We start from the raw sequence: 72,089 nt of genomic DNA, 5'->3' as shown, positions 1-72,089 counted from the left end.
GCATTCAGCTAACAGAGTTAAACCATACTTTTGATTGAGCAGTTTTGAAACACTCTGTCTGTAGAAAATGCAACTGGACATTCGTAGCGCTAAGTGGGTAATAGTGGAAAAAAGAATATGTTCAAATATATACTACACAGAAGCATTGTATGAAACTTCTTTCTGTTCTGTGCATTCAACTAACAGAGTTGAACCTTACTTTTGATTGAGCCGTTCTGAAACACTCTTTCTGTAGAAACTGCAATTGGACATTCTGAGCGCTAAGAGGCCTATATTGGGAAAAAGAATGTCTACAAATAAAAACTACACAGAAGAATTGTGTGAAACTTCTTTCTGTTCTGTTTGTTCAACTAAAAGAGTTGAACCTTAGTTTTGATTGAGCCGTTCTGAAACACTCTTTCTGTAGAAAATGCAAGTGGAGATTCGGAGCGCTAAGAGGGTAATAGTGGAAAAAGGAATGTCTCCAGATATAAACTACACAGAATCATTCTGTGAAACTTCTTTCTGATCTGTGCATTCAGCTAACAGAGTTAAACCATACTTTTGATTGAGCAGATCTGAACACTCTTTCTGTAGAAAATGCAACTGGACATTTGGAGCGCTAAGAGAGTAGTAGTGGAAAAAGGAATATATTCAAATATAAACTACACAGAAGCATTCTGTGAAACTTCTTTCTGATCTGAGCATTCAGCTAACTGAGTTAAACCATATTTTGATTGAGCAGTTTTGAAACACTCTGTCTGTAGAAAATGCAACTGGACATTCGTAGCGCTAAGTGGGTAATAGTGGAAAAAAATATGTTCAAATATAAACTACACAGAAGCATTGTATGAAACTTCTTTCTGTTCTGTGCATTCAACTAACAGAGTTGAACCTTACTTTTGATTGAGCCGTTCTGAAACACTCTTTCTGTAGAAACTGCAATTGGACATTCTGAGCGCTAAGAGGCCTATATTGGGAAAAAGAATGTCTACAAATAAAAACTACACAGAAGAATTGTGTGAAACTTCTTTCTGTTCTGTTTGTTCAACTAAAAGAGTTGAACCTTAGTTTTGATTGAGCTGTTCTGAAACACTCTTTCTGTAGAAAATGCAAGTGGAGATTCGGAGCGCTAAGAGGGTAATAGTGGAAAAAGGAATGTCTCCAAATATAAACTACACAGAATCATTCTGTGAAACTTCTTTCTGATCTGTGCATTCAGCTAACAGAGTTAAACCATACTTTTGATTGAGCAGATCTGAACACACTTTCTGTAGAAAATGCAACTGGACATTTGGAGCGCTAAGAGAGTAGTAGTGGAATAAGGAATATATTCAAATATAAACTACACAGAAGCATTCTGTGAAACTTTTTTCTGATCTGAGCATTCAGCTAACTGAGTTAAACCATACTTTTGATTGAGCAGTTTTGAAACACTCTGTCTGTAGAAAATGCAACTGGACATTCGTAGCGCTAAGTGGGTAATAGTGGAAAAAAGAATATGTTCAAATATAAACTACACAGAAGCATTGTATGAAACTTCTTTCTGTTCTGTGCATTCAACTAACAGAGTTGAACCTTACTTTTGATTGAGCCGTTCTGAAACACTCTTTCTGTAGAAACTGCAATTGGATATTCTGAGCGCTAAGAGGCCTATATTTGGAAAAAGAATGTCTACAAATAAAAACTACACAGAAGAATTGTGTGAAACTACTTTCTGTTCTGTTTGTTCAACTAAAAGAGTTGAACCTTAGTTTTGATTGAGCCGTTCTGAAACACTCTTTCTGTAGAAAATGCAAGTGGAGATTCGGAGCGCTAAGAGGGTAATAGTGGAAAAAGGAATGTCTCCAAATATAAACTACACAGAATCATTCTGTGAAACTTCTTTCTGATCTGTGCATTCAGCTAACAGAGTTAAACCATACTTTTGATTGAGCAGATCTGAACACTCTTTCTGTAGAAAATGCAACTGGACATTTGGAGCGCTAAGACAGTAGTAGTGGAAAAAGGAATATATTCAAATATAAACTACACAGAAGCATTCTGTGAAACTTCTTTCTGATCTGAGCATTCAGCTAACAGAGTTAAACCATACTTTTGATTGAGCAGTTTTGAAACACTCTGTCTGTAGAAAATGCAACTGGACATTCGTAGCGCTAAGTGGGTAATAGTGGAAAAAAGAATATGTTCAAATATAAACTACACAGAAGCATTGTATGAAACTTCTTTCTGTTCTGTGCATTCAACTAACAGAGTTGAACCTTACTTTTGATTGAGCCGTTCTGAAACACTCTTTCTGTAGAAACTGCAATTGGACATTCTGAGCGCTAAGAGGCCTATATTGGGAAAAAGAATGTCTACAAATAAAAACTACACAGAAGAATTGTGTGAAACTTCTTTGTGTTCTGTTTGTTCAACTAAAAGAGTTGAACCTTAGTTTTGATTGAGCCGTTCTGAAACACTCTTTCTGTAGAAAATGCAAGTGGAGATTCGGAGCGCTAAGAGGGTAATAGTGGAAAAAGGAATGTCTCCAAATATAAACTACACAGAATCATTCTGTGAAACTTCTTTCTGATCTGTGCATTCAGCTAACAGAGTTAAACCATACTTTTGATTGAGCAGATCTGAACACACTTTCTGTAGAAAATGCAACTGGACATTTGGAGCGCTAAGAGAGTAGTAGTGGAAAAAGGAATATATTCAAATATAAACTACACAGAAGCATTCTGTGAAACTTCTTTCTGATCTGAGCATTCAGCTAACAGAGTTAAACCATACTTTTGATTGAGCAGTTTTGAAACACTCTGTCTGTAGAAAATGCAACTGGACATTCGTAGCGCTAAGTGGGTAATAGTGGAAAAAAGAATATGTTCAAATATAAACTACACAGAAGCATTGTATGAAACTTCTTTCTGTTCTGTGCATTCAACTAACAGAGTTGAACCTTACTTTTGATTGAGCCGTTCTGAAACACTCTTTCTGTAGAAACTGCAATTGGACATTCTGAGCGCTAAGAGGCCTATATTGGGAAAAAGAATGTCTACAAATAAAAACTACACAGAAGAATTGTGTGAAACTTCTTTCTGTTCTGTTTGTTCAACTAAAAGGGTTGAACCTTAGTTTTGATTGAGCCGTTCTGAAACACTCTTTCTGTAGAAAATGCAAGTGGAGATTCGGAGCGCTAAGAGGGTAATAGTGGAAAAAGGAATGTCTCCAAATATAAACTACACAGAATCATTCTGTGAAACTTCTTTCTGATCTGTGCATTCAGCTAACAGAGTTAAACCATACTTTTGATTGAGCAGATCTGAACACCCTTTCTGTAGAAAATGCAACTGGACATTTGGAGCGCTAAGAGAGTAGTAGTGGAAAAAGGAATATATTCAAATATAAACTACACAGAAGCATTCTGTGAAACTTCTTTCTGATCTGAGCATTCAGCTAACAGAGTTAAACCATACTTTTGATTGAGCAGTTTTGAAACACTCTGTCTGTAGAAAATGCAACTGGACATTCGTAGCGCTAAGTGGGTAATAGTGGAAAAAAGAATATGTTCAAATATAAACTACACAGAAGCATTGTATGAAACTTCTTTCTGTTCTGTGCATTCAACTAACAGAGTTGAACCTTACTTTTGATTGAGCCGTTCTGAAACACTCTTTCTGTAGAAACTGCAATTGGACATTCTGAGCGCTAAGAGGCCTATATTGGGAAAAAGAATGTCTACAAATAAAAACTACACAGAAGAATTGTGTGAAACTTCTTTCTGTTCTGTTTGTTCAACTAAAAGAGTTGAACCTTAGTTTTGATTGAGCCGTTCTGAAACACTCTTTCTGTAGAAAATGCAAGTGGAGATTCGGAGCGCTAAGAGGGTAATAGTGGAAAAAGGAATGTCTCCAAATATAAACTACACAGAATCATTCTGTGAAACTTCTTTCTGATCTGTGCATTCAGCTAACAGAGTTAAACCATACTTTTGATTGAGCAGATCTGAACACTCTTTCTGTAGAAAATGCAACTGGACATTTGGAGCGCTAAGAGAGTAGTAGTGGAAAAAGGAATATATTCAAATATAAACTACACAGAAGCATTCTGTGAAACTTCTTTCTGATCTGAGCATTCAGCTAACAGAGTTAAACCATACTTTTGATTGAGCAGTTTTGAAACACTCTGTCTGTAGAAAATGCAACTGGACATTCGTAGCGCTAAGTGGGTAATAGTGGAAAAAAGAATATGTTCAAATATAAACTACACAGAAGCATTGTATGAAACTTCTTTCTGTTCTGTGCATTCAACTAACAGAGTTGAACCTTACTTTTGATTGAGCCTTTCTGAAACACTCTTTCTGTAGAAACTGCAGTTGGACATTCTGAGCGCTAAGAGGCCTATATTGGGAAAAAGAATGTCTACAAATAAAAACTACACAGAATAATTGTGTGAAACTTCTTTCTGTTCTGTTTGTTCAACTAAAAGAGTTGAACCTTAGTTTTGATTGAGCCGTTCTTAAACACTCTTTCTGTAGAAAATGCAAGTGGAGATTCGGAGCGCTAAGAGGGTAATAGTGGTAAAAGGAATGTCTCCAAATATAAACTACACAGAATCATTCTGTGAAACTTCTTTCTGATCTGTGCATTCAGCTAACAGAGTTAAACCATACTTTTTATTGAGCAGATCTGAACACTCTTTCTGTAGAAAATGCAACTGGACATTTGGAGCGCTAAGAGAGTAGTAGTGGAAAAAGGAATATATTCAAATATAAACTACACAGAAGCATTCTGTGAAACTTCTTTCTGATCTGAGCATTCAGCTAACAGAGTTAAACCATACTTTTGATTGAGCAGTTTTGAAACACTCTGTCTGTAGAAAATGCAACTGGACATTCGTAGCGCTAAGTGGGTAATAGTGGAAAAAAGAATATGTTCAAATATAAACTACACAGAAGCATTGTATGAAACTTCTTTCTGTTCTGTGCATTCAACTAACAGAGTTGAACCTTACTTTTGATTGAGCCGTTCTGAAACACTCTTTCTGTAGAAACTGCAATTGGACATTCTGAGCGCTAAGAGGCCTATATTGGGAAAAAGAATGTCTACAAATAAAAACTACACAGAAGAATTGTGTGAAACTTCTTTGTGTTCTGTTTGTTCAACTAAAAGAGTTGAACCTTAGTTTTGATTGAGCCGTTCTGAAACACTCTTTCTGTAGAAAATGCAAGTGGAGATTCGGAGCGCTAAGAGGGTAATAGTGGAAAAAGGAATGTCTCCAAATATAAACTACACAGAATCATTCTGTGAAACTTCTTTCTGATCTGTGCATTCAGCTAACAGAGTTAAACCATACTTTTGATTGAGCAGATCTGAACACACTTTCTGTAGAAAATGCAACTGGACATTTGGAGCGCTAAGAGAGTAGTAGTGGAAAAAGGAATATATTCAAATATAAACTACACAGAAGCATTCTGTGAAACTTCTTTCTGATCTGAGCATTCAGCTAACAGAGTTAAACCATACTTTTGATTGAGCAGTTTTGAAACACTCTGTCTGTAGAAAATGCAACTGGACATTCGTAGCGCTAAGTGGGTAATAGTGGAAAAAAGAATATGTTCAAATATAAACTACACAGAAGCATTGTATGAAACTTCTTTCTGTTCTGTGCATTCAACTAACAGAGTTGAACCTTACTTTTGATTGAGCCGTTCTGAAACACTCTTTCTGTAGAAACTGCAATTGGACATTCTGAGCGCTAAGAGGCCTATATTGGGATAAAGAATGTCTACAAATAAAAACTACACAGAAGAATTGTGTGAAACTTCTTTCTGTTCTGTTTGTTCAACTAAAAGAGTTGAACCTTAGTTTTGATTGAGCCGTTCTGAAACACTCTTTCTGTAGAAAATGCAAGTGGAGATTCGGAGCGCTAAGAGGGTAATAGTGGAAAAAGGAATGTCTCCAAATATAAATTACACAGAATCATTCTGTGAAACTTCTTTCTGATCTGTGCATTCAGCTAACAGAGTTAAACCATACTTTTGATTGAGCAGATCTGAACACTCTTTCTGTAGAAAATGCAACTGGACATTTGGAGCGCTAAGAGAGTAGTAGTGGAAAAAGGAATATATTCAAATATAAACTACACAGAAGCATTCTGTGAAACTTCTTTCTGATCTGAGCATTCAGCTAACAGAGTTAAACCATACTTTTGATTGAGCAGTTTTGAAACACTCTGTCTGTAGAAAATGCAACTGGACATTCGTAGCGCTAAGTGGGTAATAGTGGAAAAAAGAATATGTTCAAATATAAACTACACAGAAGCATTGTATGAAACTTCTTTCTGTTCTGTGCATTCAACTAACAGAGTTGAACCTTACTTTTGATTGAGCCTTTCTGAAACACTCTTTCTGTAGAAACTGCAGTTGGACATTCTGAGCGCTAAAAGGCCTATATTGGGAAAAAGAATGTCTACAAATAAAAACTACACAGAAGAATTGTGTGAAACTTCTTTCTGTTCTGTTTGTTCAACTAAAAGAGTTGAACCTTAGTTTTGATTGAGCCGTTCTTAAACACTCTTTCTGTAGAAAATGCAAGTGGAGATTCGGAGCGCTAAGAGGGTAATAGTGGTAAAAGGAATGTCTCCAAATATAAACTACACAGAATCATTCTGTGAAACTTCTTTCTGATCTGTGCATTCAGCTAACAGAGTTAAACCATACTTTTGATTGAGCAGATCTGAACACTCTTTCTGTACAAAATGCAACTGGACATTTGGAGCGCTAAGAGAGTAGTAGTGGAAAAAGGAATATATTCAAATATAAACTACACAGAATCATTCTGTGAAACTTCTTTCTGATCTGAGCATTCAGCTAACAGAGTTAAACCATACTTTTGATTGAGCAGTTTTGAAACACTCTGTCTGTAGAAAATGCAACTGGACATTCGTAGCGCTAAGTGGGTAATAGTGGAAAAAAGAATATGTTCAAATATAAACTACACAGAAGCATTGTATGAAACTTCTTTCTGTTCTGTGCATTCAACTAACAGAGTTGAACCTTACTTTTGATTGAGCCGTTCTGAAACACTCTTTCTGTAGAAACTGCAATTGGACATTCTGAGCGCTAAGAGGCCTATATTGGGAAAAAGAATGTCTACAAATAAAAACTACACAGAAGAATTGTGTGAAACTTCTTTCTGTTCTGTTTGTTCAACTAAAAGAGTTGAACCTTAGTTTTGAGTGAGCCGTTCTGAAACACTCTTTCTGTAGAAAATGAAAGTGGAGATTCGGAGCGCTAAGAGGGTAATAGTGGAAAAAGGAATGTCTCCAAATATAAACTACACAGAATCATTCTGTGAAACTTCTTTCTGATCTGTGCATTCAGCGAACAGAGTTAAACCATACTTTTGATTGAGCAGATCTGAACACACTTTCTGTAGAAAATGCAACTGGACATTTGGAGCGCTAAGAGAGTAGTAGTGGAAAAAGGAATATATTCAAATATAAACTACACAGAAGCATTCTGTGAAACTTCTTTCTGATCTGAGCATTCAGCTAACAGAGTTAAACCATACTTTTGATTGAGCAGTTTTGAAACACTCTGTCTGTAGAAAATGCAACTGGACATTCGTAGCGCTAAGTGGGTAATAGTGGAAAAAAGAATATGTTCAAATATAAACTACACAGAAGCATTGTATGAAACTTCTTTCTGTTCTGTGCATTCAACTAACAGAGTTGAACCTTACTTTTGATTGAGCCGTTCTGAAACACTCTTTCTGTAGAAACTGCAGTTGGAGATTCTGAGCGCTAAGAGGCCTATATTGGGAAAAAGAATGTCTACAAATAAAAACTACACAGAAGAATTGTGTGAAACTTCTTTCTGTTCTGTTTGTTCAACTAAAAGAGTTGAACCTTAGCTTTGATTGAGCCGTTCTGAAAGACTCTTTCTGTAGAAAATGCAAGTGGAGATTCGGAGCGCTAAGAGGGTAATAGTGGAAAAAGGAATGTCTCCAAATATAAACTACACAGAATCATTCTGTGAAACTTCTTTCTGATCTGTGCATTCAGCGAACAGAGTTAAACCATACTTTTGATTGAGCAGATCTGAACACTCTTTCTGTAGAAAATGCAACTGGACATTTGGAGCGCTAAGAGAGTAGTAGTGGAAAAAGGAATATATTCAAATATAAACTACACAGAAACATTCTGTGAAACTTCTTTCTGATCTGAGCATTCAGCTAACAGAGTTAAACCATACTTTTGATTGAGCAGTTTTGAAACACTCTGTCTGTAGAAAATGCAACTGGACATTCGTAGCGCTAAGTGGGTAATAGTGGAAAAAAGAATATGTTCAAATATATACTACACAGAAGCATTGTATGAAACTTCTTTCTGTTCTGTGCATTCAACTAACAGAGTTGAACCTTACTTTTGATTGAGCCGTTCTGAAACACTCTTTCTGTAGAAACTGCAATTGGTCATTCTGAGCGCTAAGAGGCCTATATTGGGAAAAAGAATGTCTACAAATAAAAACTACACAGAAGAATTGTGTGAAACTTCTTTCTGTTCTGTTTGTTCAACTAAAAGAGTTGAACCTTAGTTTTGATTGAGCCGTTCTGAAACACTCTTTCTGTAGAAAATGCAAGTGGAGATTCGGAGCGCTAAGAGGGTAATAGTGGAAAAAGGAATGTCTCCAAATATAAACTACACAGAATCATTCTGTGAAACTTCTTTCTGATCTGTGCATTCAGCTAACAGAGTTAAACCATACTTTTGATTGAGCAGATCTGAACACTCTTTCTGTAGAAAATGCAACTGGACATTTGGAGCGCTAAGAGAGTAGTAGTGGAAAAAGGAATATATTCAAATATAAACTACACAGAAGCATTCTGTGAAACTTCTTTCTGATCTGAGCATTCAGCTAACTGAGTTAAACCATACTTTTGATTGAGCAGTTTTGAAACACTCTGTCTGTAGAAAATGCAACTGGACATTCGTAGCGCTAAGTGGGTAATAGTGGAAAAAAGAATATGTTCAAATATAAACTACACAGAAGCATTGTATGAAACTTCTTTCTGTTCTGTGCATTCAACTAACAGAGTTGAACCTTACTTTTGATTGAGCCGTTCTGAAACACTCTTTCTGTAGAAACTGCAATTGCATATTCTGAGCGCTAAGAGGCCTATATTTGGAAAAAGAATGTCTACAAATAAAAACTACACAGAAGAATTGTGTGAAACTTCTTTCTGTTCTGTTTGTTCAACTAAAAGAGTTGAACCTTAGTTTTGATTGAGCCGTTCTGAAACACTCTTTCTGTAGAAAATGCAAGTGGAGATTCGGAGCGCTAAGAGGGTAATAGTGGAAAAAGGAATGTCTCCAAATATAAACTACACAGAATCATTCTGTGAAACTTCTTTCTGATCTGTGCATTCAGCTAACAGAGTTAAACCATACTTTTGATTGAGCAGATCTGAACACTCTTTCTGTAGAAAATGCAACTGGACATTTGGAGCGCTAAGAGAGTAGTAGTGGAAAAAGGAATATATTCAAATATAAACTACACAGAAGCATTCTGTGAAACTTCTTTCTGATCTGAGCATTCAGCTAACAGAGTTAAGCCATACTTTTGATTGAGCAGTTTTGAAACACTCTGTCTGTAGAAAATGCAACTGGACATTCGTAGCGCTAAGTGGGTAATAGTGGAAAAAAGAATATGTTCAAATATAAACTACACAGAAGCATTGTATGAAACTTCTTTCTGTTCTGTGCATTCAACTAACAGAGTTGAACCTTACTTTTGATTGAGCCGTTCTGAAACACTCTTTCTGTAGAAACTGCAATTGGACATTCTGAGCGCTAAGAGGCCTATATTGGGAAAAAGAATGTCTACAATTAAAAACTACACAGAAGAATTGTGTGAAACTTCTTTCTGTTCTGTTTGTTCAACTAAAAGAGTTGAACCTTAGTTTTGATTGAGCCGTTCTGAAACACTCTTTCTGTAGAAAATGCAAGTGGAGATTCGGAGCGCTAAGAGGGTAATAGTGGAAAAAGGAATGTCTCCAAATATAAACTACACAGAATCAGTCTGTGAAACTTCTTTCTGATCTGTGCATTCAGCTAACAGAGTTAAACCATACTTTTGATTGAGCAGATCTGAACACACTTTCTGTAGAAAATGCAACTGGACATTTGGAGCGCTAAGAGAGTAGTAGTGGAAAAAGGAATATATTCAAATATAAACTACACAGAAGCATTCTGTGAAACTTCTTTCTGATCTGAGCATTCAGCTAACAGAGTTAAACCATACTTTTGATTGAGCAGTTTTGAAACACTCTGTCTGTAGAAAATGCAACTGGACATTCGTAGCGCTAAGTGGGTAATAGTGGAAAAAAGATTATGTTCAAATATAAACTACACAGAAGCATTGTATGAAACTTCTTTCTGTTCTGTGCATTCAACTAACAGAGTTGAACCTTACTTTTGATTGAGCCGTTCTGAAACACTCTTTCTGTAGAAACTGCAATTGGACATTCTGAGCGCTAAGAGGCCTATATTTGGAAAAAGAATGTCTACAAATAAAAACTACACAGAAGAATTGTGTGAAACTTCTTTCTGTTCTGTTTGTTCAACTAAAAGAGTTGAACCTTAGTTTTGATTGAGCCGTTCTGAAACACTCTTTCTGTAGAAAATTCAAGTGGAGTTTCGGAGCGCTAAGAGGGTAATAGTGGAAAAAGGAATGTCTCCAAATATAAACTACACAGAAACATTCTGTGAAACTTCTTTCTGATCTGTGCATTCAGCTAACAGAGTTAAACCATACTTTTGATTGAGCAGATCTGAACACTCTTTCTGTAGAAAATGCAACTGGACATTTGGAGCGCTAAGAGAGTAGTAGTGGAAAAAGGAATATATTCAAATATAAACTACACAGAATCATTCTGTGAAACTTCTTTCTGATCTGAGCATTCAGCTAACAGAGTTAAACCATACTTTTGATTGAGCAGTTTTGAAACACTCTGTCTGTAGAAAATGCAACTGGACATTCGTAGCGCTAAGTGGGTAATAGTGGAAAAAAGAGTATGTTCAAATATAAACTACACAGAAGCATTGTATGAAACTTCTTTCTGTTCTGTGCATTCAACTAACAGAGTTGAACCTTACTTTTGATTGAGTCGTTCTGAAACACTCTTTCTGTAGAAACTGCAATTGGACATTCTGAGCGCTAAGAGGCCTATATTGGGAAAAAGAATGTCTACAAATAAAAACTACACAGAAGAATTGTGTGAACCTTCTTTCTGTTCTGTTTGTTCAACTAAAAGAGTTGAACCTTAGTTTTGATTGAGCCGTTCTGAAACACTCTTTCTGTAGAAAATGCAAGTGGAGATTCGGAGCGCTAAGAGGGTAATAGTGGAAAAAGGAATGTCTCCAAATATAAACTACACAGAATCATTCTGTGAAACTTCTTTCTGATCTGTGCATTCAGCTAACAGAGTTAAACCATACTCTTGATTGAGCAGATCTGAACACTCTTTCTGTAGAAAATGCAACTGGACATTTGGAGCGCTAAGAGAGTAGTAGTGGAAAAAGGAATATATTCAAATATAAACTACACAGAAGCATTCTGTGAAACTTCTTTCTGATCTGAGCATTCAGCTAACAGAGTTAAGCCATACTTTTGATTGAGCAGTTTTGAAACACTCTGTCTGTAGAAAATGCAACTGGACATTCGTAGCGCTAAGTGGGTAATAGTGGAAAAAAGAATATGTTCAAATATAAACTACACAGAAGCATTGTATGAAACTTCTTTCTGTTCTGTGCATTCAACTAACAGAGTTGAACCTTACTTTTGATTGAGCCGTTCTGAAACACTCTTTCTGTAGAAACTGCAATTGGACATTCTGAGCGCTAAGAGGCCTATATTGGGAAAAAGAATGTCTACAAATAAAAACTACACAGAAGAATTGTGTGAAACTTCTTTCTGTTCTGTTTGTTCAACTAAAAGAGTTGAACCTTAGTTTTGATTGAGCCGTTCTGAAACACTCTTTCTGTAGAAAATGCAAGTGGAGATTCGGAGCGCTAAGAGGGTAATAGTGGAAAAAGGAATGTCTCCAAATATAAACTACACAGAATCATTCTGTGAAACTTCTTTCTGATATGTGCATTCAGCTAACAGAGTTAAACCATACTTTTGATTGAGCAGATCTGAACACACTTTCTGTAGAAAATGCAACTGGACATTTGGAGCGCTAAGAGAGTAGTAGTGGAAAAAGGAATATATTCAAATATAAACTACACAGAAGCATTCTGTGAAACTTCTTTCTGATCTGAGCATTCAGCTAACAGAGTTAAACCATACTTTTGATTGAGCAGTTTTGAAACACTCTGTCTGTAGAAAATGCAACTGGACATTCGTAGCGCTAAGTGGGTAATAGTGGAAAAAAGATTATGTTCAAATATAAACTACACAGAAGCATTGTATGAAACTTCTTTCTGTTCTGTGCATTCAACTAACAGAGTTGAACCTTACTTTTGATTGAGCCGTTCTGAAACACTCTTTCTGTAGAAACTGCAATTGGACATTCTGAGCGCTAAGAGGCCTATATTGGGAAAAAGAATGTCTACAAATAAAAACTACACAGAAGAATTGTGTGAAACTTCTTTCTGTTCTGTTTGTTCAACTAAAAGAGTTGAACCTTAGTTTTGATTGAGCCGTTCTGAAACACTCTTTCTGTAGAAAATGCAAGTGGAGTTTCGGAGCGTTAAGAGGGTAATAGTGGAAAAAGGAATGTCTCCAAATATAAACTACACAGAATCATTCTGTGAAACTTCTTTCTGATCTGTGCATTCAGCTAACAGAGTTAAACCATACTTTTGATTGAGCAGATCTGAACACTCTTTCTGTAGAAAATGCAACTGGACATTTGGAGCGCTAAGAGAGTAGTAGTGGAAAAAGGAATATATTCAAATATAAACTACACAGAATCATTCTGTGAAACTTCTTTCTGATCTGAGCATTCAGCTAACAGAGTTAAACCATACTTTTGATTGAGCAGTTTTGAAACACTCTGTCTGTAGAAAATGCAACTGGACATTCGTAGCGCTAAGTGGGTAATAGTGGAAAAAAGAGTATGTTCAAATATAAACTACACAGAAGCATTGTATGAAACTTCTTTCAGTTCTGTGCATTCAACTAACAGAGTTGAACCTTACTTTTGATTGAGCCGTTCTGAAACACTCTTTCTGTAGAAACTGCAATTGGACATTCTGAGCGCTAAGAGGCCTATATTGGGAAAAAGAATGTCTACAAATAAAAACTACACAGAAGAATTGTGTGAAACTTCTTTCTGTTCTGTTTGTTCAACTAAAAGAGTTGAACCTTAGTTTTGATTGAGCCGTTCTGAAACACTCTTTCTGTAGAAAATGCAAGTGGAGTTTCGGAGCGCTAAGAGGGTAATAGTGGAAAAAGGAATGTCTCCAAATATAAACTACACAGAATCATTCTGTGAAACTTCTTTCTGATCTGTGCATTCAGCTAACAGAGTTAAACCATACTTTTGATTGAGCAGATCTGAACACTCTTTCTGTAGAAAATGCAACTGGACATTTGGAGCGCTAAGAGAGTAGTAGTGGAAAAAGGAATATATTCAAATATAAACTACACAGAATCATTCTGTGAAACTTCTTTCTGATCTGAGCATTCAGCTAACAGATTTAAACCATACTTTTGATTGAGCAGTTTTGAAACACTCTGTCTGTAGAAAATGCAACTGGACATTCGTAGCGCTAAGTGGGTAATAGTGGAAAAAAGAGTATGTTCAAATATAAACTACACAGAAGCATTGTATGAAACTTCTTTCTGTTCTGTGCATTCAACTAACAGAGTTGAACCTTACTTTTGATTGAGTCGTTCTGAAACACTCTTTCTGTAGAAACTGCAATTGGACATTCTGAGCGCTAAGAGGCCTATATTGGGAAAAAGAATGTCTACAAATAAAAACTACACAGAAGAATTGTGTGAACCTTCTTTCTGTTCTGTTTGTTCAACTAAAAGAGTTGAACCTTAGTTTTGATTGAGCCGTTCTGAAACACTCTTTCTGTAGAAAATGCAAGTGGAGATTCGGAGCGCTAAGAGGGTAATAGTGGAAAAAGGAATGTCTCCAAATATAAACTACACAGAATCATTCTGTGAAACTTCTTTCTGATCTGTGCATTCAGCTAACAGAGTTAAACCATACTCTTGATTGAGCAGATCTGAACACTCTTTCTGTAGAAAATGCAACTGGACATTTGGAGCGCTAAGAGAATAGTAGTGGAAAAAGGAATATATTCAAATATAAACTACACAGAAGCATTCTGTGAAACTTCTTTCTGATCTGAGCATTCAGCTAACAGAGTTAAGCCATACTTTTGATTGAGCAGTTTTGAAACACTCTGTCTGTAGAAAATGCAACTGGACATTCGTAGCGCTAAGTGGGTAATAGTGGAAAAAAGAATATGTTCAAATATAAACTACACAGAAGCATTGTATGAAACTTCTTTCTGTTCTGTGCATTCAACTAACAGAGTTGAACCTTACTTTTGATTGAGCCGTTCTGAAACACTCTTTCTGTAGAAACTGCAATTGGACATTCTGAGCGCTAAGAGGCCTATATTGGGAAAAAGAATGTCTACAAATAAAAACTACACAGAAGAATTGTGTGAAACTTCTTTCTGTTCTGTTTGTTCAACTAAAAGAGTTGAACCTTAGTTTTGATTGAGCCGTTCTGAAACACTCTTTCTGTAGAAAATGCAAGTGGAGATTCGGAGCGCTAAGAGGGTAATAGTGGAAAAAGGAATGTCTCCAAATATAAACTACACAGAATCATTCTGTGAAACTTCTTTCTGATATGTGCATTCAGCTAACAGAGTTAAACCATACTTTTGATTGAGCAGATCTGAACACACTTTCTGTAGAAAATGCAACTGGACATTTGGAGCGCTAAGAGAGTAGTAGTGGAAAAAGGAATATATTCAAATATAAACTACACAGAAGCATTCTGTGAAACTTCTTTCTGATCTGAGCATTCAGCTAACTGAGTTAAACCATACTTTTGATTGAGCAGTTTTGAAACACTCTGTCTGTAGAAAATGCAACTGGACATTCGTAGCGCTAAGTGGGTAATAGTGGAAAAAAGATTATGTTCAAATATAAACTACACAGAAGCATTGTATGAAACTTCTTTCTGTTCTGTGCATTCAACTAACAGAGTTGAACCTTACTTTTGATTGAGCCGTTCTGAAACACTCTTTCTGTAGAAACTGCAATTGGACATTCTGAGCGCTAAGAGGCCTATATTGGGAAAAAGAATGTCTACAAATAAAAACTACACAGAAGAATTGTGTGAAACTTCTTTCTGTTCTGTTTGTTCAACTAAAAGAGTTGAACCTTAGTTTTGATTGAGCCGTTCTGAAACACTCTTTCTGTAGAAAATGCAAGTGGAGTTTCGGAGCGCTAAGAGGGTAATAGTGGAAAAAGGAATGTCTCCAAATATAAACTACACAGAATCATTCTGTGAAACTTCTTTCTGATCTGTGCATTCAGCTAACAGAGTTAAACCATACTTTTGATTGAGCAGATCTGAACACTCTTTCTGTAGAAAATGCAACTGGACATTTGGAGCGCTAAGAGAGTAGTAGTGGAAAAAGGAATATATTCAAATATAAACTACACAGAATCATTCTGTGAAACTTCTTTCTGATCTGAGCATTCAGCTAACAGAGTTAAACCATACTTTTGATTGAGCAGTTTTGAAACACTCTGTCTGTAGAAAATGCAACTGGACATTCGTAGCGCTAAGTGGGTAATAGTGGAAAAAAGAGTATGTTCAAATATAAACTACACAGAAGCATTGTATGAAACTTCTTTCAGTTCTGTGCATTCAACTAACAGAGTTGAACCTTACTTTTGATTGAGCCGTTCTGAAACACTCTTTCTGTAGAAACTGCAATTGGACATTCTGAGCGCTAAGAGGCCTATATTGGGAAAAAGAATGTCTACAAATAAAAACTACACAGAAGAATTGTGTGAACCATCTTTCTGTTCTGTTTGTTCAACTAAAAGAGTTGAACCTTAGTTTTGATTGAGCCGTTCTGAAACACTCTTTCTGTAGAAAATGCAAGTGGAGATTCGGAGCGCTAAGAGGGTAATAGTGGAAAAAGGAATGTCTCCAAATATAAACTACACAGAATCATTCTGTGAAACTTCTTTCTGATCTGTGCATTCAGCTAACAGAGTTAAACCATACTTTTGTTTGAGCAGATCTGAACACCCATTCTGTAGAAAATGCAACTGGACATTTGGACGCTAAGAGAGTAGTAGTGGAAAAAGTAATATATTCAAATATAAACTACACAGAAGCATTCTGTGAAACTTCTTTCTGATCTGAGCATTCAGCTAACAGAGTTAAACCATACTTTTGATTGAGCAGTTTTGAAACACTCTGTCTGTAGAAAATGCAACTGGACATTCGTAGCGCTAAGTGGGTAATAGTGGAAAAAAGAGTATGTTCAAATATAAACTACACAGAAGCATTGTATGAAACTTCTTTCTGTTCTGTGCATTCAACTAACAGAGTTGAACCTTACTTTTGATTGAGTCGTTCTGAAACACTCTTTCTGTAGAAACTGCAATTGGACATTCTGAGCGCTAAGAGGCCTATATTGGGAAAAAGAATGTCTACAAATAAAAACTACACAGAAGAATTGTGTGAAACTACTTTCTGTTCTGTTTGTTCAACTAAAAGAGTTGAACCTTAGTTTTGATTGAGCCGTTCTGAAACACTCTTTCTGTAGAAAATGCAAGTGGAGATTCGGAGCGCTAAGAGGGTAATAGTGGAAAAAGGAATGTCTCCAAATATAAACTACACAGAATCATTCTGTGAAACTTCTTTCTGATCTGTGCATTCAGCTAACAGAGTTAAACCATACTTTTGATTGAGCAGATCTGAACACTCTTTCTGTAGAAAATGCAACTGGACATTTGGAGCGCTAAGAGAGTAGTAGTGGAAAAAGGAATATATTCAAATATAAACTACACAGAATCATTCTGTGAAACTTCTTTCTGATCTGAGCATTCAGCTAACAGAGTTAAACCATACTTTTGATTGAGCAGTTTTGAAACACTCTGTCTGTAGAAAATGCAACTGGACATTCGTAGCGCTAAGTGGGTAATAGTGGAAAAAAGAGTATGTTCAAATATAAACTACACAGAAGCATTGTATGAAACTTCTTTCAGTTCTGTGCATTCAACTAACAGAGTTGAACCTTACTTTTGATTGAGCCGTTCTGAAACACTCTTTCTGTAGAAACTGCAATTGGACATTCTGAGCGCTAAGAGGCCTATATTGGGAAAAAGAATGTCTACAAATAAAAACTACACAGAAGAATTGTGTGAACCATCTTTCTGTTCTGTTTGTTCAACTAAAAGAGTTGAACCTTAGTTTTGATTGAGCCGTTCTGAAACACTCTTTCTGTAGAAAATGCAAGTGGAGATTCGGAGCGCTAAGAGGGTAATAGTGGAAAAAGGAATGTCTCCAAATATAAACTACACAGAATCATTCTGTGAAACTTCTTTCTGATCTGTGCATTCAGCTAACAGAGTTAAACCATACTTTTGTTTGAGCAGATCTGAACACCCATTCTGTAGAAAATGCAACTGGACATTTGGAGCGCTAAGAGAGTAGTAGTGGAAAAAGTAATATATTCAAATATAAACTACACAGAAGCATTCTGTGAAACTTCTTTCTGATGAGCATTCAGCTAACAGAGTTAAACCATACTTTTGATTGAGCAGTTTTGAAACACTCTGTCTGTAGAAAATGCAACTGGACATTGGTAGCGCTAAGTGGGTAATAGTGGAAAAAAGAATATGTTCAAATATAAACTACACAGAAGCATTGTATGAAACTTCTTTCTGTTCTGTGCATTCAACTAACAGAGTTGAACCTTACTTTTGATTGAGCCGTTCTGAAACACTCTTTCTGTAGAAACTGCAATTGGACATTCTGAGCGCTAAGAGGCCTATATTGGGAAAAAGAATGTCTACAAATAAAAACTACACAGAAGAATTGTGTGAAACTACTTTCTGTTCTGTTTGTTCAACTAAAAGAGTTGAACCTTAGTTTTGATTGAGCCGTTCTGAAACACTCTTTCTGTAGAAAATGCAAGTGGAGATTCGGAGCGCTAAGAGGGTAATAGTGGAAAAAGGAATGTCTCCAAATATAAACTACACAGAATCATTCTGTGAAACTTCTTTCTGATCTGTGCATTCAGCTAACAGAGTTAAACCATACTTTTGATTGAGCAGATCTGAACACTCTTTCTGTAGAAAATGCAACTGGACATATGGAGCGCTAAGAGAGTAGTAGTGGAAAAAGGAATATATTCAAATATAAACTACACAGAAGCATTCTGTGAAACTTCTTTCTGATCTGAGCATTCAGCTAACAGAGTTAAACCATACTTTTGATTGAGCAGTTTTGAAACACTCTTTCTGTAGAAAATGCAACTGGACATTCGTAGCGCTAAGTGGGTAATAGTGGAAAAAAGAATATGTTCAAATATAAACTACACAGAAGCATTGTATGAAACTTCTTTCTGTTCTGTGCATTCAACTAACAGAGTTGAACCTTACTTTTGATTGAGCCGTTCTGAAACACTCTTTCTGTAGAAACTGCAATTGGACATTCTGAGCGCTAAGAGGCCTATATTGGGAAAAAGAATGTCTACAAATAAAAACTACACAGAAGAATTGTGTGAAACTTCTTTCTGTTCTGTTTGTTCAACTAAAAGAGTTGAACCTTAGTTTTGATTGAGCCGTTCTGAAACACTCTTTCTGTAGAAAATGCAAGTGGAGATTCGGAGCGCTAAGAGGGTAATAGTGGAAAAAGGAATGTCTCCAAATATAAACTACACAGAATCATTCTGTGAAACTTCTTTCTGATCTGTGCATTCAGCTAACAGAGTTAAACCATAATTTTGATTGAGCAGATCTGAACACTCTTTCTGTAGAAAATGCAACTGGACATTTGGAGCGCTAAGAGAGTAGTAGTGGAAAAAGGAATATATTCAAATATAAACTACACAGAAGCATTCTTTGAAACTTCTTTCTGATCTGAGCATTCAGCTAACAGAGTTAAACCATACTTTTGATTGAGCAGTTTTGAAACACTCTGTCTGTAGAAAATGCAACTGGACATTCGTAGCGCTAAGTGGGTAATAGTGGAAAAAAGAATATGTTCAAATATAAACTACACAGAAGCATTGTATGAAACTTCTTTCTGTTCTGTGCATTCAACTAACAGAGTTGAACCTTACTTTTGATTGAGCCGTTCTGAAACACTCTTTCTGTAGAAACTGCAATTGGACATTCTGAGCGCTAAGAGGCCTATATTGGGAAAAAGAATGTCTACAAATAAAAACTACACAGAAGAATTGTGTGAAACTACTTTCTGTTCTGTTTGTTCAACTAAAAGAGTTGAACCTTAGTTTTGATTGAGCCGTTCTGAAACACTCTTTCTGTAGAAAATGCAAGTGGAGATTCGGAGCGCTAAGAGGGTAATAGTGGAAAAAGGAATGTCTCCAAATATAAACTACACAGAATCATTCTGTGAAACTTCTTTCTGATCTGTGCATTCAGCTAACAGAGTTAAACCATACTTTTGATTGAGCAGATCTGAACACTCTTTCTGTAGAAAATGCAACTGGACATATGGAGCGCTAAGAGAGTAGTAGTGGAAAAAGGAATATATTCAAATATAAACTACACAGAAGCATTCTGTGAAACTTCTTTCTGATCTGAGCATTCAGCTAACAGAGTTAAACCATACTTTTGATTGAGCAGTTTTGAAACACTCTTTCTGTAGAAAATGCAACTGGACATTCGTAGCGCTAAGTGGGTAATAGTGGAAAAAAGAATATGTTCAAATATAAACTACACAGAAGCATTGTATGAAACTTCTTTCTGTTCTGTGCATTCAACTAACAGTGTTGAACCTTACTTTTGATTGAGCCGTTCTGAAACACTCTTTCTGTAGAAACTGCAATTGGACATTCTGAGCGCTAAGAGGCCTATATTGGGAAAAAGAATGTCTACAAATAAAAACTACACAGAAGAATTGTGTGAAACTTCTTTCTGTTCTGTTTGTTCAACTAAAAGAGTTGAACCTTAGTTTTGATTGAGCCGTTCTGAAACACTCTTTCTGTAGAAAATGCAAGTGGAGATTCGGAGCGCTAAGAGGGTAATAGTGGAAAAAGGAATGTCTCCAAATATAAACTACACAGAATCATTCTGTGAAACTTCTTTCTGATCTGTGCATTCAGCTAACAGAGTTAAACCATACTTTTGATTGAGCAGATCTGAACACTCTTTCTGTAGAAAATGCAACTGGACATTTGGAGCGCTAAGAGAGTAGTAGTGGAAAAAGGAATATATTCAAATATAAACTACACAGAAGCATTCTTTGAAACTTCTTTCTGATCTGAGCATTCAGCTAACAGAGTTAAACCATACTTTTGATTGAGCAGTTTTGAAACACTCTGTCTGTAGAAAATGCAACTGGACATTCGTAGCGCTAAGTGGGTAATAGTGGAAAAAAGAATATGTTCAAATATAAACTACACAGAAGCATTGTATGAAACTTCTTTCTGTTCTGTGCATTCAACTAACAGAGTTGAACCTTACTTTTGATTGAGCCGTTCTGAAACACTCTTTCTGTAGAAACTGCAATTGGACATTCTGAGCGCTAAGAGGCCTATATTGGGAAAAAGAATGTCTACAAATAAAAACTACACAGAAGAATTGTGTGAAACTTCTTTCTGTTCTGTTTGTTCAACTAAAAGAATTAAACCTTAGTTTTGATTGAGCCGTTCTGAAACACTCTTTCTGTAGAAAATGCAAGTGGAGATTCGGAGCGCTAAGAGGGTAATAGTGGAAAAAGGAATGTCTACAAATATAAACTACACAGAATCATACTGTGAAACTTCTTTCTGATCTGTGCATTCAGCGAACAGAGTTAAACCATACTTTTGATTGAGCAGATCTGAACACCCTTTCTGTAGAAAATGCAACTGGACATTTGGAGCGCTAAGAGAGTAGTAGTGGAAAAAGGAATATATTCAAATATAAACTACACAGAAGCATTCTGTGAAACTTCTTTCTGATCTGAGCATTCAGCTAACTGAGTTAAACCATACTTTTGATTGAGCAGTTTTGAAACACTCTGTCTGTAGAAAATGCAATTGGACATTCGTAGCGCTAAGTGGGTAATAGTGGAAAAAAGAATATGTTCAAATATAAACTACACAGAAGCATTGTATGAAACTTCTTTCTGTTCTGTGCATTCAACTAACAGAGCTGAACCTTACTTTTGATTGAGCCGTTCTGAAACACTCTTTCTGTAGAAACTGCAGTTGGAGATTCTGAGCGCTAAGAGGCCTATATTGGGAAAAAGAATGTTTACAAATGAAAACTACACAGAAGAATTGTGTGAAACTTCTTTCTGTTCTGTTTGTTCAACTAAAAGAGTTGAACCTTAGCTTTGATTGAGCCGTTCTGAAACACTCTTTCTGTAGAAAATGCAAGTGGAGATTCGGAGCGCTAAGAGGGTAATAGTGGAAAAAGGAATGTCTCCAAATATAAACTACACAGAATCATTCTGTGAAACTTCTTTCTGATCTGTGCATTCAGCGAACAGAGTTAAACCATACTTTTGATTGAGCAGATCTGAACACTCTTTCTGTAGAAAATGCAACTGGACATTTGGAGCGCTAAGAGAGTAGTAGTGGAAAAAGGAATATATTCAAATATAAACTACACAGAAACATTCTGTGAAACTTCTTTCTGATCTGAGCATTCAGCTAACAGAGTTAAACCATACTTTTGATTGAGCAGTTTTGAAACACTCTGTCTGTAGAAAATGCAACTGGACATTCGTAGCGCTAAGTGGGTAATAGTGGAAAAAAGAATATGTTCAAATATATACTACACAGAAGCATTGTATGAAACTTCTTTCTGTTCTGTGCATTCAACTAACAGAGTTGAACCTTACTTTTGATTGAGCCGTTCTGAAACACTCTTTCTGTAGAAACTGCAATTGGACATTCTGAGCGCTAAGAGGCCTATATTGGGAAAAAGAATGTCTACAAATAAAAACTACACAGAAGAATTGTGTGAAACTTCTTTCTGTTCTGTTTGTTCAACTAAAGGAGTTGAACCTTAGTTTTGATTGAGCCGTTCTGAAACACTCTTTCTGTAGAAAATGCAAGTGGAGATTCGGAGCGCTAAGAGGGTAATAGTGGAAAAAGGAATGTCTCCAAATATAAACTACACAGAATCATTCTGTGAAACTTCTTTCTGATCTGTGCATTCAGCTAACAGAGTTAAACCATACTTTTGATTGAGCAGATCTGAACACTCTTTCTGTAGAAAATGCAACTGGACATTTGGAGCGCTAAGAGAGTAGTAGTGGAAAAAGGAATATATTCAAATATAAACTACACAGAAGCATTCTGTGAAACTTCTTTCTGATCTGAGCATTCAGCTAACTGAGTTAAACCATACTTTTGATTGAGCAGTTTTGAAACACTCTGTCTGTAGAAAATGCAACTGGACATTCGTAGCGCTAAGTGGGTAATAGTGGAAAAAAGAATATGTTCAAATATAAACTACACAGAAGCATTGTATGAAACTTCTTTCTGTTCTGTGCATTCAACTAACAGAGTTGAACCTTACTTTTGATTGAGCCCTTCTGAAACACTCTTTCTGTAGAAACTGCAATTGGATATTCTGAGCGCTAAGAGGCCTATATTTGGAAAAAGAATGTCTAAAAATAAAAACTACACAGAAGAATTGTGTGAAACTTCTTTCTGTTCTGTTTGTTCAACTAAAAGAGTTGAACCTTAGTTTTGATTGAGCCGTTATGAAACACTCTTTCTGTAGAAAATGCAAGTGGAGATTCGGAGCGCTAAGAGGGTAATAGTGGAAAAAGGAATGTCTCCAAATATAAACTACACAGAATCATTCTGTGAAACTTCTTTCTGATCTGTGCATTCAGCTAACAGAGTTAAACCATACTTTTGATTGAGCAGATCTGAACACTCTTTCTGTAGAAAATGCAACTGGACATTTGGAGCGCTAAGAGAGTAGTAGTGGAAAAAGGAATATATTCAAATATAAACTACACAGAAGCATTCTGTGAAACTTCTTTCTGATCTGAGCATTCAGCTAACAGAGTTAAACCATACTTTTGATTGAGCAGTTTTGAAACACTCTGTCTGTAGAAAATGCAACTGGACATTCGTAGCGCTAAGTGGGTAATAGTGGAAAAAAGAATATGTTCAAATATAAACTACACAGAAGCATTGTATGAAACTTCTTTCTGTTCTGTGCATTCAACTAACAGAGTTGAACCTTACTTTTGATTGAGCCGTTCTGAAACACTCTTTCTGTAGAAACTGCAATTGGACATTCTGAGCGCTAAGAGGCCTATATTGGGAAAAAGAATGTCTACAAATAAAAACTACACAGAAGAATTGTGTGAAACTTCTTTCTGTTCTGTTTGTTCAACTAAAAGAGTTGAACCTTAGTTTTGATTGAGCCGTTCTGAAACACTCTTTCTGTAGAAAATGCAAGTGGAGATTCGGAGCGCTAAGAGGGTAATAGTGGAAAAAGGAATGTCTCCAAATATAAACTACACAGAATCATTCTGTGAAACTTCTTTCTGATCTGTGCATTCAGCTAACAGAGTTAAACCATACTTTTGATTGAGCAGATCTGAACACACTTTCTGTAGAAAATGCAACTGGACATTTGGAGCGCTAAGAGAGTAGTAGTGGAAAAAGGAATATATTCAAATATAAACTACACAGAAGCATTCTGTGAAACTTCTTTCTGATCTGAGCATTCAGCTAACAGAGTTAAACCATACTTTTGATTGAGCAGTTTTGAAACACTCTGTCTGTAGAAAATGCAACTGGACATTCGTAGCGCTAAGTGGGTAATAGTGGAAAAAAGAATATGTTCAAATATAAACTACACAGAAGCATTGTATGAAACTTCTTTCTGTTCTGTGCATTCAACTAACAGAATTGAACCTTACTTTTGATTGAGCCGTTCTGAAACACTCTTTCTGTAGAAACTGCAATTGGACATTCTGAGCGCTAAGAGGCCTATATTGGGAAAAAGAATGTCTACAAATAAAAACTACACAGAAGAATTGTGTGAAACTTCTTTCTGTTCTGTTTGTTCAACTAAAAGAGTTGAACCTTAGTTTTGATTGAGCCGTTCTGAAACACTCTTTCTGTAGAAAATGCAAGTGGAGATTCGGAGCGCTAAGAGGGTAATAGTGGAAAAAGGAATGTCTCCAAATATAAACTACACAGAATCATTCTGTGAAACTTCTTTCTGATCTGTGCATTCAGCTAACAGAGTTAAACCATACTTTTGATTGAGCAGATCTGAACACCCTTTCTGTAGAAAATGCAACTGGACATTTGGAGCGCTAAGAGAGTAGTAGTGGAAAAAGGAATATATTCAAATATAAACTACACAGAAGCATTCTGTGAAACTTCTTTCTGATCTGAGCATTCAGCTAACAGAGTTAAACCATACTTTTGATTGAGCAGTTTTGAAACACTCTGTCTGTAGAAAATGCAACTGGACATTCGTAGCGCTAAGTGGGTAATAGTGGAAAAAAGAATATGTTCAAATATAAACTACACAGAAGCATTGTATGAAACTTCTTTCTGTTCTGTGCATTCAACTAACAGAGTTGAACCTTACTTTTGATTGAGCCGTTCTGAAACACTCTTTCTGTAGAAACTGCAATTGGACATTCTGAGCGCTAAGAGGCCTATATTGGGAAAAAGAATGTCTACAAATAAAAACTACACAGAAGAATTGTGTGAAACTTCTTTCTGTTCTGTTTGTTCAACTAAAAGGGTTGAAACTTAGTTTTGATTGAGCCGTTCTGAAACACTCTTTCTGTAGAAAATGCAAGTGGAGATTCAGAGCGCTAAGAGGGTAATAGTGGAAAAAGGAATGTCTCCAAATATAAACTACACAGAATCATTCTGTGAAACTTCTTTCTGATCTGTGCATTCAGCTAACAGAGTTAAACCATACTTTTGATTGAGCAGATCTGAACACTCTTTCTGTAGAAAATGCAACTGGACATTTGGAGCGCTAAGAGAGTAGTAGTTGAAAAAGGAATATATTCAAATATAAACTACACAGAAGCATTCTGTGAAACTTCTTTCTGATCTGAGCATTCAGCTAACAGAGTTAAACCATACTTTTGATTGAGCAGTTTTGAAACACTCTGTCTGTAGAAAATGCAACTGGACATTCGTAGCGCTAAGTGGGTAATAGTGGAAAAAAGAATATGTTCAAATATAAACTACACAGAAGCATTGTATGAAACTTCTTTCTGTTCTGTGCATTCAACTAACAGAGTTGAACCTTACTTTTGATTGAGCCGTTCTGAAACACTCTTTCTGTAGAAACTGCAATTGGACATTCTGAGCGCTAAGAGGCCTATATTGGGAAAAAGAATGTCTACAAATAAAAACTACACAGAAGAATTGTGTGAAACTTCTTTCTGTTCTGTTTGTTCAACTAAAAGAGTTGAACCTTAGTTTTGATTGAGCCGTTCTGAAACACTCTTTCTGTAGAAAATGCAAGTGGAGATTCGGAGCGCTAAGAGGGTAATAGTGGAAAAAGGAATGTCTCCAAATATAAACTACACAGAATCATTCTGTGAAACTTCTTTCTGATCTGTGCATTCAGCTAAAAGAGTTAAACCATACTTTTGATTGAGCAGATCTGAACAATCTTTCTGTAGAAAATGCAACTGGACATTTGGAGCGCTAAGAGAGTAGTAGTGGAAAAAGGAATATATTCAAATATAAACTACACAGAAGCATTCTGTGAAACTTTTTATGATCTGAGCATTCAGATAACAGAGTTAAACCATACTTTTGATTGAGCAGTTTTGAAACACTCTGTCTGTAGAAAATGCAACTGGACATTCGTAGCGCTAAGTGGGTAATAGTGGAAAAAAGAATATGTTCAAATATTAACTACACAGAAGCATTGTATGAAACTTCTTTCTGTTCTGTGCATTCAACTAACAGAGTTGAACCTTACTTTTGATTGAGCCTTTCTGAAACACTCTTTCTGTAGAAACTGCAATTGGACAATCTGAGCGCTAAGAGGCCTATATTGGGAAAAAGAATGTCTACAAATAAAAACTACACAGAAGAATTGTGTGAAACTTCTTTCTGTTCTGTTTGTTCAACTAAAAGAGTTGAACCTTAGTTTTGATTGAGCCGTTCTGAAACACTCTTTCTGTAGAAAATGCAAGTGGAGATTCGGAGCGCTAAGAGGGTAATAGTGGAAAAAGGAATGTCTCCAAATATAAACTACACAGAATCATTCTGTGAAACTTCTTTCTGATCTGTGCATTCAGCTAACAGAGTTAAACCATACTTTTGATTGAGCAGATCTGAACACTCTTTCTGTAGAAAATGTAACTGGACATTTGGAGCACTAAGAGAGTAGTAGTGGAAAAAGGAATATATTCAAATATAAACTACAAAGAAGCATTCTGTGAAACTTCTTTCTGATCTGAGCATTCAGCTAACAGAGTTAAAACATACTTTTGATTGAGCAGTTTTGAAACACTCTGTCTGTAGAAAATGCAACTGGACATTTGTAGCGCTAAGTGGGTAATAGTGGAAAAAAGAATATGTTCAAATATAAACTACACAGAAGCATTGTATGAAACTTCTTTCTGTTCTGTGCATGCAACTAACAGAGTTGAACCTTACTTTTGATTGAGCCGTTCTGAAACACTCTTTCTGTAGAAACTGCAATTGGACATTCTGAGCGCTAAGAGGCCTATATTGGGAAAAAGAATGTCTACAAATAAAAACTACACAGAAGAATTGTGTGAAACTTCTTTCTGTTCTGTTTGTTCAACTAAAAGAGTTGAACCTTAGTTTTGATTGAGCCGTTCTGAAACACTCTTTCTGTAGAAAATGCAAGTGGAGATTCGGAGCGCTAAGTGGGTAATAGTGGAAAAAGGAATGTCTCCAAATATAAACTACACAGAATCATTCTGTGAAACTTCTTTCTGATCTGTGCATTCAGCTAACAGAGTTAAACCATACTTTTGATTGAGCAGATCTGAACACTCTTTCTGTAGAAAATGCAACTGGACATTTGGAGCGCTAAGAGAGTAGTAGTGGAAAAAGGAATATATTCAAATATAAACTACACAGAAGCATTCTGTGAAACTTCTTTCTGATCTGAGCATTCAGCTAACAGAGTTAAACCATACTTTTGATTGAGCAGTTTTGAAACACTCTGTCTGTAGAAAATGCAACTGGACATTCGTAGCGCTAAGTGGGTAATAGTGGAAAAAAGAATATGTTCAAATATAAGCTACACAGAAGCATTGTATGAAACTTCTTTCTGTTCTGTGCATTCAACTAACAGGGTTGAACCTTATTTTTGATTGAGCCTTTCTGAAACACTCTTTCTGTAGAAACTGCAATTGGACATTCTGAGCGCTAAGAGGCCTATATTGGGAAAAAGAATGTCTACAAATAAAAACTACACAGAAGAATTGTGTGAAACTTCTTTCTGTTCTGTTTGTTCAACTAAAAGAGTTGAACCTTAGTTTTGATTGAGCCGTTCTGAAACACTCTTTCTGTAGAAAATGCAAGTGGAGATTCTTAACGCTAAGAGGGTAATAGTGGAAAAAGGAATGTCTCCAAATATAAACTACACAGAATCATTCTGTGAAACTTCTTTCTGATCTGTGCATTCAGCTAAAAGAGTTAAACCATACTTTTGATTGAGCAGATGTGAACACTCTTTCTGTAGAAAATGCAACTGGACATTTGGAGCGCTAAGAGAGTAGTAGTGGATAAAGGAATATATTCAAATATAAACTACACAGAAGCATTCTGTGAAACTTCTTTCTGATCTGAGCATTCAGCTAACAGAGTTAAACCATACTTTTGATTGAGCAGTTTTGAAACGCTCTGTCTGTAGAAAATGCAACTGGACATTCGTAGCGCTAAGTGGGTAATAGTGGAAAAAAGAATATGTTCAAATATAAACTACACAGAAGCATTGTATGAAACTTCTTTCTGTTCTGTGCATTCAACTAACAGAGTTGAACCTTACTTTTGATTGAGCCTTTCTGAAACACTCTTTCTGTAGAAACTGCAATTGGACATTCTGAGCGCTAAGAGGCCTATATTGGGAAACATAATATCTTCAAATAAAAACTACACAGAAGCATTGTGTGAAACTTATTTCTGATATGTTCATTAAGCTAACAGAGTTAAACCATACTTTTGATTGCGCAGTTCTGAACACTCTTTCTGTAGAAAATGCAAGTGGACATTCGGAGCGCTAAGAGGGTAATAGTGGAAAAAGGAATATATTCAAATATAAACTACACAGTAGCATTCTGTGAAACTTCTTTCTGTTCTGTGCATTCAACTAACAGAGTTGAACCTTACTGTTGATTGAGCCGTTCTGAAACACTCTTTCTGTAGAAACTGCAATTGGACATGCTAAGCGCTAAGAGGCCTACATTGGGAAAAAGAATATCTTCAAATAAAAACTACACAGATGCATTCTGTGAAACTTATTTCTGATCTGTAAATTCAGTTTATAGAGATAAAACATATTTTTGATTGAGCAGTTATGAAACACTCTTTTTGTAGAAAATGCAAGTGGAGATTCGGAGCGCTAAGAGGGTAATAGTGGAAAAAGGAATGTCTTCAAATATAAACTACACAGAATCATTCGGTGAAACTTCTTTCTGATATGTGCATTCAGCTAACAGAGTTAAACCATACTTTTGATTGAGCAGATCTGAACACTCTTTCTGTAGGAAATGCAACTGGACATTTGGAGCGCTAAGAGCGTAGTAGTGGAAAAAGGAATATATTCAAATATAAACTACACAGAAGCATTCTGTGAAACTTCTTTCTGATCTGAGCATTCAGCTAACAGAGTTAAACCATACTTTTGATTGAGCAGTTTTGAAACACTCTGTCTGTAGAAAATGCAACTGGACATTCGTAGCGCTAAGTGGGTAATAGTGGAAAAAAGAATATGTTCAAATATAAACTACACAGAAACATTGTATGAAACTTCTTTCTGTTCTGTGCATTCAACTAACAGAGTTGAACCTTACTTTTGATTGAGCCGTTCTGAAACACTCTTTCTGTAGAAACTGCAATTGGACATTCTGAGCGCTAAGAGGCCTATATTGGGAAAAAGAATGTCTACAAATAAAAACTACACAGAAGAATTGTGTGAAACTTCTTTCTGTTCTGTTTGTTCAACTAAAAGAGTTGAACCTTAGTTTGATTGAGCCGTTCTGAAACACTCTTTCTGTAGAAAATGCAAGTGGAGATTCGGAGCGCTAAGAGGGTAATAGTGGAAAAAGGAATGTCTCCAAATATAAACTACACAGAATCATTCTGTGAAACATCTTTCTGATCTGTGCATTCAGCTAACAGAGTTAAACCATACTTTTGATTGAGCAGATCTGAACACTCTTTCTGTAGAAAATGCAACTGGACATTTGGAGCGCTAAGAGAGTAGTAGTGGAAAAAGGAATATATTCAAATATAAACTACACAGAAGCATTCTGTGAAACTTCTTTCTGATCTGAGCATTCAGCTAACAGAGTTAAACCATACTTTTGATTGAGCAGTTTTGAAACACTCTGTCTGTAGAAAATGCAACTGGACATTCGTAGCGCTAAGTGGGTAATAGTGGAAAAAAGAATATATTCAAATATAAACTACACAGAAGCATTGTAGGAAACATCTTTCTGTTCTGTGCATTCAACTAACAGAGTTGAACCTTACTTTTGATTGAGCCGTTCTGAAACACTCTTTCTGTAGAAACTGCAATTGGACATTCTGAGCGCTAAGAGGCCTATATTGGGAAAAAGAATGTCTACAAATAAAAACTACACAGAAGAATTGTGTGAAACTTCTTTCTGTTCTGTTTGTTCAACTAAAAGAGTTGAACCTTAGTTTTGATTGAGCCGTTCTGAAACACTCTTTCTGTAGAAAATGCAAGTGGAGATTCGGAGCGCTAAGAGGGTAATAGTGGAAAAAGGAATGTCTCCAAATATAAACTACACAGAATCATTCTGTGAAACTTCTTTCTGATCTGTGCATTCAGCTAACAGAGTTAAACCATACTTTTGATTGAGCAGATCTGAACACTCTTTCTGTAGAAAATGCAACTGGACATTTGGAGCGCTAAGAGAGTAGTAGTGGAAAAAGGAATATATTCAAATATAAACTACACAGAAGCATTCTGTGAAACGTCTTTCTGATCTGAGCATTCAGCTAACAGAGTTAAACCATACTTTTGATTGAGCAGTTTTGAAACGCTCTGTCTGTAGAAAATGCAACTGGACATTCGTAGCGCTAAGTGGGTAATAGTGGAAAAAAGAATATGTTCAAATATAAACTACACAGAAGCATTGTATGAAACTTCTTTCTGTTCTGTGCATTCAACTAACAGAGTTGAACCTTACTTTTGATTGAGCCTTTCTGAAACACTCTTTCTGTAGAAACTGCAATTGGACATTCTGAGCGCTAAGAGGCCTATATTGGGAAACATAATATCTTCAAATAAAAACTACACAGAAGCATTGTGTGAAACTTATTTCTGATATGTTCATTAAGCTAACAGAGTTAAACCATACTTTTGATTGCGCAGTTCTGAACACTCTTTCTGTAGAAAATGCAAGTGGACATTCGGAGCGCTAAGAGGGTAATAGTGGAAAAAGGAATATATTCAAATATAAACTACACAGTAGCATTCTGTGAAACTTCTTTCTGTTCTGTGCATTCAACTAACAGAGTTGAACCTTACTTTTGATTGAGCCGTTCTGAAACACTCTTTCTGTAGAAACTGCAATTGGACATGCTAAGCGCTAAGAGGCCTACATTGGGAAAAAGAATATCTTCAAATAAAAACTACACAGATGCATTCTGTGAAACTTATTTCTGATCTGTAAATTCAGTTTACAGAGATAAAACATATTTTTGATTGAGCAGTTATGAAACACTCTTTTTGTAGAAAATGCAAGTGGAGATTCGGAGCGCTAAGAGGGTAATAGTGGAAAAAGGAATGTCTTCAAATATAAACTACACAGAATCATTCGGTGAAACTTCTTTCTGATATGTGCATTCAGCTAACAGAGTTAAACCATACTTTTGATTGAGCAGATCTGAACACTCTTTCTGTAGGAAATGCAACTGGACATTTGGAGCGCTAAGAGCGTAGTAGTGGAAAAAGGAATATATTCAAATATAAACTACACAGAAGCATTCTGTGAAACTTCTTTCTGATCTGAGCATTCAGCTAACAGAGTTAAACCATACTTTTGATTGAGCAGTTTTGAAACACTCTGTCTGTAGAAAATGCAACTGGACATTCGTAGCGCTAAGTGGGTAATAGTGGAAAAAAGAATATGTTCAAATATAAACTACACAGAAGCATTGTATGAAACTTCTTTCTGTTCTGTGCATTCAACTAACAGGGTTGAACCTTATTTTTGATTGAGCCTTTCTGAAACACTCTTTCTGTAGAAACTGCAATTGGACATTCTGAGCGCTAAGAGGCCTATATTGGGAAAAAGAATGTCTACAAATAAAAACTACACAGAAGAATTGTGTGAAACTTCTTTCTGTTCTGTTTGTTCAACTAAAAGAGTTGAACCTTAGTTTTGATTGAGCCGTTCTGAAACACTCTTTCTGTAGAAAATGCAAGTGGAGATTCTTAACGCTAAGAGGGTAATAGTGGAAAAAGGAATGTCTCCAAATATAAACTACACAGAATCATTCTGTGAAACTTCTTTCTGATCTGTGCATTCAGCTAAAAGAGTTAAACCATACTTTTGATTGAGCAGATCTGAACACTCTTTCTGTAGAAAATGCAACTGGACATTTGGAGCGCTAAGAGAGTAGTAGTGGATAAAGGAATATATTCAAATATAAACTACACAGAAGCATTCTGTGAAACTTCTTTCTGATCTGAGCATTCAGCTAACAGAGTTAAACCATACTTTTGATTGAGCAGTTTTGAAACGCTCTGTCTGTAGAAAATGCAACTGGACATTCGTAGCGCTAAGTGGGTAATAGTGGAAAAAAGAATATGTTCAAATATAAACTACACAGAAGCATTGTATGAAACTTCTTTCTGTTCTGTGCATTCAACTAACAGAGTTGAACCTTACTTTTGATTGAGCCTTTCTGAAACACTCTTTCTGTAGAAACTGCAATTGGACATTCTGAGCGCTAAGAGGCCTATATTGGGAAACATAATATCTTCAAATAAAAACTACACAGAAGCATTGTGTGAAACTTATTTCTGATATGTTCATTAAGCTAACAGAGTTAAACCATACTTTTGATTGCGCAGTTCTGAACACTCTTTCTGTAGAAAATGCAAGTGGACATTCGGAGCGCTAAGAGGGTAATAGTGGAAAAAGGAATATATTCAAATATAAACTACACAGTAGCATTCTGTGAAACTTCTTTCTGTTCTGTGCATTCAACTAACAGAGTTGAACCTTACTGTTGATTGAGCCGTTCTGAAACACTCTTTCTGTAGAAACTGCAATTGGACATGCTAAGCGCTAAGAGGCCTACATTGGGAAAAAGAATATCTTCAAATAAAAACTACACAGATGCATTCTGTGAAACTTATTTCTGATCTGTAAATTCAGTTTATAGAGATAAAACATATTTTTGATTGAGCAGTTATGAAACACTCTTTTTGTAGAAAATGCAAGTGGAGATTCGGAGCGCTAAGAGGGTAATAGTGGAAAAAGGAATGTCTTCAAATATAAACTACACAGAATCATTCGGTGAAACTTCTTTCTGATATGTGCATTCAGCTAACAGAGTTAAACCATACTTTTGATTGAGCAGATCTGAACACTCTTTCTGTAGGAAATGCAACTGGACATTTGGAGCGCTAAGAGCGTAGTAGTGGAAAAAGGAATATATTCAAATATAAACTACACAGAAGCATTCTGTGAAACTTCTTTCTGATCTGAGCATTCAGCTAACAGAGTTAAACCATACTTTTGATTGAGCAGTTTTGAAACACTCTGTCTGTAGAAAATGCAACTGGACATTCGTAGCGCTAAGTGGGTAATAGTGGAAAAAAGAATATGTTCAAATATAAACTACACAGAAACATTGTATGAAACTTCTTTCTGTTCTGTGCATTCAACTAACAGAGTTGAACCTTACTTTTGATTGAGCCGTTCTGAAACACTCTTTCTGTAGAAACTGCAATTGGACATTCTGAGCGCTAAGAGGCCTATATTGGGAAAAAGAATGTCTACAAATAAAAACTACACAGAAGAATTGTGTGAAACTTCTTTCTGTTCTGTTTGTTCAACTAAAAGAGTTGAACCTTAGTTTGATTGAGCCGTTCTGAAACACTCTTTCTGTAGAAAATGCAAGTGGAGATTCGGAGCGCTAAGAGGGTAATAGTGGAAAAAGGAATGTCTCCAAATATAAACTACACAGAATCATTCTGTGAAACATCTTTCTGATCTGTGCATTCAGCTAACAGAGTTAAACCATACTTTTGATTGAGCAGATCTGAACACTCTTTCTGTAGAAAATGCAACTGGACATTTGGAGCGCTAAGAGAGTAGTAGTGGAAAAAGGAATATATTCAAATATAAACTACACAGAAGCATTCTGTGAAACTTCTTTCTGATCTGAGCATTCAGCTAACAGAGTTAAACCATACTTTTGATTGAGCAGTTTTGAAACACTCTGTCTGTAGAAAATGCAACTGGACATTCGTAGCGCTAAGTGGGTAATAGTGGAAAAAAGAATATATTCAAATATAAACTACACAGAAGCATTGTAGGAAACATCTTTCTGTTCTGTGCATTCAACTAACAGAGTTGAACCTTACTTTTGATTGAGCCGTTCTGAAACACTCTTTCTGTAGAAACTGCAATTGGACATTCTGAGCGCTAAGAGGCCTATATTGGGAAAAAGAATGTCTACAAATAAAAACTACACAGAAGAATTGTGTGAAACTTCTTTCTGTTCTGTTTGTTCAACTAAAAGAGTTGAACCTTAGTTTTGATTGAGCCGTTCTGAAACACTCTTTCTGTAGAAAATGCAAGTGGAGATTCGGAGCGCTAAGAGGGTAATAGTGGAAAAAGGAATGTCTCCAAATATAAACTACACAGAATCATTCTGTGAAACTTCTTTCTGATCTGTGCATTCAGCTAACAGAGTTAAACCATACTTTTGATTGAGCAGATCTGAACACTCTTTCTGTAGAAAATGCAACTGGACATTTGGAGCGCTAAGAGAGTAGTAGTGGAAAAAGGAATATATTCAAATATAAACTACACAGAAGCATTCTGTGAAACGTCTTTCTGATCTGAGCATTCAGCTAACAGAGTTAAACCATACTTTTGATTGAGCAGTTTTGAAACGCTCTGTCTGTAGAAAATGCAACTGGACATTCGTAGCGCTAAGTGGGTAATAGTGGAAAAAAGAATATGTTCAAATATAAACTACACAGAAGCATTGTATGAAACTTCTTTCTGTTCTGTGCATTCAACTAACAGAGTTGAACCTTACTTTTGATTGAGCCTTTCTGAAACACTCTTTCTGTAGAAACTGCAATTGGACATTCTGAGCGCTAAGAGGCCTATATTGGGAAACATAATATCTTCAAATAAAAACTACACAGAAGCATTGTGTGAAACTTATTTCTGATATGTTCATTAAGCTAACAGAGTTAAACCATACTTTTGATTGCGCAGTTCTGAACACTCTTTCTGTAGAAAATGCAAGTGGACATTCGGAGCGCTAAGAGGGTAATAGTGGAAAAAGGAATATATTCAAATATAAACTACACAGTAGCATTCTGTGAAACTTCTTTCTGTTCTGTGCATTCAACTAACAGAGTTGAACCTTACTTTTGATTGAGCCGTTCTGAAACACTCTTTCTGTAGAAACTGCAATTGGACATGCTAAGCGCTAAGAGGCCTACATTGGGAAAAAGAATATCTTCAAATAAAAACTACACAGATGCATTCTGTGAAACTTATTTCTGATCTGTAAATTCAGTTTACAGAGATAAAACATATTTTTGATTGAGCAGTTATGAAACACTCTTTTTGTAGAAAATGCAAGTGGAGATTCGGAGCGCTAAGAGGGTAATAGTGGAAAAAGGAATGTCTTCAAATATAAACTACACAGAATCATTCGGTGAAACTTCTTTCTGATATGTGCATTCAGCTAACAGAGTTAAACCATACTTTTGATTGAGCAGATCTGAACACTCTTTCTGTAGGAAATGCAACTGGACATTTGGAGCGCTAAGAGCGTAGTAGTGGAAAAAGGAATATATTCAAATATAAACTACACAGAAGCATTCTGTGAAACTTCTTTCTGATCTGAGCATTCAGCTAACAGAGTTAAACCATACTTTTGATTGAGCAGTTTTGAAACACTCTCTCTGTAGAAAATGCAACTGGACATTCGTAGCGCTAAGTGGGTAATAGTGGAAAAAAGAATATGTTCAAATATAAACTACACAGAAGCATTGTATGAAACTTCTTTCTGTTCTGTGCATTCAACTAACAGAGTTGAACCTTACTTTTGATTGAGCCGTTCTGAAACACTCTTTCTGTAGAAACTGCAATTGGACATTCTGAGCGCTAAGAGGCCTATATTGGGAAAAAGAATGTCTACAAATAAAAACTACACAGAAGAATTGTGTGAAACTTCTTTCTGTTCTGTTTGTTCAACTAAAAGAGTTGAACCTTAGTTTGATTGAGCCGTTCTGAAACACTCTTTCTGTAGAAAATGCAAGTGGAGATTCGGAGCGCTAAGAGGGTAATAGTGGAAAAAGGAATGTCTCCAAATATAAACTACACAGAATCATTCTGTGAAACTTCTTTCTGATCTGTGCATTCAGCTAACAGAGTTAAACCATACTTTTGATTGAGCAGATCTGAACACTCTTTCTGTAGAAAATGCAACTGGACATTTGGAGCGCTAAGAGAGTAGTAGTGGAAAAAGGAATATATTCAAATATAAACTACACAGAAGCATTCTGTGAAACTTCTTTCTGATCTGAGCATTCAGCTAACAGAGTTAAACCATACTTTTGATTGAGCAGTTGTGAAACACTCTGTCTGTAGAAACTGCAATTGGACATTCTGAGCGCTAAGAGGCCTCTATTGGGAAAAATAATATCTTCAAATAAAAACTACACAGAAGCATTGTGTGAAACTTATTTCTGATATGTTCATTAAGCTAACAGAGTTAAACCATTCTTTTGATTGCGCAGTTCTGAACACTCTTTCTGTAGAAAATGCAAGTGGACATTCGGAGCGCTAAGAGGGTAATAGTGGAAAAAGGAATATATTCAAATATAAACTACACAGTAGCATTCTGTGAAACTTCTTTCTGTTCTGTTCATTCAACTAACAGAGTTGAACCTTACTTTTGATTGAGCCGTTCTGAAACACTCTTTCTGTAGAAACTGCAATTGGACATGCTAAGCGCTAAGAGGCCTACATTGGGAAAAAGAATATCTTCAAATAAAAACTACACAGATGCATTTTGTGAAACTTATTTCTGAACTGTAAATTCAGTTAACAGAGATAAAACATATTTTTGATTGAGCAGTTATGAAACACTCTTTTTGTAGAAAATGCAAGTGGAGATTCGGAGCGCTAAGAGGGTAATAGTGGAAAAAGGAATGTCTTCAAATATAAACTACACAGAATCATTCGGTGAAACTTCTTTCTGATCTGTGCATTCAGCTAACAGAATTAAACCATACTTTTGATTGAGCAGATCTGAACACTCTTTCTGTAGAAAATGCAACTGGACATTTGGAGCGCTAAGAGCGTAGTAGTGGAAAAAGGAATATATTCAAATATAAACTACACAGAAGCATTCTGTGAAACTTCTTTCTGATCTGAGCATTCAGCTAACAGAGTTAAACCATACTTTTGATTGAGCAGTTTTGAAACACTCTGTCTGTAGAAAATGCAACTGGACATTCGTAGCGCTAAGTGGGTAATAGTGGAAAAAAGAATATGTTCATATATAAACTACACAGAAGCATTGTATGAAACTTCTTTCTGTTCTGTGCATTCAACTAACAGAGTTGAACCTTACTTTTGATTGAGCCGTTCTGAAACACTCTTTCTGTAGAAACTGCAATTGGACATTCTGAGCGCTAAGAGGCCTATATTGGGAAAAAGAATGTCTACAAATAAAAACTACACAGAAGAATTGTGTGAAACTTCTTTCTGTTCTGTTTGTTCAACTAAAAGATTTGAACCTTAGTTTTGATTGAGCCGTTCTGAAACACTCTTTCTGTAGAAAATGCAAGTGGAGATTCGGAGCGCTAAGAGGGTAATAGTGGAAAAAGGAATGTCTCCAAATATAAACTACACAGAATCATTCTGTGAAACTTCTTTCTGATCTGTGAATTCAGCTAACAGAGTTAAACCATACTTTTGACTGAGCAGATCTGAACACTCTTTCTGTAGAAACTGCAATAGGACATTCTGAGCGCTAAGAGGCCTATATTGGGGAAAATAATATCTTCAAATAAAAACTACACAGAAGCATTGTGTGAAACTTATTTCTGATATGTTCATTAAGCTAACAGAGTTAAACCATACTTTTGATTGCGCACTTCGGAACACTCTTTCTGTAGAAAATGCAAGTGGACAATCGGAGCGCTAAGAGGGTAATAGTGGAAAAAGGAATATATTCAAATATAAACTACACAGTAGCATTCTGTGAAAATTCTTTCTGTTCTGTGCATTTAACTAACAGAGTTGAACCTTACTTTTGATTGAGCCGTTCTGAAACACTCTTTCTGTAGAAACTGCAATTGGACATGCTAAGCGCTAAGAGGCCTATATTGGGAAAAAGAATATCTTCCAATAAAAACTACACAGATGCATTCTGTGAAACTTATTTCTGATCTGTAAATTCAGTTAACAGAGATAAAACATATTTTTGATTGAGCAGGTATGAAACATTCTTTTTGTAGAAAATGCAAGTGGAGATTCGGAGCGCTAAGAGGGTAATAGTGGAAAAAGGAATGTCTTCAATTATAAACTACACAGAATCATTCGGTGAAACTTCTTTCTGATCTGTGCATTCAGCTAACAGAGTTAAAACATACTTTTGATTGAGCAGATCTGAACACTCTTTCTGTAGAAAATGCAACTAGACATTTGGAGCGCTAAGAGCGTAGTAGTGGAAAAAGGAATATATTCAAATATAAACTACACAGAAGCATTCTGTGAAACTTCTTTCTGATCTGAGCATTCAGCTAACAGAGTTAAACCATACTTTTGATTGAGCAGTTTTGAAACACTCTGTCTGTAGAAAATGCAACTGGACATTCGTAGCGCTAAGTGGGTAATAGTGGAAAAAAGAATATGTTCAAATATAAACTACACAGAAGCATTGTATGAAACGTATTTCTGTTCTGTGCATTCAACTAACAGAGTTGAACCTTACTTTTGATTGAGCCTTTCTGAAACACTCTTTCTGTAGAAACTGCAATTGGACATTCTGAGCGCTAAGAGGCCTATATTGGGAAAAATAATATCTTCAAATAAAAACTACACAGAAGCATTGTGTGAAACTTATTTCTGATATGTTCATTAAGCTAACAGAGTTAAACCATACTTTTGATTGCGCAGTTCTGAACACTCTTTCTGTAGAAAATGCAAGTGGACATTCGGAGCGCTAAGAGGGTAATAGTGGAAAAAGGAGTATATTCAAATATAAACTACACAGTAGCATTCTGTGAAAATACTTTCTGTTCTGTGCATTCAACTAACAGAGTTGAACCTTACTTTTGATTGAGCCGTTCTGAAACACTCTTTCTGTAGAAACTGCAATTGGACATTCTGAGCGCTAAGAGGCCTATATTGGGAAAAAGAATGTCTACAAATAAAAACTACACAGAAGAATTGTGTGAAACTTCTTTCTGTTCTGTTTGTTCAACTAAAAGGGTTGAACCTTAGTTTTGATTGAGCCGTTCTGAAACACTCTTTCTGTAGAAAATGCAAGTGGAGATTCGGAGCGCTAAGAGGGTAATAGTGGAAAAAGGAATGTCTCCAAATATAAACTACACAGAATCATTCTGTGAAACTTCTTTCTGATCTGTGCATTCAGCTAACAGAGTTAAACCATACTTTTGATTGAGCAGATCTGAACACTCTTTCTGTAGAAAATGCAACTGGACATTTGGAGCGCTAAGAGAGTAGTAGTGGAAAAAGGAATATATTCAAATATAAACTACACGGAAGCATTCTGTGAAACTTCTTTCTGATCTGAGCATTCAGCTAACAGAGTTAAACCATACTTTTCATTGAGCAGTTTTGAAACACTCTGTCTGTAGAAAATGCAACTGGACATTCGTAGCGCTAAGTGGGTAATAGTGGAAAAAAGAATATGTTCAAATATAAACTACACAGAAGCATTGTAGGAAACTTCTTTCTGTTCTGTGCATTCAACTAACAGAGTTGAACCTTACTTTTGATTGAGCCGTTCTGAAACACTCTTTCTGTAGAAACTGCAATTGGACATTCTGAGCGCTAAGAGGCCTATATTTGGAAAAAGAATGTCTACAAATAAAAACTACACAGAAGAATTGTGTGAAACTTCTTTCTGTTCTGTTTGTTCAACTAAAAGAGTTGAACCTTAGTTTTGATTGAGCCGTTCTGAAACACTCTTTCTGTAGAAAATGCAAGTGGAGATTCGGAGCGCTAAGAGGGTAATAGTGGAAAAAGGAATGTCTCCAAATATAAACTACACAGAATCATTCTGTGAAACTTCTTTCTGATCTGTGCATTCAGCTAACAGAGTTAAACAATACTTTTGATTGAGCAGATCTGAACACACTTTCTGTAGAAAATGCAACTGGACATTTGGAGCGCTAAGAGAGTAGTAGTGGAAAAAGGAATATATTCAAATATAAACTACACAGAAGCATTCTGTGAAACTTCTTTCTGATCTGAGCATTCAGCTAACAGAGTTAAACCATACTTTTGATTGAGCAGTTTTGAAACACTCTGTCTGTAGAAAATGCAACTGGACATTCGTAGCGCTAAGTGGGTAATAGTGGAAAAAAGAATATGTTCAAATATAAACTACACAGAAGCATTGTAGGAAACTTCTTTCTGTTCTGTGCATTCAACTAACAGAGTTGAACCTTACTTTTGATTGAGCCGTTCTCAAACCCTCTTTCTGTAGAAACTGCAATTGGACATTCTGAGCGCTAAGAGGCCTATATTTGGAAAAAGAATGTCTACAAATAAAAACTACACAGAAGAATTGTGTGAAACTTCTTTCTGTTCTGTTTGTTCAACTAAAAGAGTTGAACCTTAGTTTTGATTGAGCCGTTCTGAAACACTCTCTCTGTAGAAAATGCAAGTGGAAATTCGGAGCGCTAAGAGGGTAATAGTGGAAAAAGGAATATATTCAAATATAAACTACACAGTAGCATTCTGTGAAAATTCTTTCTGTTCTGTGCATTCAACTAACAGAGTTGAACCTTACTTTTGATTGAGCCGTTCTGAAACACTCTTTCTGTAGAAACTGCAATTGGACATTCTGAGCGCTAAGAGGCCTATATTGGGAAAAAGAATGTCTACAAATGAAAACTACACAGAAGAATTGTGTGAAACTTCTTTCTGTTCTGTTTGTTCAACTAAAAGAGTTGAACCTTAGTTTTGATTGAGCCGTTCTGAAACACTCTTTCTGTAGAAAATGCAAGTGGAGATTCGGAGCGCTAAGAGGGTAATAGTGGAAAAAGGAATGTCTCCAAATATAAACTACACAGAATCATTCTGTGAAACTTCTTTCTGATCTGTGCATTCAGCTAACAGAGTTAAACCATACTTTTGATTGAGCAGATCTGAACACTCTTTCTGTAGAAAATGCAACTGGACATTTGGAGCGCTAAGAGAGTAGTAGTGGAAAAAGGAATATATTCAAATATAAACTACACGGAAGCATTCTGTGAAACTTCTTTCTAATCTGAGCATTCAGCTAACAGAGTTAAACCATACTTTTCATTGAGCAGTTTTGAAACACTCTGTCTGTAGAAAATGCAACTGGACATTCGTAGCGCTAAGTGGGTAATAGTGGAAAAAAGAATATGTTCAAATATAAACTACACAGAAGCATTGTAGGAAACTTCTTTCTGTTCTGTGCATTCAACTAACAGAGTTGAACCTTACTTTTGATTGAGCCGTTCTGAAACACTCTTTCTGTAGAAACTGCAATTGGACATTCTGAGCGCTAAGAGGCCTATATTTGGAAAAAGAATGTCTACAAATAAAAACTACACAGAAGAATTGTGTGAAACTTCTTTCTGTTCTGTTTGTTCAACTAAAAGAGTTGAACCTTAGTTTTGATTGAGCCGTTCTGAAACACTCTTTCTGTAGAAAATGCAAGTGGAGATTCGGAGCGCTAAGAGGGTAATAGTGGAAAAAGGAATGTCTCCAAATATAAACTACACAGAATCATTCTGTGAAACTTCTTTCTGATCTGTGCATTCAGCTAACAGAGTTAAACAATACTTTTGATTGAGCAGATCTGAACACTCTTTCTGTAGAAAATGCAACTGGACATTTGGAGCGCTAAGAGAGTAGTAGTGGAAAAAGGAATATATTCAAATATAAACTACACAGAAGCATTCTGTGAAACTTCTTTCTGATCTGAGCATTCAGCTAACAGAGTTAAACCATACTTTTGATTGAGCAGTTTTGAAACACTCTGTCTGTAGAAAATGCAACTGGACATTCGTAGCGCTAAGTGGGTAATAGTGGAAAAAAGAATATGTTCAAATATAAACTACACAGAAGCATTGTAGGAAACTTCTTTCTGTTCTGTGCATTCAACTAACAGAGTTGAACCTTACTTTTGATTGAGCCGTTCTGAAACACTCTTTCTGTAGAAACTGCATTGGACATTCTGAGCGCTAAGAGGCCTATATTGGGAAAAAGAATGTCTACAAATAAAAACTCCACAGAAGAATTGTGTGAAACTTCTTTCTGTTCTGTTTGTTCAACTAAAAGAGTTGAACCTTAGTTTTGATTGAGCCGTTCTGAAACACTCTTTCTGTAGAAAATGCAAGTGGACATTCGGAGCGCTAAGAGGGTAATAGTGGAAAAAGGAATATATTCAAATATAAACTACACAGTAGCATTCTGTGAAAATTCTTTCTGTTCTGTGCATTCAACGAACAGAGTTGAACCTTACTTTTGATTGAGCCGTTCTGAAACACTCTTTCTGTAGAAACTGCAATTGGACATTCTGAGCGCTAAGAGGCCTATATTTGGAAAAAGAATGTCTACAAATAAAAACTACACAGAAGAATTGTGTGAAACTTCTTTCTGTTCTGTTTGTTCAACTAAAAGAGTTGAACCTTAGTTTTGATTGAGCCGTTCTGAAACACTCTTTCTGTAGAAAATGCAAGTGGAGATTCGGAGCGCTAAGAGGGTAATAGTGGAAAAAGGAATGTCTCCAAATATAAACTACACAGAATCATTCTGTGAAACTTCTTTCTGATCTGTGCATTCAGCTAACAGAGTTAAACAATACTTTTGATTGAGCAGATCTGAACACTCTTTCTGTAGAAAATGCAACTGGACATTTGGAGCGCTAAGAGAGTAGTAGTGGAAAAAGGAATATATTCAAATATAAACTACACAGAAGCATTCTGTGAAACTTCTTTCTGATCTGAGCATTCAGCTAACAGAGTTAAACCATACTTTTGATTGAGCAGTTTTGAAACACTCTGTCTGTAGAAAATGCAACTGGACATTCGTAGCGCTAAGTGGGTAATAGTGGAAAAAAAATATGTTCAAATATAAACTACACAGAAGCATTGTAGGAAACTTCTTTCTGTTCTGTGCATTCAACTAACAGAGTTGAACCTTACTTTTGATTGAGCCGTTCTGAAACACTCTTTCTGTAGAAACTGCAATTGGAAATTCTGAGCGCTAAGAGGCCTATATTTGGAAAAAGAATGTCTACAAATAAAAACTACACAGAAGAATTGTGTGAAACTTCTTTCTGTTCTGTTTGTTCAACTAAAAGAGTTGAACCTTAGTTTTGATTGAGCCGTTCTGAAACACTCTTTCTGTAGAAAATGCAAGTGGAGATTCGGAGCGCTAAGAGGGTAATAGTGGAAAAAGGAATGTCTCCAAATATAAACTACACAGAATCATTCTGTGAAACTTCTTTCTGATCTGTGCATTCAGCTAACAGAGTTAAACCATACTTTTGATTGAGCAGATCTGAACACTCTTTCTGTAGAAAATGCAACTGGACATTTGGAGCGCTAAGAGAGTAGTAGTGGAAAAAGGAATATATTCAAATATAAACTACACAGAAGCATTCTGTGAAACTTCTTTCTGATCTGAGCATTCAGCTAAGAGAGTTAAACCATACTTTTGATTGAGCAGTTTTGAAACACTCTGTCTGTAGAAAATGCAACTGGACATTCGTAGCGCTAAGTGGGTAATAGTGGAAAAAAGAATATGTTCAAATATAAACTACACAGAAGCATTGTATGAAACTTCTTTCTGTTCTGTGCATTCAACTAACAGAGTTGAACCTTACTTTTGATTGAGCCGTTCTGAAACACTCTTTCTGTAGAAACTGCAATTGGACATTCTGAGCGCTAAGAGGCCTATATTGGGAAAAAGAATGTCTACAAATAAAAACTACACAGAAGAATTGTGTGAAACTTCTTTCTGTTCTGTTTGTTCAACTAAAAGAGTTGAACCTTAGTTTTGATTGAGCCGTTCTGAAACACACTTTCTGTAGAAAATGCAAGTGGAGATTCGGAGCGCTAAGAGGGTAATAGTGGAAAAAGGAATGTCTCCAAATATAAACTACACAGAATCATTCTGTGAAACTTCTTTCTGATCTGTGCATTCAGCTAACAGAGTTAAACCATACTTTTGATTGAGCAGATCTGAACACTCTTTCTGTAGAAAATGCAACTGGACATTTGGATCGCTAAAAGAGTAGTAGTAGAAAAAGGAATATATTCAAATATAAACTACACAGAAGCATTCTGTGAAACTTCTTTCTGATCTGAGCATTCAGCTAACAGAGTTAAACCATACTTTTGATTGAGCAGTTTTGAAACACTCTGTCTGTAGAAAATGCAACTGGACATTCGTAGCGCTAAGTGGGTAATAGTGGAAAAAAGAATATGTTCAAATATAAACTACACAGAAGCATTGTATGAAACTTCTTTCTGTTCTGTGCATTCAACTAACAGAGTTGAACCTTACTTTTGATTGAGCCGTTCTGAAACACTCTTTCTATAGAAACTGCAATTGGACATTCTGAGCGCTAAGAGGCCTATATTCGGAAAAAGAATGTCTACAAATAAAAACTACACAGAAGAATTGTGTGAAACTTCTTTCTGTTCTGTTTGTTCAACTAAAAGAGTTGAACCTTAGTTTTGATTGAGCCGTTCTGAAACACTCTTTCTGTAGAAAATGCAAGTGGAGATTCGGAGCGCTAAGAGGGTAATAGTGGAAAAAGGAATGTCTCCAAATATAAACTACACAGAATCATTCTGTGAAACTTCTTTCTGATCTGTGCATTCAGCTAACAGAGTTAAACCATACTTTTGATTGAGCAGATCTGAACACTCTTTCTGTAGAAAATGCAACTGGACATTTGGAGCGCTAAGAGAGTAGTGGAAAAAGGAATATATTCAAATATAAACTACACAGAAGCATTCTGTGAAACTTCTTTCTGATCTGAGCATTCAGCTAACAGAGTTAAACCATACTTTTGATTGAGCAGTTTTGAAACACTCTGTCTGTAGAAAATGCAACTGGACATTCGTAGCGCTAAGTGGGTAATAGTGGAAATAAGAATACGTTCAAATATAAACTACACAGAAGCATTGTATGAAACTTCTTTCTGTTCTGTGCATTCAACTAACAGAGTTGAACCTTACTTTTGATTGAGCCGTTCTGAAACACTCTTTCTGTAGAAACTGCAATTGGACATTCTGAGCGCTAAGAGGCCTATATTGGGAAAAAGAATGTCTACAAATAAAAACTACACAGAAGAATTGTGTGAAACTTCTTTCTGTTCTGTTTGTTCAACTAAAAGAGTTGAACCTTAGTTTTGATTGAGCCGTTCTGAAACACTCTTTCTGTAGAAAATGCAAGTGGAGATTCGGAGCGCTAAGAGGGTAATAGTGGAAAAAGGAATGTCTCCAAATATAAACTACACAGAATCATTCTGTGAAACTTCTTTCTGATCTGTGCATTCAGCTAACAGAGTTAAAACATACTTTTGATTGTGCAGATCTGAACACTCTTTCTGTAGAAAATGCAACTGGACATTTGGAGCGCTAAGAGAGTAGTAGTGGAAAAAGGAATATATTCAAATATAAACTACACAGAAGCATTCTGTGAAACTTCTTTCTGATCTGAGCATTCAACTAACAGAGTTAAACCATACTTTTGATTGAGCAGTTTTGAAACACTCTGTCTGTAGAAAATGCAACTGGACATTCGTAGCGCTAAGTGGGTAATAGTGGAAAAAAGAATATGTTCAAATATAAACTACACAGAAGCATTGTATGAAACTTCTTTCTGTTCTGTGCATTCAACTAACAGAGTTGAGCCTTACTTTTGATTGAGCCTTTCTGAAACACTCTTTCTGTAGAAACTGCAATTGGACATTCTGAGCGCTAAGTGGCCTATATTGGGAAAAATAATATCTTCAAATAAAAACTACACAGAAGCATTGTGTGAAACTTATTTCTGATATGTTCATTAAGCTAACAGAGTTAAACCATACTTTTGATTTCGCAGTTCTGAACACTCTTTCTGTAGAAAATGCAAGTGGACATTCGGAGCGCTAAGAGGGTAATAGTGGAAAAAGGAATATATTCAAATATAAACTACATAGTAGCATTCTGTGAAACTTCTTTCTGTTCTGTTCATTCAACTAACAGAGTTGAACCTTACTTTTGATTGAGCCGTTCTGAAACACTCTTTCTGTAGAAACTGCAATTGGACATGCTAAGCGCTAAGAGGCCTACATTGGGAAAAAAATATCTTCAAATAAAAACTACACAGATGCATTTTGTGAAACTTATTTCTGATCTGTAAATTCAGTTAACAGAGATAAAACATATTTTTGATTGAGCAGTTATGAAACACTCTTTTTGTAGAAAATGCAAGTGGAGATTCGGAGCGCTAAGAGGGTAATAGTGGAAAAAGGAATGTCTTCAAATATAAACTACACAGAATCATTCGGTGAAACTTCTTTCTGATCTGTGCATTCAGCTAACAGAATTAAATCATACTTTTGATTGAGCAGATCTGAACACTCTTTCTGTAGAAAATGCAACTGGACATTTGGAGCGCTAAGAGCGTAGTAGTGGAAAAAGTAATATATTCAAATATAAACTACACAGAAGCATTCTGTGAAACTTCTTTCTGATCTGAGCATTCAGCTAAGAGAGTTAAACCATACTTTTGATTGAGCAGTTTTGAAACACTCTGTCTGTAGAAAATGCAACTGGACATTCGTAGCGCTAAGTGGGTAATAGTGGAAAAAAGAATATGTTCAAATATAAACTACACAGAAGCATTGTATGAAACTTCTTTCTGTTCTGTGCATTCAACTAACAGAGTTGAACCTTACTTTTGATTGAGCCGTTCTGAAACACTCTTTCTGTAGAAACTGCAATTGGACATTCTGAGCGCTAAGAGGCCTATATTGGGAAAAAGAATGTCTACAAATAAAAACTACACAGAAGAATTTTGTGAAACTTCTTTCTGTTCTGTTTGTTCAACTAAAAGAGTTGAACCTTAGTTTTGATTGAGCAGTTCTGTAACACTCTTTCTGTAGAAAATGCAAGTGGAGATTCGGAGCGCTAAGAGGGTAATAGTGGAAAAAGGAATGTATCCAAATATAAACTACACAGAATCATTCTGTGAAACTTCTTTCTGATCTGTGCATTCAGCTAACAGAGTTAAACCATACTTTTGATTGAGCAGATCTGAACACTCTTTCTGTAGAAAATGCAACTGGACATTTGGAGCGCTAAGAGAGTAGTAGTGGAAAAAGGAATATATTCAAATATAAACTACACAGAAGAATTCTGTGAAACTTCTTTCTGATCTGAGCATTCAGCTAACAGAGTTAAACCATACTTTTGATTGAGCAGTTTTGAAACACTCTGTCTGTAGAAAATGCAACTGGACATTCGTAGCGCTAAGTGGGTAATAGTGGAAAAAAGAATATGTTCAAATATAAACTACACAGAAGCATTGTATGAAACTTCTTTCTGTTCTGTGCATTCAACTAACAGAGTTGAACCTTACTTTTGATTGAGCCGTTTTGAAACACTCTTTCTGTAGAAACTGCAATTGGACATTCTGAGCGCTAAGAGGCCTATATTGGCAAAAAGAATGTCTACAAATAAAAACTACACAGAAGAATTGTGTGAAACTTCTTTCTGTTCTGTTTGTTCAACTAAAAGAGTTGAACCTTAGTTTTGATTGAGCCGTTCTGAAACACTCTTTCTGTAGAAAATGCAAGTGGAGATTCGGAGCGCTAAGAGGGTAATAGTGGAAAAAGGAATGTCTCCAAATATAAACTACACAGAATCATTCTGTGAAACTTCTTTCTGATCTGTGCATTCAGCTAACAGAGTTAAACCATACTTTTGATTGTGCAGATCTGAACACTCTTTCTGTGGAAAATGCAACTGGACATTTGGAGCGCTAAGAGAGTAGTAGTGGAAAAAGGAATATATTCAAATATAAACTACACAGAAGCATTCTGTGAAATTTCTTTCTGATCTGAGCATTCAACTAACAGAGTTAAACCATACTTTTGATTGAGCAGTTTTGAAACACTGTGTCTGTAGAAAATGCAACTGGACATTCGTAGCGCTAAGTGGGTAATAGTGGAAAAAAGAATATGTTCAAATATAAACTACACAGAAGCATTGTATGAAACTTCTTTCTGTTCTGTGCATTCAACTAACAGAGTTGAGCCTTACTTTTGATTGAGCCTTTCTGAAACACTCTTTCTGTAGAAACTGCAATTGGACATTCTGAGCGCTAAGTAGCCTATATTGGGAAAAATAATATCTTCAAATAAAAACTACACAGAAGCATTGTGTGAAACTTATTTCTGATATGATCATTAAGCTAACAGAGTTATACCATACTTTTGATTTCGCAGTTCTGAACACTCTTTCTGTAGAAAATGCAAGTGGACATTCGGAGCGCTAAGAGGGTAATAGTGGAAAAAGGAATATATTCAAATATAAACTACATAGTAGCATTCTGTGAAACTTCTTTCTGTTCTGTTCATTCAACTAACAGAGTTGAGCCTTACTTTTGATTGAGCCGTTCTGAAACACTCTTTCTGTAGAAACTGCAATTGGACATGCTAAGCGCTAAGAGGCCTACATTGGGAAAAAGAATATCTTCAAATAAAAACTACACAAATGCATTTTGTGAAACTTATTTCTGATCTGTAAATTCAGTTAACAGAGATAAAACATATTTTTGATTGAGCAGTTATGAAACACTCTTTTTGTAGAAAATGCAAGTGGAGATTCGGAGCGCTAAGAGGGTAATAGTGGAAAAAGGAATGTCTTCAAATATAAACTACACAGAATCATTCGGTGAAACTTCTTTCTGATCTGTGCATTCAGCTAACAGAATTAAACCATACTTTTGATTGAGCAGATCTGAACACTCTTTCTGTAGAAAATGCAACTGGACATTTGGAGCGCTAAAAGCGTAGTAGTGGAAAAAGTAATATATTCAAATATAAACTACACAGAAGCATTCTGTGAAACTTCTTTCTGATCTGAGCATTCAGCTAACAGAGTTAAACCATACTTTTGATTGAGCAGTTTTGAAACACTCTGTCTGTAGAAAATGCAACTGGACATTCGTAGCGCTAAGTGGGTAATAGTGGAAAAAAGAATATGTTCAAATATAAACTACACAGAAGCATTGTATGAAACTTCTTTCTGTTCTTTGCATTCAACTAACAGAGTTGAACCTTACTTTTGATTGAGCCGTTCTGAAACACTCTTTCTGTAGAAACTGCAATTGGACATTCTGAGCGCTAAGAGGCCTATATTGGGAAAAAGAATGTCTACAAATAAAAACTACACAGAAGAATTGTGTGAAACTTCTTTCTGTTCTGTTTGTTCAACTAAAAGAGTTGAACCTTAGTTTTGATTGAGCCGTTCTGAAACACTCTTTCTGTAGAAAATGCAAGTGGAGATTCGGAGGGCTATGAGGGTAATAGTGGAAAAAGGAATGTCTCCAATTTTAAACTACACAGAATCATTCTGTGAAACTTCTTTCTGATCTGTGCATTCAGCTAACAGAGTTAATCCATACTTTTGATTGAGCAGATCTGAACACTCTTTCTGTAGAAAATGCAACTGGACATTTGGAGCGCTAAGAGAGTAGTAGTGGAAAAAGGAATATATTCAAATATAAACTACACAGAAGCATTCTGTGAAACTTCTTTCTGATCTGAGCATTCAGCTAACAGAGTTAAACCATACTTTTGATTGAGCAGTTTTGAAACACTCTGTCTGTAGAAAATGCAACTGGACATTCGTAGCGCTAAGTGGGTAATAGTGGAAAAAAGAATATGTTCAAATATAAACTACACAGAAGCATTGTATGAAACTTCTTTCTGTTCTGTGCTTTCAACTAACAGAGTTGAACCTTACTTTTGATTGAGCCGTTCTGAAACACTCTTTCTGTAGAAACTGCAATTGGACATTCTGAGCGCTAAGAGGCCTATATTGGGAAAAAGAATGTCTACAAATAAAAACTACACAGAAGAATTGTGTGAAACTTCTTTCTGTTCTGTTTGTTCAACTAAAAGAGTTGAACCTTAGTTTTGATTGAGCCGTTCTGAAACACTCTTTCTGTAGAAAATGCAAGTGCAGATTCAGAGCGCTAAGAGGGTAATAGTGGAAAAAGGAATGTCTCCAAATATAAACTACACAGAATCATTCTGTTAAACTTCTTTCTGATCTGTGCATTCAGCTAACAGAGTTAAACCATACTTTTGATTGTGCAGATCTGAACACTCTTTCTGTAGAAAATGCAACTGGACATTTGGAGCGCTAAGAGAGTAGTAGTGGAAAAAGGAATATATTCAAATATAAACTACACAGAAGCATTCTGTGAAACTTCTTTCTGATCTGAGCATTCAACTAACAGAGTTAAACCATACTTTTGATTGAGCAGTTTTGAAACACTCTGTCTGTAGAAAATGCAACTGGACATTCGTAGCGCTAAGTGGGTAATAGTGGAAAAAAGAATATGTTCAAATATAAACTACACAGAAGCATTGTATGAAACTTCTTTCTGTTCTGTGCATTCAACTAACAGAGTTGAGCCTTACTTTTGATTGAGCCTTTCTGAAACACTCTTTCTGTAGAAACTGCAATTGGACATTCTGAGCGCTAAGTGGCCTATATTGGGAAAAATAATATCTTCAAATAAAAACTACACAGAAGCATTGTGTGAAACTTATTTCTGATATGTTCATTAAGCTAACAGAGTTAAACCATACTTTTGATTTCGCAGTTCTGAACACTCTTTCTGTAGAAAATGCAAGTGGACATTCGGAGCGCTAAGAAGGTAATAGTGGAAAAAGGAATATATTCAAATATAAACTACATAGTAGCATTCTGTGAAACTTCTTTCTGTTCTGTTCATTCAACTAACAGAGTTGAACCTTACTTTTGATTGAGCCGTTCTGAAACACTCTTTCTGTAGAAACTGCAATTGGACATGCTAAGCGCTAAGAGGCCTACATTGGGAAAAAGAATATCTTCAAATAAAAACTACACAGATGCATTTTGTGAAACTTATTTCTGATCTGTAAATTCAGTTAACAGAGATAAAACATATTTTTGATTGAGCAGTTATGAAACACTCTTTTTGTAGAAAATGCAAGTGGAGATTCGGAGCGCTAAGAGGGTAATAGTGGAAAAAGGAATGTCTTCAAATATAAACTACACAGAATCATTCGGTGAAACTTCTTTCTGATCTGTGCATTCAGCTAACAGAATTAAACCATACTTTTGATTGTGCAGATCTGAACACTCTTTCTGTGGAAAATGCAACTGGACATTTGGAGCGCTAAGAGAGTAGTAGTGGAAAAAGGAATATATTCAAATATAAACTACACAGAAGCATTCTGTGAAATTTCTTTCTGATCTGAGCATTCAACTAACAGAGTTAAACCATACTTTTGATTGAGCAGTTTTGAAACACTGTGTCTGTAGAAAATGCAACTGGACTTTCGTAGCGCTAAGTGGGTAATAGTGGAAAAAAGAATATGTTCAAATATAAACTACACAGAAGCATTGTATGAAACTTCTTTCTGTTCTGTGCATTCAACTAACAGAGTTGAGCCTTACTTTTGATTGAGCCTTTCTGAAACACTCTTTCTGTAGAAACTGCAATTGGACATTCTGAGCGCTAAGTGGCCTATATTGGGAAAAATAATATCTTCAAATAAAAACTACACAGAAGCATTGTGTGAAACTTATTTCTGATATGATCATTAAGCTAACAGAGTTATACCATACTTTTGATTTCGCAGTTCTGAACACTCTTTCTGTAGAAAATGCAAGTGGACATTCGGAGCGCTAAGAGGGTAATAGTGGAAAAAGGAATATATTCAAATATAAACTACATAGTAGCATTCTGTGAAACTTCTTTCTGTTCTGTTCATTCAACTAACAGAGTTGAACCTTACTTTTGATTGAGCCGTTCTGAAACACTCTTTCTGTAGAAACTGCAATTGGACATGCTAAGCGCTAAGAGGCCTACATTGGGAAAAAGAATATCTTCAAATAAAAACTACACAAATGCATTTTGTGAAACTTATTTCTGATCTGTAAATTCAGTTAACAGAGATAAAACATATTTTTGATTGAGCAGTTATGAAACACTCTTTTTGTAGAAAATGCAAGTGGAGATTCGGAGCGCTAAGAGGGTAATAGTGGAAAAAGGAATGTCTTCAAATATAAACTACACAGAATCATTCGGTGAAACTTCTTTCTGATCTGTGCATTCAGCTAACAGTATTAAACCATACTTTTGATTGAGCAGATCTGAACACTCTTTCTGTAGAAAATGCAACTGGACATTTGGAGCGCTAAGAGCGTAGTAGTGGAAAAAGTAATATATTCAAATATAAACTACACAGAAGCATTCTGTGAAACTTCTTTCTGATCTGAGCATTCAGCTAACAGAGTTAAACCATACTTTTGATTGAGCAGTTTTGAAACACTCTGTCTGTAGAAAATGCAACTGGACATTCGTAGCGCTAAGTGGGTAATAGTGGAAAAAAGAATATGTTCAAATATAAACTACACAGAAGCATTGTATGAAACTTCTTTCTGTTCTTTGCATTCAACTAACAGAGTTGAACCTTACTTTTGATTGAGCCGTTCTGAAACACTCTTTCTGTAGAAACTGCAATTGGACATTCTGAGCGCTAAGAGGCCTATATTGGGAAAAAGAATGTCTACAAATAAAAACTACACAGAAGAATTGTGTGAAACTTCTTTCTGTTCTGTTTGTTCAACTAAAAGAGTTGAACCTTAGTTTTGATTGAGCCGTTCTGAAACACTCTTTCTGTAGAAAATGCAAGTGGAGATTCGGAGGGCTATGAGGGTAATAGTGGAAAAAGGAATGTCTCCAATTATAAACTACACAGAATCATTCTGTGAAACTTCTTTCTGATCTGTGCATTCAGCTAACAGAGTTAATCCATACTTTTGATTGAGCAGATCTGAACACTCTTTCTGTAGAAAATGCAACTGGACATTTGGAGCGCTAAGAGAGTAGTAGTGGAAAAAGGAATATATTCAAATATAAACTACACAGAAGCATTCTGTGAAACTTCTTTCTGATCTGAGCATTCAGCTAACAGAGTTAAACCATACTTTTGATTGAGCAGTTTTGAAACACTCTGTCTGTAGAAAATGCAACTGGACATTCGTAGCGCTAAGTGGGTAATAGTGGAAAAAAGAATATGTTCAAATATAAACTACACAGAAGCATTGTATGAAACTTCTTTCTGTTCTGTGCTTTCAACTAACAGAGTTGAACCTTACTTTTGATTGAGCCGTTCTGAAACACTCTTTCTGTAGAAACTGCAATTGGACATTCTGAGCGCTAAGAGGCCTATATTGGGAAAAAGAATGTCTACAAATAAAAACTACACAGAAGAATTGTGTGAAACTTCTTTCTGTTCTGTTTGTTCAACTAAAAGAGTTGAACCTTAGTTTTGATTGAGCCGTTCTGAAACACTCTTTCTGTAGAAAATGCAAGTGCAGATTCGGAGCGCTAAGAGGGTAATAGTGGAAAAAGGAATGTCTCCAAATATAAACTACACAGAATCATTCTGTTAAACTTCTTTCTGATCTGTGCATTCAGCTAACAGAGTTAAACCATACTTTTGATTGTGCAGATCTGAACACTCTTTCTGTAGAAAATGCAACTGGACATTTGGAGCGCTAAGAGAGTAGTAGTGGAAAAAGGAATATATTCAAATATAAACTACACAGAAGCATTCTGTGAAACTTCTTTCTGATCTGAGCATTCAACTAACAGAGTTAAACCATACTTTTGATTGAGCAGTTTTGAAACACTCTGTCTGTAGAAAATGCAACTGGACATTCGTAGCGCTAAGTGGGTAATAGTGGAAAAAAGAATATGTTCAAATATAAACTACACAGAAGCATTGTATGAAACTTCTTTCTGTTCTGTGCATTCAACTAACAGAGTTGAGCCTTACTTTTGATTGAGCCTTTCTGAAACACTCTTTCTGTAGAAACTGCAATTGGACATTCTGAGCGCTAAGTGGCCTATATTGGGAAAAATAATATCTTCAAATAAAAACTACACAGAAGCATTGTGTGAAACTTATTTCTGATATGTTCATTAAGCTAACAGAGTTAAACCATACTTTTGGTTTCGCAGTTCTGAACACTCTTTCTGTAGAAAATGCAAGTGGACATTCGGAGCGCTAAGAAGGTAATAGTGGAAAAAGGAATATATTCAAATATAAACTACATAGTAGCATTCTGTGAAACTTCTTTCTGTTCTGTTCATTCAACTAACAGAGTTGAACCTTACTTTTGATTGAGCCGTTCTGAAACACTCTTTCTGTAGAAACTGCAATTGGACATGCTAAGCGCTAAGAGGCCTACATTGGGAAAAAGAATATCTTCAAATAAAAACTACACAGATGCATTTTGTGACACTTATTTCTGATCTGTAAATTCAGTTAACAGAGATAAAACATATTTTTGATTGAGCAGTTATGAAACACTCTTTTTGTAGAAAATGCAAGTGGAGATTCGGAGCGCTAAGAGGGTAATAGTGGAAAAAGGAATGTCTTCAAATATAAACTACACAGAATCATTCGGTGAAACTTCTTTCTGATCTGTGCATTCAGCTAACAGAATTAAACCATACTTTTGATTGAGCAGATCTGAACACTCTTTCTGTAGAAAATGCAACTGGACATTTGGAGCGCTAAGAGCGTAGTATTGGAAAATGTAATATATTCAAATATAAACTACACAGAATCATTCTGTGAAACTTCTTTCTGATCTGAGCATTCAGCTAAGAGAGTTAAACCATACTTTTGATTGAGCAGTTTTGAAACACTCTGTCTGTAGAAAATGCAACTGGACATTCGTAGCGCTAAGTGGGTAATAGTGGAAAAAAGAATATGTTCAAATATAAACTACACAGAAGCATTGTATGAAACTTCTTTCTGTTCTGTGCATTCAACTAACAGAGTTGAACCTTACTTTTGATTGAGCCGTTCTGAAACACTCTTTCTGTAGAAACTGCAATTGGACATTCTGAGCGCTAAGAGGCCTATATTGGGAAAAAGAATGTCTACAAATTAAAACTACACAGAAGAATTGTGTGAAACTTCTTTCTGTTCTGTTTGTTCAACTAAAAGAGTTGAACCTTAGTTTTGATTGAGCCGTTCTGAAACACTCTTTCTGTAGAAAATGCAAGTGGAGATTCGGAGCGCTAAGAGGGTAATAGTGGAAAAAGGAATGTCTCCAATTATAAACTACACAGAATCATTCTGTGAAACTTCTTTCTGATCTGTGCATTCAGCTAACAGAGTTAATCCATACTTTTGATTGAGCAGATCTGAACACTCTTTCTGTAGAAAATGCAACTGGACATTTGGAGCGCTAAGAGAGTAGTAGTGGAAAAAGGAATATATTCAAATATAAACTACACAGAAGCATTCTGTGAAACTTCTTTCTGATCTGAGCATTCAGCTAACAGAGTTAAACCATACTTTTGATTGAGCAGTTTTGAAACACTCTGTCTGTAGAAAATGCAACTGGACATTCGTAGCGCAAAGTGGGTAATAGTGGAAAAAAGAATATGTTCAAATATAAACTACACAGAAGCATTGTATGAAACTTCTTTCTGTTCTGTGCTTTCAACTAACAGAGTTGAACCTTACTTTTGATTGAGCCGTTCTGAAACACTCTTTCTGTAGAAACTGCAATTGGACATTCTGAGCGCTAAGAGGCCTATATTGGGAAAAAGAATGTCTACAAATAAAAACTACACAGAAGAATTGTGTGAAACTTCTTTCTGTTCTGTTTGTTCAACTAAAAGAGTTGAACCTTAGTTTTGATTGAGCAGTTCTGAAACACTCTTTCTGTAGAAAATGCAAGTGGAGATTCGGAGCGCTAAGAGGGTAATAGTGGAAAAAGGAATGTCTCCAAATATAAACTACACAGAATCATTCTGTGAAACTTCTTTCTGATCTGTGCATTCAGCTAACAGAGTTAAACCATACTTTTGATTGAGCAGATCTGAACACTCTTTCTGTAGAAAATGCAACTGGACATTTGGAGCGCTAAGAGAGTAGTAGTGGAAAAAGGAATATATTCAAATATAAACTACACAGAATCATTCTGTGAATCTTCTTTCTGATCTGAGCATTCAACTAACAGAGTTAAACCATACTTTTGATTGAGCAGTTTTGAAACACTCTGTCTGTAGAAAATGCAACTGGACATTCGTAGCGCTAAGTGGGTAATAGTGGAAAAAAGAATATGTTCAAATATAAACTACACAGAAGCATTGTATGAAACTTGTTTCTGTTCTGTGCATTCAACTAACAGAGTTGAACCTTACTTTTGATTGAGCCGTTCTGAAACACTCTTTCTGTAGAAACTGCAATTGGACATTCTGAGCGCTAAGAGGTCTATATTGGGAAAAAGAATGTCTACAATTAAAAACTACACAGAAGAATTGTGTGAAACTTCTTTCTGTTCTGTTTGTTCAACTAAAAGAGTTGAACCTTAGTTTTGATTGAGCCGTTCTGAAACACTCTTTCTGTAGAAAATGCAAGTGGAGATTCGGAGCGCTAAGAGGGTAATAGTGGAAAAAGGAATGTCTGCAAATATAAACTACACAGAATCATTCTGTGAAACTTCTTTCTGATCTGTGGATTCAGCTAACAGAATTAAACCATACTTTTGATTGAGCAGATCTGAACACTCTTTCTGTAGAAAATGCAACTGGACATTTGGAGCGCTAAGAGCGTAGTAGTGGAAAAAGTAATATATTCAAATATAAACTACACAGAAGCATTCTGTGAAACTTCTTTCTGATCTGAGCATTCAGCTAACAGAGTTAAACCATACTTTTGATTGAGCAGTTTTGAAACACTCTGTCTGTAGAAAATGCAACTGGACATTCGTAGCGCTAAGTGGGTAATAGTGGAAAAAAGAATATGTTCAAATATAAACTACACAGAAGCATTGTATGAAACTTCTTTCTGTTCTTTGCATTCAACTAACAGAGTTGAACCTTACTTTTGATTGAGCCGTTCTGAAACACTCTTTCTGTAGAAACTGCAATTGGACATTCTGAGCGCTAAGAGGCCTATATTGGGAAAAAGAATGTCTACAAATAAAAACTACACAGAAGAATTGTGTGAAACTTCTTTCTGTTCTGTTTGTTCAACTAAAAGAGTTGAACCTTAGTTTTGATTGAGCCGTTCTGAAACACTCTTTCTGTAGAAAATGCAAGTGGAGATTCGGAGGGCTATGAGGGTAATAGTGGAAAAAGGAATGTCTCCAATTATAAACTACACAGAATCATTCTGTGAAACTTCTTTCTGATCTGTGCATTCAGCTAACAGAGTTAAACCATACTTTTGATTGAGCAGATCTGAACACTCTTTCTGTAGAAAATGCAACTGGACATTTGGAGCGCTAAGAGAGTAGTAGTGGAAAAAGGAATATATTCAAATATAAACTACACAGAAGCATTCTGTGAAACTTCTTTCTGATCTGAGCATTCAGCTAACAGAGTTAAACCATACTTTTGATTGAGCAGTTTTGAAACACTCTGTCTGTAGAAAATGCAACTGGACATTCGTAGCGCTAAGTGGGTAATAGTGGAAAAAAGAATATGTTCAAATATAAACTACACAGAAGCATTGTATGAAACTTCTTTCTGTTCTGTGCTTTCAACTAACAGAGTTGAACCTTACTTTTGATTGAGCCGTTCTGAAACACTCTTTCTGTAGAAACTGCAATTGGACATTCTGAGCGCTAAGAGGCCTATATTGGGAAAAAGAATGTCTACAAATAAAAACTACACAGAAGAATTGTGTGAAACTTCTTTCTGTTCTGTTTGTTCAACTAAAAGATTTGAACCTTAGTTTTGATTGAGCCGTTCTGAAACACTCTTTCTGTAGAAAATGCAAGTGCAGATTCGGAGCGCTAAGAGGGTAATAGTGGAAAAAGGAATGTCTCCAAATATAAACTACACAGAATCATTCTGTTAAACTTCTTTCTGATCTGTGCATTCAGCTAACAGAGTTAAACCATACTTTTGATTGTGCAGATCTGAACACTCTTTCTGTAGAAAATGCAACTGGACATTTGGAGCGCTAAGAGAGTAGTAGTGGAAAAAGGAATATATTCAAATATAAACTACACAGAAGCATTCTGTGAAACTTATTTCTGATCTGAGCATTCAACTAACAGAGTTAAACCATACTTTTGATTGAGCAGTTTTGAAACACTCTGTCTGTAGAAAATGCAACTGGACATTCGTAGCGCTAAGTGGGTAATAGTGGAAAAAAGAATATGTTCAAATATAAACTACACAGAAGCATTGTATGAAACTTCTTTCTGTTCTTTGCATTCAACTAACAGAGTTGAACCTTACTTTTGATTGAGCCGTTCTGAAACACTCTTTCTGTAGAAACTGCAATTGGACATTCTGAGCGCTAAGAGGCCTATATTGGGAAAAAGAATGTCTACAAATAAAAACTACACAGAAGAATTGTGTGAAACTTCTTTCTGTTCTGTTTGTTCAACTAAAAGAGTTGAACCTTAGTTTTGATTGAGCCGTTCTGAAACACTCTTTCTGTAGAAAATGCAAGTGGAGATTCGGAGGGCTATGAGGGTAATAGTGGAAAAAGGAATGTCTCCAATTATAAACTACACAGAATCATTCTGTGAAACTTCTTTCTGATCTGTGCATTCAGCTAACAGAGTTAATCCATACTTTTGATTGAGCAGATCTGAACACTCTTTCTGTAGAAAATGCAACTGGACATTTGGAGCGCTAAGAGAGTAGTAGTGGAAAAAGGAATATATTCAAATATAAACTACACAGAAGCATTCTGTGAAACTTCTTTCTGATCTGAGCATTCAGCTAACAGAGTTAAACCATACTTTTGATTGAGCAGTTTTGAAACACTCTGTCTGTAGAAAATGCAACTGGACATTCGTAGCGCTAAGTGGGTAATAGTGGAAAAAAGAATATGTTCAAATATAAACTACACAGAAGCATTGTATGAAACTTCTTTCTGTTCTGTGCTTTCAACTAACAGAGTTGAACCTTACTTTTGATTGAGACGTTCTGAAACACTCTTTCTGTAGAAACTGCAATTGGACATTCTGAGCGCTAAGAGGCCTATATTGGGAAAAAGAATGTCTACAAATAAAAACTACACAGAAGAATTGTGTGAAACTTCTTTCTGTTCTGTTTGTTCAACTAAAAGAGTTGAACCTTAGTTTTGATTGAGCCGTTCTGAAACACTCTTTCTGTAGAAAATGCAAGTGCAGATTCGGAGCGCTAAGAGGGTAATAGTGGAAAAAGGAATGTCTCCAAATATAAACTACACAGAATCATTCTGTTAAACTTCTTTCTGATCTGTGCATTCAGCTAACAGAGTTAAACCATACTTTTGATTGTGCAGATCTGAACACTCTTTCTGTAGAAAATGCAACTGGACATTTGGAGCGCTAAGAGAGTAGTAGTGGAAAAAGGAATATATTCAAATATAAACTACACAGAAGCATTCTGTGAAACTTATTTCTGATCTGAGCATTCAACTAACAGAGTTAAACCATACTTTTGATTGAGCAGTTTTGAAACACTCTGTCTGTAGAAAATGCAACTGGACATTCGTAGCGCTAAGTGGGTAATAGTGGAAAAAAGAATATGTTCAAATATAAACTACACAGAAGCATTGTATGAAACTTCTTTCTGTTCTGTGCATTCAACTAACAGAGTTGAGCCTTACTTTTGATTGAGCCTTTCTGAAACACTCTTTCTGTAGAAACTGCAATTGGACATTCTGAGCGCTAAGTGGCCTATATTGGGAAAAATAATATCTTCAAATAAAAACTACACAGAAGCATTGTGTGAAACTTATTTCTGATATGTTCATTAAGCTAACAGAGTTAAACCATACTTTTGATTTCGCAGTTCTGAACACTCTTTCTGTAGAAAATGCAAGTGGACATTCGGAGCGCTAAGAAGGTAATAGTGGAAAAAGGAATATATTCAAATATAAACTACATAGTAGCATTCTGTGAAACTTCTTTCTGTTCTGTTCATTCAACTAACAGAGTTGAACCTTACTTTTGATTGAGCCGTTCTGAAACACTCTTTCTGTAGAAACTGCAATTGGACATGCTAAGCGCTAAGAGGCCTACATTGGGAAAAAGAATATCTTCAAATAAAAACTACACAGATGCATTTTGTGAAACTTATTTCTGATCTGTAAATTCAGTTAACAGAGATAAAACATATTTTTGATTGAGCAGTTATGAAACACTCTTTTTGTAGAAAATGCAAGTGGAGATTCGGAGCGCTAAGAGGGTAATAGTGGAAAAAGGAATGTCTTCAAATATAAACTACACAGAATCATTCGGTGAAACTTCTTTCTGATCTGTGCATTCAGCTAACAGAATTAAACCATACTTTTGATTGAGCAGATCTGAACACTCTTTCTGTAGAAAATGCAACTGGACATTTGGAGCGCTAAGAGCGTAGTATTGGAAAATGTAATATATTCAAATATAAACTACACAGAATCATTCTGTGAAACTTCTTTCTGATCTGAGCATTCAGCTAAGAGAGTTAAACCATACTTTTGATTGAGCAGTTTTGAAACACTCTGTCTGTAGAAAATGCAACTGGACATTCGTAGCGCTAAGTGGGTAATAGTGGAAAAAAGAATATGTTCAAATATAAACTACACAGAAGCATTGTATGAAACTTCTTTCTGTTCTGTGCATTCAACTAACAGAGTTGAACCTTACTTTTGATTGAGCCGTTCTGAAACACTCTTTCTGTAGAAACTGCAATTGGACATTCTGAGCGCTAAGAGGCCTATATTGGGAAAAAGAATGTCTACAAATTAAAACTACACAGAAGAATTGTGTGAAACTTCTTTCTGTTCTGTTTGTTCAACTAAAAGAGTTGAACCTTAGTTTTGATTGAGCCGTTCTGAAACACTCTTTCTGTAGAAAATGCAAGTGGAGATTCGGAGCGCTAAGAGGGTAATAGTGGAAAAAGGAATGTCTCCAATTATAAACTACACAGAATCATTCTGTGAAACTTCTTTCTGATCTGTGCATTCAGCTAACAGAGTTAATCCATACTTTTGATTGAGCAGATCTGAACACTCTTTCTGTAGAAAATGCAACTAGACATTTGGAGCGCTAAGAGAGTAGTAGTGGAAAAAGGAATATATTCAAATATAAACTACACAGAAGCATTCTGTGAAACTTCTTTCCTATCTGAGCATTCAGCTAACAGAGTTAAACCATACTTTTGATTGAGCAGTTTTGAAACACTCTGTCTGTAGAAAATGCAACTGGACATTCGTAGCGCTAAGTGGGTAATAGTGGAAAAAAGAATATGTTCAAATATAAACTACACAGAAGCATTGTATGAAACTTCTTTCTGTTCTGTGCTTTCAACTAACAGAGTTGAACCTTACTTTTGATTGAGCCGTTCTGAAACACTCTTTCTGTAGAAACTGCAATTGGACATTCTGAGCGCTAAGAGGCCTATATTGGGAAAAAGAATGTCTACAAATAAAAACTACACAGAAGAATTGTGTGAAACTTCTTTCTGTTCTGTTTGTTCAACTAAAAGAGTTGAACCTTAGTTTTGATTGAGCAGTTCTGAAACACTCTTTCTGTAGAAAATGCAAGTGGAGATTCGGAGCGCTAAGAGGGTAATAGTGGAAAAAGGAATGTCTCCAAATATAAACTACACAGAATCATTCTGTGAAACTTCTTTCTGATCTGTGCATTCAGCTAACAGAGTTAAACCATACTTTTGATTGAGCAGATCTGAACACTCTTTCTGTAGAAAATGCAACTGGACATTTGGAGCGCTAAGAGAGTAGTAGTGGAAAAAGGAATATATTCAAATATAAACTACACAGAATCATTCTGTGAATCTTCTTTCTGATCTGAGCATTCAACTAACAGAGTTAAACCATACTTTTGATTGAGCAGTTTTGAAACACTCTGTCTGTAGAAAATGCAACTGGACATTCGTAGCGCTAAGTGGGTAATAGTGGAAAAAAGAATATGTTCAAATATAAACTACACAGAAGCATTGTATGAAACTTGTTTCTGTTCTGTGCATTCAACTAACAGAGTTGAACCTTACTTTTGATTGAGCCGTTCTGAAACACTCTTTCTGTAGAAACTGCAATTGGACATTCTGAGCGCTAAGAGGTCTATATTGGGAAAAAGAATGTCTACAATTAAAAACTACACAGAAGAATTGTGTGAAACTTCTTTCTGTTCTGTTTGTTCAACTAAAAGAGTTGAACCTTAGTTTTGATTGAGCCGTTCTGAAACACTCTTTCTGTAGAAAATGCAAGTGTAGATTCGGAGCGCTAAGAGGGTAATAGTGGAAAAAGGAATGTCTGCAAATATAAACTACACAGAATCATTCTGTGAAACTTCTTTCTGATCTGTGGATTCAGCTAACAGAGTTAAACCATACTTTTGATTGTGCAGATCTGAACACTCTTTCTGTAGAAAATGCAACTGGACATTTGGAGCGCTAAGAGAGTAGTAGTGGAAAAAGGAATATATTCAAATATAAACTACACAGAAGCATTCTGTGAAACTTCTTTCTGATCTGAGCATTCAACTAACAGAGTTAAACCATACTTTTGATTGAGCAGTTTTGAAACACTTTGTCTGTAGAAAATGCAACTGGACATTCGTAGCGCTAAGTGGGTAATAGTGGAAAAAAGAATATGTTCAAATATAAACTACACAGAAGCATTGTATGAAACTTCTTTCTGTTCTGTGCATTCAACTAACAGAGTTGAGCCTGACTTTTGATTGAGCCTTTCTGAAACACTCTTTCTGTAGAAACTGCAATTGGACATTCTGAGCGCTAAGTGGCCTATATTGGGAAAAATAATATCTTCAAATAAAAACTACACAGAAGCATTGTGTGAAACTTATTTCTGATATGTTCATTAAGCTAACAGAGTTAAACCATACTTTTGATTTCGCAGTTCTGAACACTCTTTCTGTAGAAAATGCAAGTGGACATTCGGAGCGCTAAGAGGGTAATAGTGGAAAAAGGAATATATTCAAATATAAACTACATAGTAGCATTCTGTGAAACTACTTTCTGTTCTGTTCATTCAACTAACAGAGTTGAACCTTACTTTTGATTGAGCCGTTCTGAAACACTCTTTCTGTAGAAACTGCAATTGGACATGCTAAGCGCTAAGAGGCCTACATTGGGAAAAAGAATATCTTCAAATAAAAACTACATAGATGCATTTTGTGAAACTTATTTCTGATCTGTAAATTCAGTTAACAGAGATAAAACATATTTTAGATTGAGCAGTTATGAAACACTCTTTTTGTAGAAAATGCAAATGGAGATTCGGAGCGCTAAGAGGGTAATAGTGGAAAAAGGAATGTCTTCAAATATAAACTACACAGAATCATTCGGTGAAACTTCTTTCTGATCTGTGCATTCAGCTAACAGAATTAAACCATACTTTTGATTGAGCAGATCTGAACACTCTTTCTGTAGAAAATGCAACTGGACATTTGGAGCGCTAAGAGAGTAGTAGTGGAAAAAGGAATATATTCAAATATAAACTACACAGAAGCATTCTGTGAAACTTCTTTCTGATCTGAGCATACAGCTAACAGAGTTAAACCATACTTTTGATTGAGCAGTTTTGAAACACTCTGTCTGTAGAAAATGCAACTGGATATTCGTAGCGCTAAGTGGGTAATAGTGGAAAAAAGAATATGTTCAAATATAAACTACACAGAAGCATTGTATGAAACTTCTTTCTGTTCTGTGCTTTCAACTAACAGAGTTGAACCTTACTTTTGATTGAGCCGTTCTGAAACACTCTTTTTGTAGAAACTGCAATTGGACATTCTGAGCGCTAAGAGACCTATATTGGGAAAAAGAATGTCTACAAATAAAAACTACAAAGAAGAATTGTGTGAAACTACTTTCTGTTCTGTTTGTTCAACTAAAAGAGTTGAACCTTAGTTTTGATTGAGCCGTTCTGAAACACTCTTTCTGTAGAAAATGCAAGTGGAGATTCGGAGCGCTAAGAGGGTAATAGTGGAAAAAGGAATGTCTTCAAATCTAAACTACACAGAATCATTCTGTGAAACTTCTTTCTGATCTGTGCATTCAGCTAACAGAGTTAAACCATACTTTTGATTGAGCAGATCTGAACACTCTTTCTGTAGAAAATGCAACTGGACATTTGGAGCGCTAAGAGAGTAGTAGTGGAAAAAGGAATATATTCAAATATAAACTACACAGAAGCATTCTGTGAAACTTCTTTCTGATCTGAGCATTCAACTAACAGAGTTAAACCATACTTTTGATTGAGCAGTTTTGAAACACTCTGTCTGTAGAAAATGCAACTGGACATTCGTAGCGCTAAGTGGTTAATAGTGGAAAAAAGAATATGTTCAAATATAAACTACACAGAAGCATTGTATGAAACTTCTTTCTGTTCTGTGCATTCAACTAACAGAGTTGAACCTTACTTTTGATTGAGCCGTTCTGAAACACTCTTTCTGTAGAAACTGCAATTGGACATTCTGAGCGCTAAGAGGCCTATATTGAAAAAAAGAATGTCTACAAATAAAAACTACACAGAAGAATTGTGTGAAACTTCTTTCTGTTCTGTTTGTTCAACTAAAAGAGTTGAACCTTAGTTTTGATTGAGCCGTTCTGAAACACTCTTTCTGTAGAAAATGCAAGTGGAGATTCGGAGCGCGAAGAGGGTAATAGTGGAAAAAGGAATGTCTCCAAATATAAACTACACAGAATCATTCTGTGAAACTTCTTTCTGATCTGTGCATTCAGCTAACAGAGTTAAACCATACTTTTGATTGAGCAGATCTGAACACTCTTTCTGTAGAAAATGCAACTGGACATTTGGAGCGCTAAGAGAGCAGTAGTGGAAAAAGGAATATATTCAAATATAAACTACACAGAAGCATTCTGTGAAACTTCTTTCTGATCTGAGCATTCAGCTAACAGAGTTAAACCATACTTTTGATTGAGCAGTTTTGAAACACTCTGTCTGTAGAAAATGCAACTGGACATTCGTAGCGCTAAGTGGGTAATAGTGGAAAAAAGAATATGTTCAAATATAAACTACACAGAAGCATTGTATGAAACTTCTTTCTGTTCTGTGCATTCAACTAACAGAGTTGAACCTTACTTTTGATTGAGCCTTTCTGAAACACTCTTTCTGTAGAAACTGCAATTGGACATTCTGAGCGCTAAGTGGCCTATATTGGGAAAAATAATATCTTCAAATAAAAATTACACAGAAGCATTGTGTGAAACTTATTTCTGATATGTTAATTAAGCTAACAGAGTTAAACCATACTTTTGATTGCGCAGTTCTGAACACTCTTTCTGTAGAAAATGCAAGTGGACATTCGGAGCGCTAAGAGGGTAATAGTGGAAAAAGGAATATATTCAACTATAAACTACACAGTAGCATTCTGTGAAACTTCTTTCTGTTCTGTTCATTCAACTAACAGAGTTGAACCTTACTTTTGATTGAGCCGTTCTGAAACACTCTTTCTGTAGAAACTGCAATTGGACATGCTAAGCGCTAAGAGGCCTACATTGGGAAAAATAATATCTTCAAATAAAAACTACACAGATGGATTTTGTGAAACTTATTTCTGATCTGTAAATTCAGTTAACAGAGATAAAACATATTTTTGATTGAGCAGTTATGAAACACTCTTTTTGTAGAAAATGCAAGTGGAGATTCGGAGCGCTAAGAGGGTAATATTGGAAAAAGGAATGTCTTCAAATATAAACTACACAGAATCATTCGGTGAAACTTCTTTCTGATCTGTGCATTCAGCTAACAGAATTAAACCATACTTTTGATTGAGCAGATCTGAACACTCTTTCTGTAGAAAATGCAACTGGACATTTGGAGCGCTAAGAGCGTAGTAGTGGAAAAAGTAATATATTCAAATATAAACTACACAGAAGCATTCTGTGAAACTTCTTTCTGATCTGAGCATTCAGCTAACAGAGTTAAACCATACTTTTGATCGAGCAGTTTTGAAACACTCTGTCTGTAGAAAATGCAACTGGATATTCGTAGCGCTAAGTGGGTAATAGTGGAAAAAAGAATATTTTCAAATATAAACTACACAGAAGCATTGTATGAAACTTCTTTCTGTTCTGTGCATTCAACTAACAGAGTTGAACCTTACTTTTGATTGAGCCGTTCTGAAACACTCTTTCTGTAGAAACTGCAATTGGACATTCTGAGCGCTAAGAGGCCTATATTGGGAAAAAGAACGTCTACAAATGAAAACTACACAGAAGAATTGTGTGAAACTTCTTTCTGTTCTGTTTGTTCAACTAAAAGAGTTGAACCTTAATTTTGATTGAGCCGTTCTGAAACACTCTTTCTGTAGAAAATGCAAGTGGAGATTCGGAGCGCTAAGAGGGTAATAGTGGAAAAAGGAATGTCTCCAAATATAAACTACACAGAATCATTCTGTGAAACTTCTTTCTGATCTGTGCATTCAGCTAACAGAGTTAAACCATACTTTTGATTGAGCAGATCTGAACACTCTTTCTGTAGAAAATGCAACTGGACATTTGGAGCGCTAAGAGAGCAGTAGTGGAAAAAGGAATATATTCAAATATAAACTACACAGAAGCATTCTGTGAAACTTCTTTCTGATCTGAGCATTCAGCTAACAGAGTTAAACCATACTTTTGATTGAGCAGTTTTGAAACACTCTGTCTGTAGAAAATGCAACTGGACATTCGTAGCGCTAAGTGGGTAATAGTGGAAAAAAGAATATGTTCAAATATAAACTACACAGAAGCATTGTATGAAACTTCTTTCTGTTCTGTGCATTCAACTAACAGAGTTGAACCTTACTTTTGATTGAGCCTTTCTGAAACACTCTTTCTGTAGAAACTGCAATTGGACATTCTGAGCGCTAAGTGGCCTATATTGGGAAAAATAATATCTTCAAATAAAAATTACACAGAAGCATTGTGTGAAACTTATTTCTGATATGTTAATTAAGCTAACAGAGTTAAACCATACTTTTGATTGCGCAGTTCTGAACAGTCTTTCTGTAGAAAATGCAAGTGGACATTCGGAGCGCTAAGAGGGTAATAGTGGAAAAAGGAATATATTCAACTATAAACTACACAGTAGCATTCTGTGAAACTTCTTTCTGTTCTGTTCATTCAACTAACAGAGTTGAACCTTACTTTTGATTGAGCCGTTCTGAAACACTCTTTCTGCAGAAACTGCAATTGGACATGCTAAGCGCTAAGAGGCCTACATTGGGAAAAATAATATCTTCAAATAAAAACTACACAGATGGATTTTGTGAAACTTATTTCTGATCTGTAAATTCAGTTAACAGAGATAAAACATATTTTTGATTGAGCAGTTATGAAACACTCTTTTTGTAGAAAATGCAAGTGGAGATTCGGAGCGCTAAGAGGGTAATAGTGGAAAAAGGAATGTCTTCAAATATAAACTACACAGAATCATTCGGTGAAACTTCTTTCTGATCTGTGCATTCAGCTAACAGAATTAAACCATACTTTTGATTGAGCAGATCTGAACACTCTTTCTGTAGAAAATGCAACTGGACATTTGGAGCGCTAAGAGCGTAGTAGTGGAAAAAGTAATATATTCAAATATAAACTACACAGAAGCATTCTGTGAAACTTCTTTCTGATCTGAGCATTCAGCTAACAGAGTTAAACCATACTTTTGATCGAGCAGTTTTGAAACACTCTGTCTGTAGAAAATGCAACTGGATATTCGTAGCGCTAAGTGGGTAATAGTGGAAAAAAGAATATTTTCAAATATAAACTACACAGAAGCATTGTATGAAACTTCTTTCTGTTCTGTGCATTCAACTAACAGAGTTGAACCTTACTTTTGATTGAGCCGTTCTGAAACACTCTTTCTGTAGAAACTGCAATTGGACATTCTGAGCGCTAAGAGGCCTATATTGGGAAAAAGAACGTCTACAAATGAAAACTACACAGAAGAATTGTGTGAAACTTCTTTCTGTTCTGTTTGTTCAACTAAAAGAGTTGAACCTTAATTTTGATTGAGCCGTTCTGAAACACTCTTTCTGTAGAAAATGCAAGTGGAGATTCGGAGCGCTAAGATTGTAATAGTGGAAAAAGGAATGTCTCCAAATATAAACTACACAGAATCATTCTGTGAAACTTCTTTCTGATCTGTGCATTCAGCTAACAGAGTTAAACCATACTTTTGATTGAGCAGATCTGAACACACTTTCTGTAGAAAATGCAACTGGACATTTGGAGCGCTGAGAGAGTAGTAGTGGAAAAAGTAATATATTCAAATATAAACTACACAGAAGCATTCTGTGAAACTTCTTTCTGTTCTGAGCATTCAGCTAACAGAGTTAAACCATACTTTTGATTGAGCAGTTTTGAAACACTCTGTCTGTAGAAAATGCAACTGGACATTCGTAGCGCTAAGTGGGTAATAGTGGAAAAAAGATTATGTTCAAATATATACTACACATAAGCATTGTATGAAACTTCTTTCTGTTCTGTGCATTCAACTAACAGAGTTGAACCTTACTTTTGATTGAGCCTTTCTGAAACACTCTTTCTGTAGAAACTGCAATTGGACATTCTGAGCGCTAAGAGGCCTATATTGGGAAAAATAATATCTTCAAATAAAAACTACACAGAAGCATTGTGTGAAACTTATTTCTGATATGTTCATTAAGCTAACAGAGTTAAACCATACTTTTGATTGCGCAATTCTGAACACTCTTTCTGTAGAAAATGCAAGTGGACAATCGGAGCGCTAAGAGGGTAATAGTGGAAAAAGGAATATATTCAAATATAAACTACACAGTAGCATTCTGTGAAAATTCTTTCTGTTCTGTGCATTCAACTAACAGAGTTGAACCTTACTTTTGATTGAGCCGTTCTGAAACACTCTTTCTGTAGAAACTGCAATTGGACATGCTAAGCGCTAAGAGGCCTACATTGGGAAAAAGAATATCTTCAAATAAAAACTACACAGATGCATTCTGTGAAACTTATTTCTGATCTGTAAATTCTGTTAACAGAGATAAAACATATTTTTGATTCAGCAGTTATGAAACACTCTTTTTGTAGAAAATGCAAGTGGAGATTCGGAGCGCTAAGAGGGTAATGGTGGAAAAAGGAATGTCTTCAAATATAAACTACACAGAATCATTCGGTGAAACTTCTTTCTGATCTGTGCATTCAGCTAACAGAGTTAAACCATAATTTTGATTGAGCAGATCTGAACACTCTTTCTGTAGAAAATGCAACTGGACATTTGGAGCGCTCAGAGCGTAGTAGTGGAAAAAGGAATATATTCAGATATAAACTACACAGAAGCATTCTGTGAAACTTCTTTCTGATCTGAGCATTCAGCTAACAGAGTTAAACCATACTTTTGATTGAGCAGTTTTGAAACACTCTGTCTGTAGAAAATGCAACTGGACATTCGTAGCGCTAAGTGGGTAATAGTGGAAAAAAGAATATTTTCAAATATAAACTACACAGAAGCATTGTATGAAACTTCTTTCTGTTCTGTGCATTCAACTAAGAGAGTTGAACCTTACTTTTGATTGAGCCGTTCTGAAACACTCTTTCTGTAGAAACTGCAATTGGACATTCTGAGCGCTAAGAGGCCTATATTGGGAAAAAGAACGTCTACAAATAAAAACTACACAGAAGAATTGTGTGAAACTTCTTTCTGTTCTGTTTGTTCAACTAAAAGAGTTGAACCTTAGTTTTGATTTAGCCGTTCTGAAACACTCTTTCTGTAGAAAATGCAAGTGGAGATTCGGAGCGCTAAGAGGGTAATAGTGGAAAAAGGAATGTCTCCAAATATAAACTACACAGAATCATTCTGTGAAACTTCTTTCTGATCTGTGCATTCAGCTAACAGAGTTAAACCATACTTTTGATTGAGCAGATCTGAACACACTTTCTGTAGAAAATGCAACTGGACATTTGGAGCGCTGAGAGAGTAGTAGTGGAAAAAGAAATATATTCAAATATAAACTACACAGAAACATTCTGTGAAACTTCTTTCTGTTCTGAGCATTCAGCTAACAGAGTTAAACCATACTTTTGATTGAGCAGTTTTGAAACACTCTGTCTGTAGAAAATGCAACTGGACATTCGTAGCGCTAAGTGGGTAATAGTGGAAAAAAGAATATGTTCAAATATAAACTACAAATAAGCATTGTATGAAACTTCTTTCTGTTCTGTGCATTCAACTAACAGAGTTGAACCTTACTTTTGATTGAGCCTTTCTGAAACACTCTTTCTGTAGAAACTGCAATTGGACATTCTGAGCGCTAAGTGGCCTATATTGGGAAAAATGATATCTTCAAATAAAAATTACACAGAAGCATTGTGTGAAACTTATTTCTGATATGTTAATTAAGCTAACAGAGTTAAACCATACTTTTGATTGCGCAGTTCTGAACACTCTTTCTGTAGAAAATGCAAGTGGACATTCGGAGCGCTAAGAGGGTAATAGTGGAAAAAGGAATATATTCAACTATAAACTACACAGTAGCATTCTGTGAAACTTCTTTCTGTTCTGTTCATTCAACTAACAGAGTTGAACCTTACTTTTGATTGAGCCGTTCTGAAACACTCTTTCTGTAGAAACTGCAATTGGACATGCTAAGCGCTAAGAGGCCTACATTGGGAAAAATAATATCTTCAAATAAAAACTACACAGATGGATTTTGTGAAACTTATTTCTGATCTGTAAATTCAGTTAACAGAGATAAAACATATTTTTGATTGAGCAGTTATGAAACACTCTTTTTGTAGAAAATGCAAGTGGAGATTCGGAGCGCAAAGGGGGTAATAGTGGAAAAAGGAATGTCTTCAAATATAAACTACACAGAATCATTCGGTGAAACTTCTTTCTGATCTGTGCATTCAGCTAACAGAATTAAACCATACTTTTGATTGAGCAGATCTGAACACTCTTTCTGTAGAAAATGCAACTGGACATTTGGAGCGCTAAGAGCGTAGTAGTGGAAAAAGTAATATATTCAAATATAAACTACACAGAAGCATTCTGTGAAACTTCTTTCTGATCTGAGCATTCAGCTAACAGAGTTAAACCATACTTTTGATCGAGCAGTTTTGAAACACTCTGTCTGTAGAAAATGCAACTGGATATTCGTAGCGCTAAGTGGGTAATAGTGGAAAAAAGAATATTTTCAAATATAAACTACACAGAAGCATTGTATGAAACTTCTTTCTGTTCTGTGCATTCAACTAACAGAGTTGAACCTTACTTTTGATTGAGCCGTTCTGAAACACTCTTTCTGTAGAAACTGCAATTGGACATTCTGAGCGCTAAGAGGCCTATATTGGGAAAAAGAACGTCTACAAATGAAAACTACACAGAAGAATTGTGTGAAACTTCTTTCTGTTCTGTTTGTTCAACTAAAAGAGTTGAACCTTAATTTTGATTGAGCCGTTCTGAAACACTCTTTCTGTAGAAAATGCAAGTGGAGATTCGGAGCGCTAAGATTGTAATAGTGGAAAAAGGAATGTCTCCAAATATAAACTACACAGAATCATTCTGTGAAACTTCTTTCTGATCTGTGCATTCAGCTAACAGAGTTAAACCATACTTTTGATTGAGCAGATCTGAACACACTTTCTGTAGAAAATGCAACTGGACATTTGGAGCGCTGAGAGAGTAGTAGTGGAAAAAGTAATATATTCAAATATAAACTACACAGAAGCATTCTGTGAAACTTCTTTCTGTTCTGAGCATTCAGCTAACAGAGTTAAACCATACTTTTGATTGAGCAGTTTTGAAACACTCTGTCTGTAGAAAATGCAACTGGACATTCGTAGCGCTAAGTGGGTAATAGTGGAAAAAAGATTATGTTCAAATATATACTACACATAAGCATTGTATGAAACTACTTTCTGTTCTGTGCATTCAACTAACAGAGTTGAACCTTACTTTTGATTGAGCCTTTCTGAAACACTCTT

This window comes from Symphalangus syndactylus, chromosome 1 (assembly GCF_028878055.3).
Source record: "Symphalangus syndactylus isolate Jambi chromosome 1, NHGRI_mSymSyn1-v2.1_pri, whole genome shotgun sequence".
NCBI lineage: Eukaryota > Metazoa > Chordata > Mammalia > Primates > Hylobatidae > Symphalangus > Symphalangus syndactylus.
The sequence above is the reverse complement of the archived record's forward strand: the minus strand, read 5'-3'. Positions refer to the sequence as shown.